Raw genomic sequence first — 72,089 nt, 5'->3', positions numbered from 1 at the left:
TACAAATATTTTCTGTTCTGTTTTTGTGTCTTTTGTCTTTATTTTATGTATTATTGACTGAAATATTAAAAATAGGAAAGATAATTGATTATTTATATATGTTATAAATACATTTTATGCAATATTTTGTTATAAATACTTGTGTCAGGGGTAGATCTGTGGAGAGGCGACCCCTGAAACACTAAATCCATGTTGGATATAGTGAAGTCACTTAACCATTTTGGCCATTTTATTTTTTAATCTACCGCTTCCTCTGGTGATCCGCACTTGTCCATTGGCGGATCCGTCTGCCTGGTCCAGCAGTGCAGAACTTTGTGGTGATGACATTTACGGTGACGAAGCGGAAAGCTGCTGGCGGAAATCAATGCCACAAGTGTCTTCTTGTCCCTAGGATTATTGGCCAGGACAGTGTAGTGTGAAATGGGTTTGAGAGAGTTAAGGACATTCAGCAAATTGTCGTTGCCGTGATCAGAGTCACGATGGTGCACATGGAGCCTGGCATAATGTGCTATCCACCCCACTACGATACATATTTAACAAAAGTATTTCTTCTGTAATAGAGATTTGAGAATAGTCTGCTCTTCACGTAAATACAGGCAAATACTGTATCTCTTAGAAGTGAGGTAATCAACTTCTGAGACCTCAACGCTGACCCTGCTCAAACCTGCTCGAACGCATCATCATAACCCTTGGCTTTTATCAGGCCGAGGTCACGTCCCTGTGCACCTCTCCACCTCAAACCAGAAAGTCTCATTTCCTTCCAAACATCCCATTAATGAGTTTTGCTCCCACTGTTCAGAGGAGGGCCAGGTCTTAGCCTCGAGCTGGCCACGCCGTCTCACCCCGATAGACACATGCAAATCTGTTTGTTTCATCAAGTGTAAACCCAATTTTCCAGCTTCTTTTTTAATCTATAATACCTTTGCCCCCAGCGCAGAGGAGGTGCCTGCAGAACCCTGGTTTGAGTTTCTTATTAAGAGGGGAAAAGAAGAGTTCATCGAAGAGCTTTCAAGGTCTTGTATCCGTTTCCCATCAGCGCCCATGGGAACCTCGTAAGTATCCGCACTGAGCAGCCGAAAAGCCCAAGACAAGATGACAAACAATGACAGATAGCACCGAGGGAGACGAGGGGAAGGGGGAAGAAGAAAATAACAAGACCGACGTTATCAGCGTTTTCGTAGCAGCGCTCCACGTTTGTACTCTGTTTTGTCAGGATGTTTCGCAGTCTTGTCAGTAGAATGTGTTCCCCAATGAAGGTAGCGCAGAAAACAGGGGTTTGCTTCAAAGGAAAACGAAGAAAAAAAACAAGAGAACGCAACTGTAAAAGAATGGGTTTGTAGAAAGGTATCGCAATCCCCCAGTGAATTGTTTTGGTAAAGCCAGCGAAGTATAGGAATCCCATAACATCAACAGGAAGCACACACACGACATAAAAGCAAACTTTGATCTGCCGCCGTCGTCCCACAAAAAGCACAGGAAAAAAAAGAAAAAATTGGAACATGTCCCACAACTAAAGTACCGAACAAAAATAACACGGAGTGCTGCCCGCCGATGATTAACGGCGATGGAATGAGCTGGGGAAGCCTATAAACGAGGGTTCAGCAGAAACTTCAGCGGTGTGTGAATGCGAGCCAGAATGTGTCAGAGCGGTGCGATGATAGACAGTCCCGGGCCGAGTCTCTGTCAGTGTGAAGGCATGCACTGACACGACAGTCTTTTATCACGCAGGTGTGATGCCGCCAAGACACACACAGATCACCAGACTCTGCTGTTTGGGGAAGTGGCTGCAGAGATGAGTCAAAACGCCCTACGGTCAAATACAGACGTTTTTTTTGTCTTTTTTCGTGCCATTCATGTTTGTTCTTAGAGCTTATGAAACGTCGTAAACTATGATTTAAAGAGTTTAAAGAGTCGTGTTATTTTGGCAGTGTAGATGTAATTGCTCAGTCTTGTCTTGTTCGATGTGTTTCGGGTTGAAATCTGCCGGGTTCTGGCAAAAAGCAGTGTGATGTTTCAGCTCATAGGATCTGACATGCTGCAGCAGACTGGGTTTCGTCACTTTCTTGCTGAGATGACAAAATGCTGAATTTTTTTTTATTAGTTTGATTGTTTTCATATAAAAACAACGGTATACCTCCATGGGATTATTTTATCTGGGCGACAAATCAATTTAATGAGGTGGCAAGAACTTTATTTTTTGCAAAATAAAGATCCACTTCACATAAGAGACAATGATTCTTACATATGAAAGTCTCAAGACGTTTATTCTTTATATAATACAATAATTGAACTTACACAACTACAACTTGCATCTGCGTAACACAAGCTAATATCAGATTTATTTAGGATTTTGACTTTATTGACAGGGGCGGATCTAGACTTCACTCGGGTGGCCGATGGGTGGCACTATCTTGCAAAAAAATTTGAAATTAAAATGTAACTGTCAAATTTAAGCATTTTGTTTTGCATTTCTGTGTTATAAATAAGAATACATATTTATGGCAATTTCCACTTGTTATCATGTCATATTCAAACTAAAAGTAATCTAAAATATGGGGCACCAGAAGTCTGATTGGGGGGCTTGTGCTACCTTTAGCCACACCCCAACTTTTCAACACATTTCACTTATCATTTCCATTATAATCACAAACACGTTTTCTTGGTTACAGCTTCTGAAGTGTTGTGCGTGTTATTAATACAATTTTGAAATATCAACCGTCAGACTATTTTGACTATTCTTGCGCAAAATCCCGCCACCTTGTTTCACTTTCTACTCGCTTGAATTCTTCCTTTGAAACATAATCTCACTCTAGATGACAAATGTCCTTTTTAAATTCCCACTTTAACACAAAGCAGCAGACGGCACACTTTCCCTTATCGCGGTGCCTCTGCTTTAGCTCTGTGCGGACCGCTCTGCTGATGACAGGTTACAGCGGCCCACAGGGACAAGGACAGACAGTCTTTGACACTCACCATGCCACCGGACTGCACCACCTCTGAGCCCCGCAGTAATCCACGCGTATACCATTACACTGTGCACAGACTAAACACACCCGCCAGGTGAGAAGATGACGGAGCACTTCTGCGATGTGCATGAACTTCATTCAGTCAATATGTGTGGGAGCTTTTAAACACATTTGTTGTATTATCTGAGTCAAGCCATGTAACTTCTGGAAAACTTGTCGATTTTTTGGGTTGTCTTCCCACATGATTAGCTCAGAAGTGTTTATAAAAGAAAATATGTGTAGATAGCATGGCAACAACTACATTTGATAGACGATTAGATCAAATTAGATGAGATTGTATTGTCCCATCTCCAGATCTTAAGCTTATTTTGATGTAATTCCTCATTCGTCCAGCAGTGGTCCATGGCTGGTCATCTGGACACGCCGTTTTTAGGATTCAGTCTGAAAGAAATGGTTTGAGAAGCTTGTGTTTATACGCTCTAGAGCTCAAATTGGACCTGCCCAAAGGGAGGAGTTTGACTGCCAGTTTCCCTTCTCATTCATCCACTCAAAGTTGTATAGATTTCACGGATGCTTGTGTAATCCTTATTCTCCTGCATTCAAGACGCCATTTCTCCAGTTTTCCACCCACACAAAACACTTGCTCTATAATATTCTGTTTTGTTTTCTTAATCTCGTTGCGTAGCCCTTTCGACACACATGAAACAAAATCCAGTTGTTCTAGATCAAAATTGCGATTTGAAATTACCAAAATATAAAATAACATTGCATAGTGTGTCAGGCAAAACCATAACACGTCTTGTTCAATATTATAATTGTAATAGTCATCTAACAGCATTCGATCACATTTTTACCGTAATAAAACAATTACAAAAAAGGTACATACACGACAAAAAAGCACTAAAATAAAGCTACAAATGAAATAAAATGACACGTATGGAAACGGTGCACACATTTTCAATCCACTTCCCACCTCTAGTCTGTAGTCCAGCTATTTCTTTGGGGAATATGCGTGCAGCGCTTGTGCATGTGTAATGAAGACCAGGCTGGCCTTTTACTCCACAACATGAAAAAGTCCCAGCTCGGAGGCCACTTTGAAATACCAGGTGCTCATTTGGCAAATCCAGGCGACCGGGGTGTTTACATTTCAATGACTGAGAGGGAAAAAGACCAGATGCCCCCTCCAGCAGCTCACGGGCGTCCACATAGAGATCACTCACGACACAACTGTGGGAGTGGGACGCAGGGTGTGTGCCTGTGTTTTATGCAACAGGGAGAGGATGTGGGGAGCGCTGGCCTCAGTCACCGAACACCTTGTGAGGACTGCTGGGATCAAATCATGCACCAATGCGTCCAATGGTCTGCTCTATTTGGACGGTGACTCAAATTTATGTAGATGTGTTTTTTTCCACTGTAAAAAGAGTGTTCACTGCCCACTCCAGACTGTAATGTTTGGCTTCTCCTTGTCATGTTTTTTTTTTTTTTTTTTCTAAAGTGCATATTTCATGTTTTGCTAATTATTATTTTGTTTGGTGGGAAAGGTCCTGTGGTAAATGTTTTGCATAATCAATCATTTTAATCAATCGAGTTGCAGTTTATGCAGAAAAATAAATAAATAGCTGAGTTATAAAGATAGAATCCCTCTATCTTTCATCTTCTATAAAAACTGCATGGAAAATTTACTTGTAACCGACATTTTTTACTGTTTAAAAATGTAAAGGACAAAATAACTATTGCGTATTTTCATTTTTTATTTTGACCCTTGTTTACAGTGTAGTTGCTAGGTAACAGCTGCTCATGTCACAGCAGAAGTAACATTGTAAATGCCATCAAAATGGTTATAAAATCTTAAATACCATCATGCTACGTTTGGGTGAATTATGCATCAAACCTGTCACATGCACTTTCAAGTTTTATTAGAATGTTTCTGGTAGAAGGTCCACCACCTGCTTGTTTCCATGGAAATGCTATCGCTTTGCCTTGAAAGTTCCACAGTACCAGTATGTAGTATTGTATTCATATAAGTACACGTGTCATTATTGCTCCAAAATACTCTGAAAATCCATTTACTGTGTGTTGGCTCGCCTCTCCACAGACTTGACCCGTAACTTTGCCAGCAAGTTTAATGCAATTGGGCAAAGCAACATCATCTCCATACAGACGAGTAGATGACAGCAAAGTTACATTTCGCACTTTTGATCTTGAATGAAGTATAAGACGTGAAAAATAAAGTTGCAGAATTACTCAAATACAACATTATTACTTTGTTTGCAATAGCCGCCAAATATCACACAATACAAACACCTTTTCCACAACAATTTACTTAAAAGTACTGCTTTATTTCATGTAGCCTTCAGTACAGCTTGCTGTTGCTACCATGTTAAGATTTGATGTATTACAAACACATTCTTGTTCTAATATTTTGTGATTCATTATCTACCATTTCACGGAGAAGTAAATCATCTTCTGCTACTTTTGCTGTCAGCTCCTCCCTCCAGCACCTGCTCGTAAGAAATCAAGTGGCTCCGTGACGTCTTCTTGGCTCATGTTGGTCTGCGTGGTGGACGTGACGTGTGACTGTGGCTGTGATGTGTGTGAGCTGGAGCCATGTCGGACGCTATCAACAGAATGTGTCATCGCTCGTAAAAAAGCCCGAGAAAAGAACGTGATCATAGGTTGTGTCTTGGCGTGGTCTATGACAGCCTCCAACAGAAGAACTTTTGTCCTCTCACTTTTGGGACGCTTTATAATCAGACAAGAACTCGTCACAAACAGTTTCGTAGTCCCAAATACAGCAACGATTGAGTTCTTTACAAGTGCTTTGCTTTTTTACTACGACTTTTTTTTATCTCAGCCACAAATTAATTCAAGCAGTAAACATAATAATAGTAATTCGATCAAAGTTTGGTTGTCAATCTGTGCCAGAGCTTTACCCAAAAGCAAAATAACAATGTACAAGACCGTGTTCCAAGTAATGGCAAACTAAAATGCCCACTTTACTCCATTTGATGAAGAAATGCAGTGGTTATTTAAAGATTAAACTTAAAATTGTACACTTTATATCACAGTTTGGCCATTTTTACAACTTTAATATATAAATGATGACCTCAAACCAGGAAATTCCATGACAGTTCCCCGGCAACCATGTTGTAAACTACATCAAAATTCCTCTAAATTATTATTTTACAATTAAATAATAGAACAACTTTATTTTCTAAGCTTAAAGCATTGAAAAAGTGTGTTTCTTGAGTGTAAATTGTGCCAAACTTTTCAATGAGTCTCCTTTATTTTCAACAAATTTTCTTCCTTCTTCACAAATTCCTACATAACTGGTGTAAAACTATCACTTATATTGCCAGGTATTATCCAACCAAATAAAGTCAAAGTTAGAAAATCATAAATACCTGTCATATTCAATCTTTAAACCTATCATTAGAGCAAAAGTTACAATCAACAGAACAATGGCACTTGCCCATGGACTTTGTGCCTGTTGCCGTCTTGTGCAGTCTTCCTCCACAACCACACGTACAGTCACTGTCTGCACCGCGCAGGCCTGTCTCTGCACGGCTGTACCTTCTTAAATTACATATTACCAAATTACATTCTTTTACCAGAGACGCTGCTTTCTTCTCGTTCTGCCCGTTGATCGCAGAATGAAAAAGACAGACTTTGCTTCAGAATGACTGTAAACCCCCGCCAGCTGTAGGACCCATTTAGATCTGAAACACTGATTTGTGTGGCATTTACACGGTACATGAAGCCGTAAAACACAATAACATGTTTGACAGTCAAGCGTAGTTTAAATACACGACTTTTCATTGTTGAGAAGACGCTTTAAAGTTCATATTGTTAAACTTAAGATCCTTTACTATAGGATCACATATACATTCCTATGTTTGCGGTTTCCTGTTAGACACCAAAAATAGTGGAAGTATACCTGTAAATATATATATATATATATATATATATATATATATATATATATATGTGTGTGTGTGTGTTGTGAGTCACACTGGAGGCTTCAGGATGGGAGGCTGGCAGCGGCGGTCTGACTGAAGCTCTAATAAATCCTGATGTAATCGTGTGAAAGAGCACAAACATGCAGCCGGTTTCAGGCAAACGTAAAATATTCTACTGTGAAGCTTTCTGGATGAAATGTTTCATCGAGAGCTAGACTTTATAGATTGACAGGTTGCCAATAAATGAATGATGTCAAAGTTAAGGTTTGGTGACTAATATGCTTTAGAGACAGTGCACGTCATTGTGTCAATCATTGTTTTTCCTCAGTTACAGCTCATGTCAGAGCCAAAACTCAAACACACAAACAAACAAACAAACAAACAAACAAACATGTGTAGCATATTATATACGATATATATATATATATATATATATATATATATATATACCGTGTATATACGTGTGTATATATATATAAATAAAGTCGACGTTAAGTCTCAGGTGAATGGAAGAACACTTTTTTGCAGACTATATTTAAAAGGCCCATTTTAAAATCACTAATCCAATGAATTGTTAAATAATGATAATTTTCTCTTTGCCCCAGGCACACTGGCATTCTTCGCTGTAATTTAAGGCGTTGTTTACAGGATGTTAATATCTCCGTATCAAATGTTGCGTGAAAAATTAAAGCCTTATTTCACGGCTGAGTGTGTTTTGTGACATTTACACACCTGTAGAAGGATGAATGATGCCTGTTCTTAGCACTGGGGCATTCCGGCCTTCCTTCTAACTAGTACTTAAGCTGTATCGTCTGGTTAAAGGGAACATGCTTAAGGACGAACGCATTCACCCTTGCGTGTCGGGAAAATTACAGAGCTGGCTGCATTACGCATAAGGTAATAGGGAGGAGGCATGCACAAACACAGACCACCTCTTACCACACAGATGAGGTAACTGGGATACAGGGGCTATTCATAGAAACTTCACTTTGCTGTTCAAGTGCTTTTTCAGGTAAACCAACCAGAATGAAAAGGTCATTTGTCACAATACAGTTAAAAAATATCTTCCCTTTGTTTTCTTTTTTTCTTTACATATTTTTCATATTTATTTAGCCTGATTATATGATTGGCATTTGACTTCTGCACATTGATTTCTCACGTTTCATTGATAATAGCTCGTCTAAAAAGCCTGGCTACAACCGAGATATCGTCTTATGCTTATTCCAAACCGTATGACGCAATGTTCCTATTGAACTCGGATTACAAAGCGGCTCGAACGAATGTTTCCAAATTTACTGTCTTTCACTAGTTAACAGAGATGATTCAATAGTGGTTAAAGCTCTCTGCATCTCGTTACACCGCACTAGGGGCCGCGGTGTGTCGTACATAAGTGGTGTGATCCTGCCCCAGTGAGAAGCAGGAATCAAAGCCATATTGGAATGGTAGCTCCGTTGGCCAAACTGAAACCATGTGCTTCTGCGGTAAGCCTTTTGTCATGACTAACTGCGTCAGGAAGTGCTAAAGCAGCGCCGGACAGTAAGAGAGATGAAAAGGCCTTTTAACTCCGCCGACAGTGACTAGACGGGGATGATTTGTAGCAATTTGATGCTCATAAAATGTTAGCGTCGCAGATATTGTCCCCTGCTTAGCCAGCTAGCTCCAAGACAAGTCTATTCTGTCCGTCCGTTCTGCCCAACACGACCAGTACTGACCTATTTAAATAAAAGAACTGATACCAATCGTTATTGATAATCAGTTCGTTTTGAATATTATATATCGATTTGGAAATGTACTAGATTTCTTTAGAATCAAAGCGTTGTAAGTGTAAAGAAGTACAAACTAGGAAGGAATTTGCTTGTGATGAAACATAAAACTATGAATTATGATTGTAAAATGTTGAGATGTAAACTATGACAAAATAAAGGGATGTATAAAAATGTTGCTAAACCACACCTTTAATAAGGCTTGTAGCATTCATTTTAGGACTGTATCATTTTAAAATGTTTGTCACTTAGGATCTCATGGCAGAATTGTTCCAATTTGACAGAAATTTGCCAGCAAATTTGTTAAATTGAATGAAATGATGATGATGATAATTCCTCAATGATGATAATTGAAGAAATGAAGGTTTTGAGATTTCTGTCATGTCTTTGTGATTTCATTTCTTTTCCTGTGACTTTGTGTGACTTTGAATTGCCTGATTTGGGCCAGTTTAGCAGGAAGCTTGAGAGCCAACAAAACATGGTATGAGGGCCACATTTGGCCCCAAGCCATAGTTTGGCCACCACCGTGTTGGAATAACAAAAATATTGAATATAAATACAAAATATATAGTATTCTGACTGAAAAACAGACAAAACAAAGAGCTATATGACAATATCACTATATTTCTCTGCTTGGGATTCAGAATACTTCTCAGTGCTGTCCTTATCCTTATTTTTAAACTACTTTTTAAAACCACTGCTTGGTCAAAACATACTGAAGTAAAAAAAAAAGAGGGGATTATGGAACTTTTACAAAAACATGAGAACCACATTTTACCTTGACCGACGCTGATTCGATGCTGACAAAAAGGCAGCATTCGTTGACCTCTTCCACTCGCCTCAAAACAACAATTTCGCTTTACATTTCTCACTCGTGACCGCCGCTAACCTTCATTACAAAGTATATCTGCCACCGTTTGCCACTGTTTTGAACCTCCGGGGGCACACTCTTAATGGAACGCCGAAAACACCGCAGCTGGACATGTCGGCGGGTCAAAGCTCACGGCAGGATTTCTGGGTAAGTAGGAAGAAGCGAAGCCCGGGAGGGGAGACATCGTGTTGACGTTGGGTCCGCACACTTTGAACAATGTTATCTCAGACAGTGTGGGGTTCGAAGCCAATCAATCATCCTGTTATTGGGCCAGCGCCGGTCATTTTTCATCCCGGACCTTTGATACGAGCCCACGCCGAATGCATCTTGCGCTTGCCCCCGTTTTCCCTCACCCCGAACTGAACCACGGGCCGGGGAATTTGTCACGCATGTATTTTCTTCAAAGCGTTTATTTTCCAGCGTCGGACGGAAAATAAGTAAACGGAATGTGGATGTATAGGTTTCACAGTGAGATGGGAAAACAACACAACAGACACATTCCATGCTTTTGTATTGTGTCACTGGTAAAAGCCTAACTGTCGGCGTTTCTGGTGTGTGGGGCTTGACATTCCGACTTTGACTACAGAGCGTAAAGAAGAACCGAGATGCGGGAAAGTAACAGACAAGAGTATTATCAGGTTTCTAGACCTTTAAAATACGCTGATGGGACTGATCAGAGGCACCACGATCTGATGAGCTTGCTGTTTTACATACCATATTAATTATAATTGTATAACTAACAGATTTGAGAGTGTATTTTGAAATATAAAGTACTTTTTTGGCCCAATTTTCTATTAAACGCAAAGTCAATGGTGAGAATTCAGTGACAAATCTGGGTAAAAAGCAAATTATTTCAAATTAGAGACGTTTCTGGGGGGTTTGTACTTCCATGGAAATTCCTTTACCTTGAAAGATATACAGTTTGGCATTTAACTGGTCCGTCTCGTCTTTTTATTGCTAAAAGATCCCATATTGTTGAACATTGCAGGAAAAGAAATAACATTTCCATGGAGTCTAGTAGGACCCCACACCAGAGAATAAAGTTACAGTTTTAACTTAAATGTAGATTATTTAGTGCTTTCTGGTTGTCGAGTGGTCTGAGCAGAAACGGCCTTGTGAGATCGATAACCGGCTTCGACAATTTGCTGCACGTCCTCCCTGCTCTTCTCCCCTATTTCACGCTACACTGTCCCTTAAAGCCATAAAGGGCCAAAAAACAAAAGACAAAATAAGACAAAAAATGCATTTAGATTATGTGTGGCTGGGAGCTTTTTTTAACACAAGTAGAGTATCATTTTACCGTTTTTTTCTTTGTAAACTTCAATACTGATATGAAATGGCTTTTTATTGACTTCCTGAAAAGCCGTTTCTTAGTGACATTTCACCATAGCATGGACCGGATTGTCATTTCAGAACCCGACATGTCTCATTCGGAGTCTTTGGAGTGATTTCCGACTATTGAAATTAAGTACAGGGATATGGGCGGGGATAGGGGGTAGGTGAAAACAGGAATTTTCCGAGCACTCGAGCCTCAGTTGCAAGACAATACAGGATCACTGCACAAATCAATCAAAAATCAACGTTGAGTAAACTAATGATGAGGAAACACTGTTGTAACAAGTTTAAAAGCTCCTTAAAGATGATTTTACATAAAATGTCCCCTAACTGACTGGGATTGAGATCGACACTGTTTTTCACCGTCCTTGCAGTGTTTGTTTCCCAACTTTTTTCATAGGCAGCCAAACGTTGCAGCCATAAATCCATCGATTCAAACCGAACTGCCACACGTCTCGCCGTATAAACACACATTCTGACGCGCTGTCCCTGTTCCGCCCATGATCCTGTCAGTGACTTGAAGGGCCATTACCTTTCATTTGTGTCAGCGTGTAACCCCTTTGTCACATACGCCTCTCCGCTCTGCTCCCCCGGACGAGCGTGACTGTCGATGACTGTCTGTCTGCGCCACTGTATCGCCTGTATCGGCTCATGGTGTAAGGCTGACTCATAAATCCACGCTCGGAGCTGACGTTCAGGTTTTTAACAGTGTTGGTGGTGGGCCGTGGCCGCGCACAGTAGCAGCGGGTGACAGAGGTGGAGAGGTCTGGTGGCCGTGACGGGGGAGTGAGCTGGGGGTGAGAAGAGGGTGTCGAGTTACAGGAAAGGAACCCAGCTCCAGAGAAGAAATAGAAAGTTGTGTTTGAGGGAGGGTGCGGCCGCCGGCTGGTCTCGAGGTGTTTCTGGACCACTGGAAATGTTGTGTTGGATTCGGGGACTGGTTTTTACAGCCAGGTTAAAAACTGAATTATTACCAAGATTTGTTTAGTCTTTAAAGTAAGTTTGGTCAACAGTGATAAACGTTTCTCCTGAAACACTTTATTTGAGTGCTTTCCGTCTTTATGTTGGCCCATTATTTCATAAGCTTTAGCTGTGGGTGTAAAAGTAAGAAAAGTACAGCAATCAAGAGTATTTTAAAATTGTATGTTGGTGTTTTCAGAGGTGAGTAGTACTCGGTTACATTTACTCAGTTACATCTACTTTCTATCTACATTTTTCAAGACGTTGTACTTCTTGGAGTAACTTACTGACACCATATTTTAACTGACTTCTTAAATGATTTGAACATTTATGTTTCTTGCACCGCTCCTTCAGATAGTATTTATTTTTATGCTTATCCTTTGGAAACAATGTAAAACATTTTGTCCTTCCAATTTCATGATATTAATTCTGACAGTTAAGATTACTCTTCCTTAAATAGCTATAGCCCCAACTACTTAGTAAATAATATTATTTTGAAGTAACTTTACTCTTTCTTGAGTACAATTTCTGGATACTCTTCCCACCTCCTTATGATTTCTGGCATCACTTTATAATAACTACACCTTAATTTGTCTTAACAAAACATGAACAAAGCCTTAGTTCATAATGAACATAAACTGCATTTCCCATGATTCAGGCTCATTAACGACTTGATTAAGGTTAGAGTGGGATTCTGTGTTATAAATCAGGGTTAGAGTATTAGTTATGTAGTTATTAAGCCTGAATCATTCTTAATAAATACAAATATCTTTGTTTATGCTTTACCAAGTGTAATTAATATAAAGTGTTACTGAAATTCTAATATGCTTGTTGTTGCTTCCATATTTCGTCTTCTGTTCTCTTTTAACGCCTTTAATCTCTTGCTTGTTTCTTTTCAATGCTGTACCGAAAACAAATTGCACCAAATTATTTCATAAAGATTCCCATTTCTGTGATACATTCCTTTTTTTCATGCTATTTGTTCTTGGCTGTGCTTTTGCATAACCGACGTTGCTTGGACATTTCATTCAATAAATATTTGAATTTAAGCTCCAAAATGGCTTGTGATCTATTCATTTCGCCCCAACAAATGCACAGAGCCGTTAAACTCAAAAGCCTGACACCATAAGCTCGTGAACTGAGAGTGGTCCGACCAGTTTCCTGACGACCGCACTTAGGTCGCACTATACTTGGAGCGGCGTACACTCTGCATGTAAAAGTAGTGTATGGTGAATGTCTGGAGGATTAGACGCCCCTCCTTTCCACGAGCTCTCCTGAGAACAGAGCTCTCTCCAGCGCACTCGCACACCTCCCTGGGCCTGGAATCCATCTGAACTGGGTGAAACTCTCCAGAGCCAGCCCTTGTTAGCACATCCTCCTCCACAGCCACGGCCACGGCCACGGCAGCGCTGCACAGGTTTGTAACACGGGCACTACAGTCCAACATGGCCGACCGCGCAGACTCTCCTCAAACATGCAGTGGGAAGAGCTCTAAGTCTTCTTCTTTCTGATGAAGAGGACATAAAGAGCATTAGTGTTCTCCTGCTCTGCCTCTATATGAGCTTTATGTCTCCAAATGTGTTTGACAGATTGGACTTTTTACTTTCACGTTATTCCTTTTGTCCGTATTGGCTGGGGTTGTCACAGTAATTGCTATATCGACTTGAATTCTGGCTCAAAATATACTGCGTGCACCTTTCCTTTGTATTAATAGGCAACTTTTCCTTTTTGTAGAATTGTAGAATTGATGATACTAACTATTTTAGTGTGTCATTTTGCTATTTATTTGTTGCAGCTCAAGTTTTTATGTAGATTGTACATTTAGAAAATAGTTTAATGGGATTATTTTATTGTGTCAGTTACAAGATTATCCTTTGTGATATTTTCTGTAACAGAATATGAAACTTCAAAACGTGTCATCGTGACAAGCCAAGTCATTGCCAATGCATTTATTTCATGATGGAACCATGTATGAATATAAATGGAAATACGGAGGGAAAAGGTAGGATTTTAGGATTTCACGACTTCAGGCAGTACATTTTTCTTAAGAATTTTTAATGTTTCAAATGTATTTACAATGACAATAAACAATAATGGTGTTATTTTGTTTTCTTGTTATACGTAGGCTGTTATAATTGTTCAAAGAGACACCACACGCAGCAGATCCTGACCGGCCTGAGATGAGTCGGACAAAGGACAAACGAGATTAGCAAAGGTCTGGCCTGAACTGAAACGGTATAAGCTTGAGAAATTTCCACAGGGCAGTAAAATGTCTGCCACTTTACTTATTAAGTTTTTAATGTGCGCCATGTGCCGCTGGGACGTTCTCATGAACACTGCTCATTCTCTGTTTGGAATGTGTATATATGTGTTTATTTTAGGTTGCATTGGGAACCAAATTAAAGTCAGTCTAAAACAGAAAAATGCTTTGGGATGAAATGTGCAGACTACTTAGATGAACTGAAATGGCTTCTTTTATATTTAGATTTGAGTAAAACAGAATAATAGACACCTCCCTCAAACTGCATTCTCAAAGTTCTTTCTAATCCTAACTCACGACAGTCATTACAACACGGCGGCACGGTTTTACTGGTGCCATTCATAGACAGGAAACGTTCACCAGTCAAACAGGACCCAAATGACTCGCACTATAAAACAACAGGAAAGACAAAAACCTGCACTATAGGTTTTGTAGAAACCCAACCGTAGCTGTAAAACACTTTATCCAGGTAATAATGCTGGTGTTTCTTGCTGATGTTCGCCCTGCACAGCTTTGCCAGGATGGGATTTTGGTCACAAGGGCAATCTAAAGGCTTTAAGATATAATAACCGTCACAGATTTTATTGTAACTTCACAATTGAAAGTAATATCTTTCTATGAGTGATCGTAATTGTAGTCTTGGTGCAGCTGTGTTTATGGTTGGTTTTCGAGTGTCGTCGGACAAAGCTTTTGTGGACCACGGAGAGAAGTGGTGAGAGAGAAATAAAATTAATACATTTATGTATAAATTTAAATAATAATAATTCATATATATATAGAGAGATTATTTATTCATTTTTGGTTAAACAAAATAAAATAAAAAAAATCTATACTTCTCGTTTCACTGTTTCATTTAGGCCTTTGAAATTAATAAATAAATTCAAATATATATAAATAAACCCATTGATTAATTAATGTGAAAATAAATACATGGAAAATAAAATGAATTGCCTTTTTCTTTCATTTCTTTATAGCCTACTCATAAGAGAAAACTAAATTATTGACGTATTGATGATGAATGTAAACGCTGAAGATCAGAATGCAGCTTTTATTGTTTCAATTTAGCGAAATGGGGACTGTAAAGTTTTATTATGTGCAGTCTTGGGAGGTGGGATCACTCATGTGAGAAAAAGACTGTGTTCATAGATCATGTGGTAACATTACTCTGCTGACAGGAAATTACCTCCATTTCACGTTTTTAACACCAAAGTAGCTCAATATTTATCTGTATATTTGTTGACTCAGCGTGTGTTTTTTTTTGTTTTTGTTTTTTGACTAAATGGCGTACAAGCCTTGACTTGCTTATTACAAGAGCAGATGCTCTGAAATATGCATTACATTAAAATGTACAGCCCAGGCAACAGTGGATTAAACTGATCTCTAATGGTCAGGCCTACTTCTACAGGCCTGTCAGGGTCTTAAATATGCTATTATTATATTATTATTATTGTTTTTGTTTTTTTTTAATTGACACATAACAATAATAGCCCAGTATAGAAATATTTCCATTATAATTTCATAACATATGATATATGTTATTTTAATGGTATTTTACTGTCAACAAAAGCAATAGGGAAGATACTGAGACGTTAAAGGGAAAGTGTCATGATGGCCACGTCTGTGATCATTTAAGGAGGAGGAACTTACCCATTGGCTACAATTGAATTGAAGAGCCATACACGTTGTCCATCCATTTTCATTTGCTCCGCGGGTCAGGAAAACTAGCCCCATGCGCAACAGGCAAATAACAAAACATATTGTATTGGACATCAGCATGTTTAAACTGTTTGTAGCAACCAACACAGAGAAAATAATGCACAAACCTGATCTTATATTACGAACAAATGATTGGAAAAGTTGAAAAGTGGTTGAAAAAAATCCCGGAATGACTTGAATGAGATTGGATCCGCAAGGAGGCGCTGTGTGTCCATGACAGCGCGCACAGTGAAGCTCAAGAGACGGCAGAGCTGAGAGGAACGGGGAAATAAATATATGTAAATAAAAAAATAAAAGAATTCACTGTCAATACATCTTATGTTGGCTATTGGTTTTGCAGCCGGCATATGAAATACATAAAATACTGTACATACATGAAGGGATTCGTGTTTGCGCCCGTTCCAGCGCTGAGAAAAATACATAAAGCCTAATATCCAGAGGTGATTACAAATGAGTCGGTGGAATTAATAAGGTTTTATTCGGGTCTTGTGACAACTGCACATGCTTTATTTGAATCACGGACGCGTGTCTTTCTGACAGTCAAGGTGGACATGTTTTGCATAGCAGCTGCTCCGGGATAACCCCTCCTCCCCGGCCGGGCCGCGCGCTCCCTCTCTCTCCTTCCCTCGCTTCTCGTTGCGCCGCCGTGTGCTTCATTCCAGCGCACCACACCGAGCGAAGCGGACGGCTCTCCACTGCACGAGATACACTAAGGACTCCTTCGCTCAGGGAATAACATCCATCCACACTTGAAGCTAAACCCTATAAAGTGTTGCTTTACTGGAATAACTTGCTCCGGACTACAACATGGTCTGCCTTGTCCATGCGCGGCTGTCTCTGCGTGCGCTTTGACCACAAACTGAAGGATCATTCTCACGGAGACACGAGTGGGAATATTCTCCTGGATGGTAACCACAACCTGGACTAAGGCTGCGTGAACGGGACTGGGGCCCCTCCACACGCCCCGCACAGAAGTGTGCACTTTGAAACGGACACATTGGAGCGCAGTGAAGAGGCAGAGGCAGCTGCTTTTCACGCTGTCGGGTTTTATTTTCACCTGGGACACTCGCGCGAGGTGAATGGGGCTGGAGCTGGGAGACTGACACAGCGGTGGGACACACCAGCGGGACTCAGGCAGCACTTGTGCGCTGTTTGGGGACACGGATCAGCCTGAGGATTCTATTCCCTACTCTCTTATGTGCTGGCTCTATTTACATGTCCGAGCTGCTCGCTTTATGACAATGGATTACGTTCTGCTTTTATGCAGCTTCTTGCTGCCCGCGGTGTCCGCTGTAGAAGGTAAGACATTCTTATATAGTATTTCTCTGCTACATTTAAAAGCGCCCAACACAGACGCGAGTGCCTCATGAAGGGTCAGGCGCATGCCAAAATCCTCACTGTCCAAACAATTCGATAACACATAGTATTATAGTGCACTTTAATGTGTCCATGTGCTGCTTTTAGAAGCTTTATTCTCGCTGTCACTCTCAATACACGATGTGTATCTCCAGTGAGCGCGTTAAACTCAACTCATGCATTTCAATGGTACTTGTGGATTCCCTTTCTTTCCACTCACTTTCACTGCATTTTCTTACACTCGGGAGGAAATAAGCCTCGTGGAAGATCGTGCCGGACTCATCGGGGGTCCAAACCCCGGAGCCCCCCACGGCAGCTCGGCCTCGTGTATTTTAGTCCCACGCGACTCAGTGGCCTTTGGTCATGTACTGACAGTTAAACTAGTCACATAAACATTAGTTTATTTTAAACCGATAACAAATCGTTTAAAAAAAATTGTAATCCAGTGATCAAATAGTGTTTTAAACAATAATAGATTGTTACATATCTGTACAATATCTACTTTTGCGCACAACTTTGATGCTTTTGAAACAGCATGACTTACTGAAGCACTACAGTAGCTTATGTCTTTTTTGTTGTTTTACATTGAGTGAATAGATCTACATCTGAGTCCAGAATCCAGTGTGTGATGCCAAATAAAATCTGGGACACTGTGCCATTGGCCCAGAATTGTTTCATCGCTCTTTTTCCTGGAGCGAGTCGCGCATATTGTCGTTTGAAATGTCTGTCTCTCACATAAAGTCAATGTGCTGCTTGGAAATACATGGACAGACTGTGGACCATGTCAGACTTGAGTTAGGCTTTTAATAAAAGACAGGGCGCCGCTCACGTAATTTATTATTTTTTTAAATTTTCTTCTGCTGAACAAGGGTCGATGAAGCTTTCAGTGGTGACTCCAAATGAGACGAGGAGTTTGTAGTTTTGTGCCTTTCCTCGGGGAGACAAGGAGACAAGGAGCTCTGGTGCTTCCTGAATCAACATGTTGGTTTGAACTGTTTTACACTCAAACCGGACTGTCGCGTCCACTGTCCGGTCTGAGGTGTCAAAACACACACTCACACTGAAAGTTAAAATAATTCTGCCCTTATCTAATCAAACAGCTTGTTGTACTCTTATCTTCAGATAACAATGCGCACGATTAAAACTCCACACATTTCCTGTTGTATCACCTCAAACCACCCAACACAAAAGACTGAAAACTTTAACAATTTCAAAATTATTTAAAAATATATTTACTGTGGCGTCTGTGCATTAACTTTTCCCATCAAGTTTTGGTGTCTATAAAATCAGTAAAGATCCCTCACTTTACCCCCAAAGGTCAGCGCATCACAGCCGAAAAACAGGCTCTAAACCCGGGTTCAAATGGACGCTCCGTGCGGGGACAGGCCTAGTCCAGGGGCAATAGCCCGTGCTGAGTTTTGCGTGTGATCTCTATCCTGCTAGTTGTCTGACCCAAAATTAATCAACGTTTTCATCAGTCTGAAAAAAGTTTTATGAAGTTTTTAGTTGATTTATTGAAGACGTGGAACTTTTTGGAGTTTAGCTCAAGTCCTGTTTCGGACCCGTGACCTGCGCGTATGTGTGCCTCACCCGGGCGACAATGGCCCAAAAGGAACGCCCAACAAAGTTTATTTAATTATTATTATTTTTTTATAGATATATTTCGTCTATTTTTTGTACTGTACATACAAATTTGATTTTGGAAACTTCCATAAGGCTTGACCATGTGAGGATGCGTGTCTTTACCTTATAATTAATTCATAAGGCCACCATTACGCGCCCCTTTAACCGTGACTTCATTGTACATGGATTAAACTCGTGTCTTTGCGTGTCTATTCGCTCTTTTAAGGTTTGTTCTGTTATTTAGACAACTCAAATGTTGTACTCATAAAAACTTATCTCAAATAGGAAAACTTTCTTTAACGTAGACTTTTTGATGTACAGTAAATGTAAAAGAAATGTCTTTTTTCTGTCTTATGAGCAATGTTATAAGCACTAAAGTAGAAAGTAGAAATACATGGGTTGAATAAATTCCCTAGGTGCTTAGAGCTATTGAACTTGCAGCTGATCTCAGTGGCAAAAGACAAATTGAGCCGATGACAGTGGTGCGTAACAGGGCCACCGTTTTGTTTCCTCTCTCGCTCCCTCTGATGCAAAGATTAAAAAAAAAAAAAAAAAAAAAAAATACGAATGATGTACAACCATTTACATAAAGACCATTAAATTGTGCCTCTATTAATATGAAAGACTGACTATGCGTTATCTACGTGTGCATAATTGATATAACTCATAACTCGTTTGCCATTATCCAAAACTATTGCCCCCAAACTTTCCCATTAGCTTTCTGCCTAAACTTTGACAAATCGTTTTTTTTTTTTTTTTTAAATTCTCAGCAAAAAGTATCCTTCCTGGCTGCATCTATATATATACAGATACTGAAAAAGCTGTTTATGTTTTTTTTATGTGGGTGAGTTTACGCCTCCATGGGAGTTTTCCTGCGCCTCGCGTTTTGCACTTGGCATCTTGCTCATTAAATCTGCACCGTTTGTACCGAGACTCGAAGTTGTAGTAGAATAGGGGGGGATTCTCTTGGCTATTACTGCATTTACCAGCCTAGTGCAAGCTCGTTTGGTCGTGATGTTTTTGCATAACAGACGCAGGCCATTACAGCCAATCACACGCACGCAAGCCCATCATCAACTCAAACGCAAATCCAGCGCGGGGCGGGTAAAAACTACAACTCTTAAAAATCCGTGCACTGGTCTAAAGTTGAGTCTCTTGCTGAATTCCTCGGAGTCGTCGCGGGGCCATGTGTCCAGTCGGTTGGGGCAGCAGCGGGCCTTCATGTGCCAGGCGTTATTTATGAGCGCAGCAGCAGCAGCTTGTGTGGCCCGAGCCCCACTCAGGCGCTCACAATGCCGCCCTCACATCGCCCTAAAGTAAAGTTAACTCCGGGAGCTCCTCTGCATAAATTCGCGGGCAAATCACTGGGCAAATGTACTTAAGGTCACAATTGCGGTGACAAAAGACGCCATTAGTGATCCTTTGCTGGCAATTACACTCAGCATTGAGAGGGGGGAAACTGCGCTAAAGCGACGCTCAATTTGCAATAGAAAAGCAACGTCATTGTACAAATGGAACAAGCTGAGGTCGACAAAAACACGCAGGGTTATTCACTTTTATTCACACTAGTTTGTTTGAGGTTTAGAGTCATTTCTAACCTTGGTTTTAATTGGTAAAAACAAAAGTGTGGTGAATATGAACAGATTTATTTGGTATTAAAATACACAACTATCTAATTACAATTTCAATGAATTAATTAATTATTATATTTGATGTCACAAAACGGTCTGAAATGCAGTAAAAGTAAGCTTAATATAGGCTACAATTGGTTGCAATAGCTACAATACATATTTTTGAGCCAAAATATTATGACATATGCAAATGTGTAATTAATTAATTATTATTATTATATAAATATATATTTAAACATGCATTTAATTTAGAATAATAACACATAAAAATAGTTACCCTGCCAATAATGTGTTTGCGTCACTTACCAAAAAAAAAACAACTCCAAATAAATTAAATTATTTGAACAAATGAATAATAAATGAATATGGATCAAAAGTTGTTATATGTTTTACTGTATCTTACAAACAAAAAACATTCAAGTGTTTTTCTTTTGCGTTCAAGTTGACCTAAAATCCTGGCCACAGTCACTAGCCTTATAGACAGCCATTTTGAACAGATGCACCATAACTTCTCATGGGCTGGTTAAGGACACAGGCAGCATATGACGACATGTTGAGTGCCTGGAGAAATGAAATGTGGGGAAAGCAAAGCAGCATCGATGCGTTAACTTTGAACTATAAGGGCAGAGAGAGCAGGGAACAGTTGACTGACTTAACAGACATGCCTGCAGGACGCCTCTCCGGCACCTACTGCTGCTTTATGGCCCAAATGGTGGCACAGAACTATTCCCCGAGCTGGAATTTCACATGAGGGTAATCAGCAGCCGTGTGCGCTCCACCAGACCAGCTCGGCACAGAAACAAGCATTAGTTTGTGATGTTTACAGTATTTGACAATTATAGTTGACGTCCAAAGAAAATTACACTCATAGTTTCCTGTCCTTGATGTGTTAGACATATATTTTGTGTATTCAAATGATTAAAGTCTGCTACAGCGTAACATGCATTGAGAAATGGTTGTAATCTTTATCACAATGCTTGAAGTTTAATTTCACTAAAAGGAAATAGAATATATACATTTCGATATTTACTTACCGTATTTTCCGGACCATAAGTCACACCCTTTTTCATAGTTTATACTTATATACTTATACTCCAGAGCGACTTATATGTAATATTATTCATACTCCAGTGCAACTTATATGTTTTTTTTTGTCTCTATTATACATTTTTTGGCTGGTGCGACTTATACTCCGGAAAATACGGTACTCTTACTTCCACTAAATTATTACATTGTTATAGACTCCGGAAACTACATTGTATGAGAACTATCTGCAAGCACTTTGAATCAATCTCAGAACTTGTAACTTGTCTCATACATTATGAAGTTTTCGCCAGCCCAAAGCCCAAACACTGCATTGAAAACCAGAGACATGTTGAAGAATCTCTCAATAAATCATCGTGACCATTCCCTAGCATACACTTTAATATACTTTTAAAGGCAGGTCTTTTGGCGCCGCGTGTTTCCAGCGTGTCTGCGTGGCGTGCTTTCAGTACACATGGGCCAGGTCAGCTCGGCGTCTTGACAGAGGGTTCTTGTGAGATGGCAGGTCCGGGTCTCACGGCGGAGTGAAGGAGCCGGGGGGGAGAGAGAGAGCGAGTGCGAGGGAGGGAGAGATCCGATGTGTCTCGGCCTGCCCCCTGCTGCACACATGCTGCTGCTGTCTGAACCCAGCCAGCCAGAAAGACGAGCGAGAAGGGGGGGTTTGAGGGCCTACAGTGCAGCGGGGGCATGGGCCAAAGCTCTCGTGGACCTTCTCCCCATGTTAGATATAAAAACTGTACTTTACGGCGTAGTACACGAAGGATATGTAGGAGTTAAACTTTGTCATGGTTGATTTGTGTTCCTTTGTGCATGGAGGATGTGTATGAATGTGCTTTTATAGTAAGGTTAAAACCGAGCCGTATTTATTAATGGTCAATATGATAGTGCTGTAGTCCACTAAAGAATTTCTAGGTCAACTAAAGATTGAATAGTCGACTAAAATGGGGGCGTGTATATAGCGTGTGTGACCTAAACAGCATTCACAACACTACAACCAGATGACAGTTTGTGCAAAAAATACTATTTATGCAGAATAGTACAAAGAAACGGTGTGTTTGTATGTAAAAATCTTTAGTAAATCTCCTTTTCGCAGATGTTCTAAATAAAATCATTACTCAATACATTTTGGTCGACTTAAGACACCATTGACAGATTAAACGACAAAATAACTGAAGTACTGACAGACATACCATATATAGTATACAACATGAAGTCAGAAGTGAATGTACAAAAATTCTACTCAGTGCAGATATAAAAAGTCTGTGTAAATACAAGTTTCATCGACTGCCAAGGCCAACCATTTTTCCTTCTTAACAATAGCTTTTCTAAGACAATAAAACTCCAGGGATTATACCATTCCCGCTGCAAATAAAAATAACCAATTTGAAGATGTGTATATTCAAACAGTCCAACTGTTACTCAGCACGGCTCAGTGTCAAGCATAAAAACAAAACCACTCGTCCAAAACATTTCCAGATATGTTCAGAATTGACAACATATTTTAACGTCAACAGTGAATGCTTTCAAATGTAATAGGTCTTATACATTTGTTGAGCAGAACATTTTTGTGGACTGCTTTTGATCGTGCCACCCTCGTCTTTATTAGTTAGACATTCTTTTAACACGCCTTGAGCTGATGGGGCAGAAAGAGCTCTTTGATATTTGTCTTCGAGGAAATGGCCAGTTACAACTGCATTGAGATTGGATGCTGGTGTAAAAGGGTTGGCCTGGGGGGAGAGAACAGTGGTATCACCTGGTTTTGAGCCTTGGTCGGTCTTGTTAGAGCAGAAAATACAGGGGACCAAAGGGGGGAAATGGTAGGGAAGTTTGTGTGCTCATTTAAAACAAATTGATGGACTTCGTTTAACATTTATCACACGCAAATAGTTTATAATGTCCACTACCAAAGAAGACATTTTCTCTATTTGTAGATTTGTGTCTTTTTTTTTAAGCAGAGAGTAGTAATACAATGATGTGATACAAACCTTTTTATAATTGGTCAAAAATTCTGTGTTGTACCCCTTGTTTTGAGAGGATTAATGTTGAGAATATCTTTCTGTTTTGCTGTCGACCGAGTTAGAATTAATAGAAATTCAACCTTTTTCTTTGCCAAACCTAAAAAAAATACTTTTCTCTGTTTCTTTCTTACTTTGAACCAGTCAGCGCAGTGACTCCATCATAGCATTTCCAGTGGCAGCAGTTCTAATCACACATGACCTTTTGTCCTGATATTTACACATTCCCCATTGGATGCGACTGCCTCCGGGAGATACCACCAGCTGTGTTGTAGCTCTTGTTTAAAAGTCTAAGCTACAATGACATTGCGAGTGAGGAAGACCAAATGTGAAGGTGCGGACTGGTATTTATGGCCCCATGGGACACCTGTGCTTTTGGAAACTTTGGAGAGGTGTGAAGAAGTGCATGTGTGGCTGTTTTCACAAGCGGATACGAGCGTGCGGTTCAAAATATTTGTGAATGGGAAGTGCTCTGGGGTTGAGAGAGAGAGAGAGATGTGACTAGACCGTAGCTTTTTGTCATGGCAACATATCACACATCCTACATATAAAACAACAAATCACATTAGTCTATTGGGTTTATTTGTTTGTTTTGTGTCACTACAGGCAATTATTGTTGTCAAAACCTACCCATTAGCTTCAGTTTTGTCACATCATTGTCCCAAACCACCACTGCCACCAAACGAGCCAATAACTTCCATTTAGCCTGTGCACCGGATAACACGGCAATTATTGTATGGCTTGACATAATTTCTCGACCGAAATTGCCTCCTTTATCTGCAACTATGATCATAAATTGCCTCAGATTTCCTAGATAGCCAAATCCTTAAATTACTTCACCCCATGGAGCATGTAAAAAGCGCATATCCTACATCTGCGCTTTCACAGTGGTAATTGTAAGCCGTGATTTAAAAAGGAATTGACAAAAAAAAGCCCACGAAAGACTAATTGCAGCGAGTCGGATGAAAAGTGTCGGACAATATACGCCGCCGCCCGCCTCCCCCTGTGCCAAGTCAGGCCCATGAACAGCCCCCGGTCGCCCTGTTACACCCTATGGAAATTCCATCTTGACCTTTCAACTCTTGTCCCACACACACACATGCGGGCTGCTATTGCACACGCATGCATATTACCTCTTCCCCATACAAAATAGCCTCTCTTAAGTTCTAACGCCGCTCTGCTAATGAATCAATCAAGCTGGTTCCATTCAGTTGGCTGCTGTCAGGGCCAATCGATCAGCCCGTGTCCCAGCAGAGCAGCGGAGGGCTTAGAGGCAGAGAGAGGGTCCCAGTTCAAAGATGTTTCTTATCTACTTTGGTCTGGGTAGAAATATTGCAAGCAGCAGCGTGTATGTGCGGCCTGAAATGAAAGAGTAAAAGAAGGGATTAAGAAATAGATCAAGAAGGAAAGATATCTTCTGCCGGAGTTGTGCGCATGGGACCTGACCTTGATTTTACCTGTATGGGATGAATGGATTGGTATGGATAGTTTGGAGATGGTGTAGAGCTGACTGGTGGATGTTAGCCAAGCGGAAACGAGGAAACGCGCATCTTTCGGTGATGTATCAGTCGACTTTGCGGTTTCACCCTCTACATTCTGGCTCCGGGTGAGCAGTGCACTTTACGCGTCCAAATCTTATGCATCCTACTGTGTCAAAGTCGAAGAAGACATCAGTTTTGCAGTGGTGCAAAGTTGGATGATATTTTGGGGGGTATTGAATGAGAAATAGCAGTTCTGTTTTGGTTGACGGTTCAGTATGAGGCCAATATAGTAAGGTTGGCTACTTCGAAATGTCGTTAAGGAACTTCTTGGTGTGTCAACTTTTGAAAGAAACTAGCAGTGTTGGAAGTGCGTGGGTTCGTAACCATATCTGCAGGCTTTGTGGGTTGACAGGCAGCTGAACTTTCATATGTCATGTGCCTTCATTGTCTCATAGAACAAAACCGCTAGCTAAAATAACGTGTTGGCAATCATAGTCACCATTATGCACTGTTTACTCTGTCTTCTTCCACCCCCTGGAGTCTCCTCGGCCTTGACTGTTTCAACTATAATCTTTTGACTCGTATCTTCTAACTGCTGGCTTGTCATCTTTCATCATATGTTGTATTTTATTTAGCATTCAGCCCACTGGCTCCATCTCCTGTAACTGCTCCTCCAGCGATTACACAAATTGAAGTATTCTTATCCCGTCCTTGTTATTGTGAGCCATTTTGATAGGAAAACCCTCAACAACCACAATAAAAAAAAAAGCCAGGAGACAGATGCTATTTACCGCTGAGGTCCTTTGTTGTTGCCTACCTGATAAGGCCTTGATGACCACAATGACTCTACAGAGTGTAATGTTTCTCACAGTAGCACACCGGGAAAACAGCGCATCGTTTCCTCTGATTTAGATGTCTTTCCATGTTAAACACCAGACGACTGTCGGTGTAAAGAGTAAAGCATCCAATGGATAATGGTGTTCTGTGTCCGAACTGAACAGGCCTTTTTTTCAAGAGATCAAAGTCAACTAGGAGACTGCAACCCAATCTCCTGCCTTGGATAACATAGGGATCCTAAGTGAGAGAAACTTGAGGTGTCGTGGTTTAAAATACCTGAGACACACCACCTCCATGTGTGAAAACAATTGGCAGATACACAAAAGTGCGAGCACAGAACACAGACTGGTGTCAGATAACCTCGGGCCAGATGGGAGCAAATGCAGCGGCAACATGGAGGGGGGGGTGTGGGGGCGCAATGTTTATGGCGCTAATGTCAGGAAGGGGGTTACCAGAGCAATACCTCCTGCGCTACATTTGGCCCCTGTAAATCTCCGGGGATGCTGAAACTAAAAGGACGGCGATGATTAGAGAATCAATTTGACCGGCCATCAATCAATGCCGCCGAGATGGACAGGATTGCTGCGGAGAGCCCATCCCTTGGAATCAGATTGGGCTCGGGCCTCTGGAGATTCACGCCCTTTCTTCACGCTTTGTTAATTAAGCGTCCAAGCTGCCCCTCGCACTTACTTATTTATGAATCTTGGCTTTAACTGATACCGGAGCCCACTCGGTCCTCACTAATTAGTCCCTCACGAATGGCCTTGCTTCGAGATAATCCATACAAATTCAACAGCGCCCACCGATTCCTATTCTTTCCGTGCACCCTCGGACCAGCGACGCCCACTTGACCTTGGCGTCACGCAAGCGGCATTGCGTGGTGTTGCCTTTCTGGATAAAGTGGCCCGGTTGGGATAATGAGACAACACTTTAAAAAAATCAATTTCCATCTGGGTCCGTCTAAGTAATTCCTCACCTGTTCATTACGACTAAAATAGAGCAGCATGGATGTTTTAAGTCTCAACACTTATTAGTAATGAATGAGACCTTGACAGAGAAAAGCCGGATTTATCTGCGTGGCAACACTCACCGGGAATAGCCTACTTTTTACAGTTAAGGCGATTTAGTCGAAATTCAATTGAGATTCAGTCATTTCTAATCGTCAAAAGAGATGCTTTGTTCTTTTGAGAAGTCTACACCCATCAACAAAAGCATCAGGTTCAGACATTGTGGGAAGAAATTGATATATGTTTTAGTTAAATTGTAATGATTCACAGTCTGTATTGTTTATGATCAGAAAATTAATACCAGAAGCCATTTTATTTGATTTTAATTAGACGACTCAAATTTGAAGTGAAAAACGACTTAGTAGTGCTGTAGTTGACCAAAAAAATCTTTAAAGACGACGTATCTGACCCAAACTGCACTCAAAAGACCACAACCAGCACAGAACTTGGTGCAAAAACAACTTTTAGTTCGGAAAAGTACTAGAACATGGTTTATTTATTCATTAAGTACAACGGCAAATCAAACTCAATACTCTCACCCAAATCCCCTGCTCTCTCCAAATCCTTGTAATCTACACAACATAATTACAGGACCAATGCAAATTTTGGTCGACCGTCACCGTCAACCAATGAATCGACTAAATGACTAAATTCTTACGGCCCTACCGACATCCTGTCCCATTTACCGCTGAAGTGGCAGCTCAGGGTCGCTCAGCCCGTCCACCTGGCCTTGTGCCGTGTGCTTCGAATGCCATAAACACAGATTCTGACTCAGATTTACTGTGTGGAAGCCCTGGGGATTCATTTAGATTCTACCCACTTGGTCTGTTTCAGGGTCAGGGCTGATGACTAACCAGGTCTTGACCCTGTCTGCTGCATAACTGACCCCACCTGCTCGCCCCGGACCACCTGCATCTCTCCTGCGGGTCAAGGGCAATCTTTACGGGATGCATTTCAACACCGAGAATATATGGGCGGCGCTGGTATTTTTAGATGTTCCAGTTGAATAGTTGCTATTTTCTTTCCATACTTCCTTGCCACTGGCCTGAACAGATCCGTGCTAATGGTTGAGTTTAGGCATAAACACTGGGATTGTTATTTTTTAACTATGTTGGCTACGAGCTATGGTACACGGATCAGAATAAGCCAAGTGGGCGGGGAAAGTTTCAGGCAGTCATAAAAAGTTAAACATTGTTTTTCTGGAATTCTTCAAACTAAAATGTATAACAAAATCCTCATCTTATTTTTCAGCTCGCCATTATTCAAATTTACCTCGGAAGTGAAATGAGCAGTGTTTAATTTGTAGACCCTCTATTGACTTTCTAGTGTCTGACCTTTATAATCATTGACCCCTAAAAAGCTCTGCACAAACAAATCCATGCGCCTTCGATTTACTTTCTCTCATCAATTTTTAGCTTAACAACATTAACTGCATCTTTCATTTTGTTTTTAATGGAGTTTACAATACCTCTGATGTGTACAGCGAGGCAACATTTTAGTGCTCTGATTATTGAGCGAAGAAACATCACAATACGGTTATTCACAGTTATTGACACATACAACAAAACAAAAGTGAAATCCTTCATTTTCTTTCATTTAATACAGTACATTAATGATCCAATATATAATGCAAAAGTAAAGTGATACAAACAGCCGCATAAAAAGCACTGTACTTTTTTTTCTGGACAGATTGAATTGAAATTTAGCTTCGAGATTACCGTATTTTCCGGACTATAAATCGCACATTTTTTCATAGTTTTGGCCGGGTTGCGACTTATACTTATATTTATACTTATATATTATACTCCGGAGCGACTTATATGTGATATTGTTTGTTATTTTCACACTTGCAACCACATTTCATACTCCAGTGCAACTTATATACGTTTTTTCTTCTATTATGCATTTTTTGGCTGGTATAGTCCGAAAAATACGGTACTTGGTTTATGGTTAATATGGTAAATAAGTTAAATGTCTGCACTTGGCTTGCGTCAATCAATAAAGGACTGAAAAAAAAAAAAAAATTCAGAACAGTGCATTAAGTCATGAAATTAATATTGTAGCTTCAACATTTGTGAATGTCTATTTTGGACATTGGCTGGTGCGACTTATACTCCGGAAAATACAGTATTCGTTTTTACTATTTACCAATACACACTGATCTGAATAATCACAACTGTCGATTAACCTTGACATCCCTACGACAAATCTGCAAACCTGCTGCTACGCTTAATCAAAACCTTAAACCACGGAGTTTCTCCAGGCGTCGAAGTTCCCGCAGTAGTCTGACCTCGAAGTGTGAAACCTCTGAGCCCACCTCCGCACGCATGTAAACACCGCTGGAGTTCACTAGTGCTAATTTGGCACCTCTCTTCCACTCCTGAAGCTCTGTCTAAATCCCCCCCCCCCCCCGCCGTGTCATTTCTCTCAACACAGACGCAAAACTACTTAGATCTCATTCTTAACCTCATAAGGAGCAAACGCACACGCAGACGAAGCAGACAGGCTCACCTTGTCAGGACATTAATCAATCGGTGCCCGGCGGCATTGTGGCCAGAGCTCCTGATTGTGGAGGCAGTTGTGGTGAAGGAGGGGGTCGCCGGTGATACCCTGCTCCCTTTAACTGCCAGCATTAGTTACACATCAATGAAGAGAGTGAATAAAACATTAGCCAGCGTTGGCCCATAGTCCTCTTACAGTTACAGACTAAGTTACAGATGACTATATAGCAACTATTAGGCCTCACTCCTTTTGAATGAGCAGAAATGAGTGTAAATGTACCTTATGAGATGTAAATGTTATTGCTAACAAGCGTCATAGTCAATTGTAATACTTGTAAAAAACAACAGTGATTGTTTTTTTTTCCCATTTTTGATTTGGTGAATCATATCATATCTGCAAAAACACCCCACAAAATAAAAAAAAGGATGGAGTGGATGGATGTCATATGTTTCCATCAAATGTTTTCATGTCGATCCAAACCAAATATTATATATTTGAATGATCTGTTTTAAGTTTATTTAACAAAACAAAAATATTAAAATGGAAAAAAAGTCTCATAATATATTCAAATTTAAAAACACCAAACAAACCTTTTTTATTTAGTATTTTTTAGATGGTTTTATTGCACTAAAATGTATAAATACCATGTTCTAGCTTGCATGTTCACAAACCTGACTCATACTTTACTTCAAATTCCACAGTAACGCATATATCTGCATGTTTTTAACATTCTATTTCCATGGAATTGCAGTTGATTTTCTACCTCCAGAAAGTTACATACTGTAATTTTAGTGCATTTTAGTGCATTTTTCAAAAATGAGATTAGATTAAATTAGAAGGATTTGCCGAGCCCTGCACACAGTCCAAGTCCTGTGCATGTAAACACACTGATTAGGGTTAGCGAGACATTCTACATCGGGGAATAAAACCAGTCTAAGCTTCTCTGTGGGTTAGATATAAAGATAAAAGTCCACATGTGTATTCTGTTGTGTAGTGCGAGTGTGTGCGGCAGTAATGGTGCATTTGTGTGTCAGCCAGCGCTGCTAACCGCTACATGATTTATTCCCTCTGTCTCTGCTGTTGCTGTCTGGGGCCCTGAGTGTGTTATGCCAATGCACAGAGGTCTTTATGTAATTGAAGTGGGCCGGTGAAACCCCCTTACCATATGGACCTCAGCAGCTTTGGGTGTCTCTCTGTCCATCCGTCAATTTCTCTTAATTGCCAAAAGCCGGGACAGCGCTGCCACTATCTGTCCGGTCGGTTCTCCATAGGTTAAGCGCATTAATATTTAATAAGACAAGGGACAACCCCGATCCCTGGCCTATAGGACTGACCAGATACTGACCAGGAGAGGTAATGGATTTACACTGCAATCTCAAATATTGAATTCTGTCAGCACTATTTTCGTTCTGAAGTAGAAAAAAACAACTTGGGAATATTTGGGTTTAGAGGTTACTACAGCTACTAATACTACTATTATTGCTACTACTACTGCTGCTGCCGCTGCTACTGCTGCTACTACTGCCACTACTAATACTACTACTATTCCTTCTACTACTACCCATGTTGCTTAACTTAAAAACAAACAGACTAATAAATATGCCACAATATCAAAGTGTAGTGTTTATTGTGAGAAGAAAGATCACGACCGGGAATCAGTGAAATCCTTATTTTGCTTTCGTTCACTCGTCTGGGGGTTTATGAAATCAAACTTTCTGAATGAAAAAATAAAAGTAGTAGTACATTTTATGAGCATACTGTAGATTGAACTGAAATTACTCGTTGTTGCTGCTCACGATTATTATTTTTCCAATTATAGTGTGACCTGTACCATTATCGATTAACAGAATACTTCCTTACACATTAATCGCATTTTCCTCTCATATTGATCAGAATGTATGAATTTACACATTTGTTTAGGTCAGGCAGGAATGTCTTTTTTATGCAAAGATGACCAGAAGCAGCTGAAACATGTAAAGCTGGTAAACAAACACGTATGTCTTATTTTAATGTAGCATGAGAGTATTTGCAGGGTCAAAACGGAGTCCCATCTTGTAAATATGAAGGTACATTCTCCTACCGGCGCTGGCAATGTCACTTTATATGGATGGCTCTGCTCTCCTCTGGCGGTGCTTCTGCTGCTTCATTACTGTTGCTTTCAGCCGCTAAAGAGGCAAAGTCCATTTACACAGAGGAGGTCTAACAAGTCAAGTTATTACCGCAGCCAAGTGTGAGATTAATTAACTTGGGTGCCGATTAGGAATGCAGGTCCAGAGAGAATTGTATGAAGGAATTTGCAAAAGCCGGACAAATTCGGTATAATAATGATTTGGTAAATACACGTTTTTCGCATATTAACTAGAGACACCTGGAGATATCCACCAAGACAAGAATACAACGTGAAAGTTTGTTTTAATTCTATTCTTGAAGCAAAAAACAAGGCAAAAAACAAACAGTTTCCTCAACCAATCTCAATATTTTTTCTAATTTGAAAAGGAATCTCATCCAAATTCAACCAACAATTAAGACAATGTTAATAGAAGAGTAACCGCACGAATTACATGATATTTTCTGTGCAAAAAAAGGAACAAAACAGCACTAACATCTAGAAAGGGGATACATTTGACAGGAACCGGAGTGGCGGCTATACAATTTATATGTCATTGTGTCAGCGCATAATTCCAGTGCATAAAAGCAGAACAACAAAAGCAGCTAATCCGTCCATCTCACTGTGCATTTGATATAATGACAGCTGGTATGCAAGCATTTTGTCTCTATCCGATCATTCTTGGCATCTGCGGATTCTCAGGTTCCGACTTTTAATTGTTTTCCAAAATGCGCCACTCCTCGCTGCTTTCCGTGTCACCTTACAAAGACGGACATATTTGCTGTGCGCGATCCCTGTGTGATTTGCGTGGCGGTTAGCGAGCGGGGCGTGCCAAGTGCCAGCGCTCTGACCTGGTTACATTCCAGACTCCATGTAGATGCCCCGTAGACTTAACCCTTTGTTCTTTTCCGTGTCTTTGACCACGACGGCTAATGACCATTGAAGTCAGGTAAAGTGTAACAAGCTCGGCGCATTCTTAACACGCTGATGTGAAGCGGTCGGCTCGCCCGCCGGGGGACCGTTTGAAGTCACCTGGTCGTCCTTATTCTTTAAACAGAGGTTAGCGGAGGGGCTAAGACATAATTACTCGTCCCGTGCAATTCCCAACGCGACGTTTTGTCTCTTCCCTCAGAGACACTTCCCGTAATCCTCCTCTCAGGTAAATGAGGGCAGACCTGCAAAATGAACATGACCACTGGAGATAATTGACTTCATAATTAGCCTGCAATGTCTTGATAAATCACCGACGTCAGGTAACTATGTGGGAGGAGTCGTGATTAAAGCTTATTTTTAAAAACATGCGCGCAAGAGTTTGAGTCAAAGGGAACATAGACCAATTGTAAAACTGGGAAAGGTCATTCCAAGTGCCAAGTTATTACGAGATCCTTTTAAATCTGACATAAAAACACACTTCACTCACTTGGGTTCAATCCGATTCACAGAAATGTACCGCGCATAATAAGTTACTATGTTGACTTCTTGTTCGATGAATAATAGATGGAGCAATATTTTTGGGGCTTTTCATTTCAAAAAGGGGGATTTTTTAAAATATATTTTGTGATGCTGTGTAAGGCTAATAACAATAACTTAAAGAACTCCTTTTATAATAACTACCACTGCTTCATTCTGCCTTTTAAAAAAATGATTGTAGCTTTTTACGATATGGTTTATTTACAAAACCCTGTGAAATGAAGCAGTTTCAACATCAGTGTGAAAGTTTCTGTAGCAACGCCATACTTCAAAATGAGTTATCACGCGCTTATAAGAATGAACGATTAAAAAATGGTTTCCTCATTGTCCTGTCATGTATAATTTGCGTAGCATCAGAGCTGGGACGGTTTCCTCTACGAACAAAAAACAAGCGCTCGGATTCCATATCCCTTCCCCTTTAAACCAAAGCCCATTAAACCACATGCTGTTTTAATTGGGCGACTGTATTGTAGAGATAGTGGTGCATGGGAGAATACGGCTAGATTGACTGTGTGTTTGCGGCGAGCGAGCCTATTCAAACAGAAAGCTGGCTACTAAGCCCTTTTCTAATGCAGCTTACCCATTCAAAAAGCCACGGTTTTCATTCAGCGCCCGCTCTTTCTCTTTTATGGGCCGCTCCCCTTGTGAACAAACACCTTTATTTGTGTATGTGTGAACCTCTGTGTCATTTCCCAACCCCCTTTTGCTTATGTTTTTGTGTTTAAATAATACTTATCGTGATGGGTGCGCATTATGTAAGTATACAGTAGGTTTCCCATGCGACTGGCTGCTGTGTGTTGAATCAGCCGTCGCCGACACACACAATGGCCCCCGAAACCTGCTATTAGCGAAGTGAGGTAAGCGCCGTGCACAAGCAGCAGCAGACAGCACAATATAACGCCTCCCATTGAGTAAAGCGTCTCGGTGTCTATGCTCCCGTCTCAAACGCACACATAATCACCAATTTCCCTCCGACGTTGATGTTTATTATGTTTTTTTCTGCAACAAAACCATTTTTTGCACACTGTTTCTCTTCTGAAAGGGACACGTCATGGCTCCTGAGGACAAGTCTCTGCTGTTTAGTGCCGTGACGATATAAAAACATCAAAATGTTGAAACCACATTGATTATTAAAAATGTTTTGTTCTATTTAATGTAATTTCCAACTCAAAATAATAGTCTTTTCTCTAATATTACTAAATGTGGTTTAAAGAACATCTTAGACTCAGTCCTAATTATGTTCTCTGTATTAATATCATTTTTAATTAGTTTCTATTTTTATACAGAGCGAAATTTTCAAGTCATTTTCAACACAAAATTGTAGTACTTTCTTTATGTTATCATGAGGTCCTCAAAATCCTTCAAAAACTGCCCAGGAAACCTCACATTTTGTCCTGTTTATGTGATATTTTAGCATTGATCCTCGCTCAAATTAACCACTATCTACTGCAAGTTTTAATATCTGTAACTAGTATCTGATTTGCGATACTTTTGACAGCTCTAGTATTTGGGTATTAACTTTTTCATCTGAGTTAGACAGTCCCACTGTCTTCTACACTCTCTATTGGGTTGTGAAAGAAAATTAGCACATGAGTAGCAGTGTAGAAAACAGAAATCAACATAAGAAGAACCAATAGAAACAGCCCTTCCTGACGCAGCAGTACACTACACAGCAGACCAGACACTGTGCTCTAGTGCTCTATCCTGGACCACTCTATTGTTGCGTTGGCTTTTTTATCCCTATTTGTCCTCTGTCCTGCTTTGTCCCACTGTTGAATGCATTCTGTCCTTTGCTCTGTCCCCTTTCCCCTTTCTTCTTTTTGCTTGAAATCTATGGAGACTGCGGTTATAAATGCACTGCTCACGTCACGGACCACCACACCCAACGCTGGGAATTAATCTGTTTTTCCTGCTGTTAAATCTGCTTTGCTAACCCCGCTTTCATCTCTGCAAATACAGCTAAATACAGCGTTGTCCAAAAGTTGTAATGTGTATGCGTCTTTGAATCGTAAACCAAAGAAACACAGTGATGTTACTCATCAAATCACAAATAATTATAGTTTTAGTTTAACGCTGTGATTCAAAGGAGATTTGGCCCCGAACTAAAGGATCCTCAGATTTCCACAATATCTTTTCTTTTATCTTTACATGCTTTATTTGTTTATTCATTTGTTCGTTTATTATTTTTTTGTGTAAATGTTCAGTTTATGTTCATGTTCAGTTCAGTTCATTTCAGTTCCTGTTTAGTCTTTATTTGAAGGGAAAATGTAAAGAAACGGTTAACTAATAAAAGATGTTCTGCACCAGATTATTACTAGATAGTTGGAACGTTATTGTGACAATTTTATTTTTTTACATCTCTAAATATTCTTCTTGTTAGCTTATACACTATAGAGTAGGTATATTATTAAAGGAGTATATTTTTTGGTGTTATTTTCCTGGAATGTTACATCATATCTATGGAGACAAAGAGGTGGCACCGCCAGGTCAAGTTCTTCAAAGTAGAGCATTAAAAACATCTGTAATGAATAAAAAGTCATAGAAATGTTGAATGTAGAAAAGTCAAGGCCGCCCGCTGGAAAAGTTATGTACTGCATCTTTAATCACAGTGAAAATGACGTGTTTTTTACGTACGCACACACTCTCCTACCTTGCATAGACTGCCGTTGCCCCATTTTGCAATTACAAATTTGACAGGCGCCAAGCTATTGCTGCCTCCACAGAAGCATGAGGTGAGGCAGAAGCAAATGAACAGCTGTTGTGATACACAGTGTAGTCCGTGCACAAACACACCCCCAAAGAGACAACCCGATTACCTCGCCTCAGCTCCCACCCGCGCTTTTACTCACACAAATAACCACAGCAATATACATGGCAGAACTCAGACAGGGCCATGTGCATTTCCATATTCAGGAGCGCGACGTTGAACCTAAACCTCCATTCTGTGTTTGCATTTTTCGGTCGCAGTTGGTTGAGTCATTTATGGGGAGAGCTGATGTTGGCGTCACACACACACACACACGTACACACACACACACACGCACACACACGCACGCACACGCACATACACACACACACACGCACACACACGCACACACGCACACACACGCACGCACACGCACATACACACACACACGCACATACACACACACACACACACACGCACACACACACATGCACACGCACACACACACGGGCGCCGTTGTTGATATATTCACACAGCGCTTTTAATATTATTATTTTTTTCAAATTTAGAAATACATCAAAATGAATAATGGCATGCAAAAACACAAAGATGCATGAGCTTTTCCTGGATAGCTTAAAACGTCAGGCACGCTTCATTTATGGCAAAACGTTGAGGCAATACTTTCCATTGTGAGAAATAAACAGGCTGCAGAAATCTGGTCCGGCGCCCGTTCTTGGTGGTTTTTAAAACGCCTACAGAGCAGACCATAATCAAGAACATTTGTTATCTTCAATGAGGAAATTGTAAATCTATTCAAAAACGATTATATCTCTGGACTGATGGATATGGGGCTGGCTCAAATGTTTAAACAATTGAGGTGGAAGTAGACAGTCCACAATCATTTATTCACAAATCTTTGAGTATCTTAAATAATGACTTAATGTTGGGTCTTGGAGCGATTTGACGACATTGGTTGAGTATTTGTTAAAGGTGCACTAAGTCACGTTTCTAGCTGCAGTTTTTCACCGTAGATGTTGCACAGTTTGACAGTAAACATATCTGTCTTTTGCATTTTGAAATGACACTTATTGTTGCTAAAATAATACCTTAAAAACCTGTATTCCTACTGAAAGCTGGTTTGCCTTTTCACAGATCTGGGGTCTCATTTGTGAATCTTATTTGTGTTTCTTCCCAAAAGTGTACGTACTAAAGACAAATCACAAACTTCCTTTAACAGCTCAAATCTCTTTCTTCATTGTCTCTGAAAGCCCCGACACGAACAGTTCAAACAGCAAATTTCCACGTAATGTTATCTTTTTATAGCTAACAAACGTACCCTGGAAAGTCACATTTGTGTACGCATCCACACTTTACAAATGAGAGCCCAGATCTGTGGCAGCGTCTGCTGCTTGATGCTTGGAGCGTGATCACTTTTAAGTAGAACTGGAGGAGGAAACTCTAAATCATTCTGAAAGTAAAGGCTGGACTTAGCAGACAGTGTGTAGTTCTGAAGAGCAGCGCGCTGACGTCACCGGTAAACCTGTGGTAAGTAAAAAGGACAACACGCTGTAATGACAAAAGAGAATATGGAATGCACTTGAACAAAGAGCTTTTTGCATTCCACCTCGTAGCGATGTGTTAAGTACGGCTCTCACTGTACGGGGACTTGGAAAGCTTGTGGGTTCAGAGCTGTAACTCAAGTAATCCACTGGAGTCAAGTTGTCAGAGAGCTTTGACTTGAACCTGTTGTTAAGGCAGCCTCCTTTTATCTGTTATGATTACACCCTAGGCTGCAGAAAACACACTATACAATATGATTTAGAGATGAGATACGTCGTAATTTGGGTTTTGCAAAACATTTCTAATGGCTTCTGATGAGATGAAGAAGTGAGAATTGGTTTGCAAGGAAACACAAAACTGGTATTATTTAATATTGAAAAATGTCCACCTGGTTTAATTCCTTTACCAGGCTCTTTCCTTTAAAAATATTCCTTTTCTTCATGATATGATTAGCAGTTGTAGAATTACTTGCACCAGTTGCTGTTTTATTTTGTAAAAAGGTTTGGTAATTAACTATATTGCCCCTGCAGCAGTCGTCGGTCACTTACTGAAAATATTAAAGCCATGTGCATTTAGCAAGAAAATCAAACTCTCTCCACAGTCAGAGAGCAATTAGCCAATTAAAAAAAGGAGTAATGGTGGACCTCGATAGCGTATGTGTATGTGACGACTGTTGATTGTGGTGTTTTGACTTTGTGGTCAATAGCAGGCAAGCACCGGGCCGCTCAATGAACTCTGGGGACAATGCAAAGAGAACGCTGAGGTCCAGACGAGGCACCGAGTAACCAGAAATCTGATGAACAGATGGAGCTAAATGGACGTATTGACACAAATACAAAAGGCTGGACATAAAATAGATTTGGTAAAAAGCGGAATGAATGATCCACAGAGTTCAAAAGCAGGGCGGCGATGCAATAAGCAAAATTAAACAAAGCAGGAGCTGGGTTTGAACCATCTACATTTGCAGGGATGACTCATGCTTGCACGAAAGGCCCAGAGTCACCATTAAAGTGCACGAGCTGAAGTCAAAAAATGAACATGGAAACAAGACAGAAAGGCACACCTGGTTGTGCAGACAGCTGCCCTCCAGGCCTATACCTGTGTCAGAGTCCCTGTGCTTTGTAATTAGTGGAGTTAGAGAGAGAAGAGTATTGGGAGGAGTCACACTGCAGAGGGAGGGGTCAAGACAAAGGGGTCCATTTCTTCAACAGGACAGGAACTAGGCTAGACTTTTAAGAGCCTGTAAGTCTGTTAAAAGCAATACCCCCAAACTGGCTGCCCGCACAGATACGTTGCATTTAGGCCTAAGGCGAGGTTTCAAAATTGAATTTATGCTCTCTAGGCTTTAAGAGGTTTTAGATTTAAAAAATGGGGGGCCGATGAGTCTGACGTTTAGCGTGCTGTAAAATAAAAATGCTCGATCATATTGTTTCATTGTTTACATATTCATAACAAAATGGATTCGAGGCGGCCCGTCCAGCCAAGACCACACACATTTCAGATGGCCGTGTTTGACAGGCACATTAACCAATCAGAGAATAAGGAGGGGAATAACACAGAAGAGACGGAGCATAATGTCTGCTGAATTCACACACAAAGGACTAAACTCTGTAAATCCGAAGTTAAATAAGTTACATATTTTGTCCTGAATGTTACGGCACGGATATTTAGAGGAGATTCTGTATTTGACATAAGATACAAATTAGCGGCTGTGATAGGACCGTCTTTTTAATGACCTTTATGTGTTCGAACAGAAGAGTGGATGAACTGGCTCAATTCTAGTGGTACGTTCACACTTGCGCACAAAACTGGGACTCATTTCAGAGCTAAACCTGGACCAGGATAAGAATAAAACTGGGATCAAACCAGGACCAAACCAGAACAAGATTGAATGCACCCTGGAAGACATGCTGGCTGTAGCTCATTAACCCATCACTGCTTACTAACCATATTGAATCATTGTTGAGTAAGAGCTGCTCCTAAAGGCTCAAAACCGCCACAGTAATGATAGAAAATATAGGCAATGTGGAAAAAAACATACGAAACGGAAATAGTATTTGGCCCTAAGCTATCTCTTGATGAGTAGAAAATAATTGAGGCCATGGGAGCTGGTGGTGACAAATGCACTGAGCGACAACTTCCTTCATTACACCAACGCAAAGTACAATTTGGACAAGCGCTACAGTCTGCGAGGGCAATGGCAAGACAAGAGAGGGTCAAAAAGGCAGAAAAAGGAGCTCATTTGCTAGCCACAGACGTCGTAACCCTTTTAGACGCACTTATTGTTTGACAGGCATTGTCTTTTGAGTGACAGCAAGTGCTACAGCCGGCGTACAAGTGTGTATGTGCTCTTGGGGATGGAGAATTTTGGAGGGGGTTGTCAATTGAAGCTTAGGAATTCCACTGAGGAATCACCTTCTTGGCCCGTTCATGTTGCAGCACCCAATTACTGTGGCTGTGTGTCTTGGTATAAAATAGACGAAGGAGGGGGGGGGGGGTCTCTTCTCCTAATCGTGGCACTCCGGCCCCCTACAAAGGCAAAAAGGCTGCACAGGCTATTTGAATTTGAATGGCATTTCTCCTCCTCTGTCCCTCTTCCTCTTTTTTGTGCCTTCAATGACAAAAGCAGGGGCAAACAAAGATAGTCCACAATGTAATCAGGCTAATAGCGCTAATAAGTTGAGCACAGGGTCCTCAGCTTTCTGTTGACACATTTCACTGTTTCTGTGGCTAAACAGAAGCTCAAGTGTTTGGCAACCAGGATGCATAGAGTTTAATGGAGTCGCCGCCCCATGCCAGGTTGCCATGTGCATGTCCGTTTCACTATAAAGGCGGACCCCGAGCAAAAAAAAGATGGGAGATAAACGAGTGCAGCACCTCATAGGGTTGTGGAAAGTAGTCATTATTGGCCTTTGGAAAGTATTTGTCATTATTTATTTGAGGCTGAAAGCAAATTTCTCCTGTCAGTGTTATTCATGTGCAGCAGTTAGCACTAGCATCAGAGACTAACCCTTATAGCGGGTCAATGAGCGGATAGGTATCCATCATTGTGACAACAAGATTTTCTTTGAAAGTCGTTCGTTGCTCCTGTCTGTGTTTTTTGGGAGTTTGTTGAGACAGATCTTATGTTCTGCCAGGGGGGGTTTGCTATCTCCAGTTGTCATCAGAAAGAGATTGTACTAACAAAGATGCTGAAAACCTCTAGAAGCAAAATCCAAAGTGAAACCCCTCAACTGTTTGTTTTCTTTGACCTACGGTGACAAACAACGTTGAAGGAAAAAGCATGCATTCCCCTCACTCACTGTTGTTTATTAGTTTCCTTTTTAAGTCGGCTGTTTGAACAAAGAAATATTTTAAGAGGCTTGCAACTCCGCCGTGTACTCATGTGTGTTGGAGGCGGCTGTGGGGCCAATGCTCCAGTTCCCTGTTATTAGGCCTTCCCTATCATTACGGGATTAGATCTAGGGCTTGGTCTGAATGTGTGTGTGTGTGTGTGTGTGTGTGCGCGCGCGCAGGCATGTATTTACTTGCAAAAACTCCCCTATTTCTTTATTATTTTCCCGCACGAATACCTAAACAAATGTCAGCACCACTTTTCCTTTCCTTGTATTTGTTATGGTAATCCCAAGTGTATGCGACCTCACTTATAAATAACACTTTACTGAAGCGATCCTCAGGTTATTCCAACAGCAAATCGCTAATTTAATAGTGTTTGTAAGTGGTGGGGGGGCGGCTGAAAAACATTTGTCGTACACTGCGAGTGAGATCCCATCGCGTCGCAGTGGGGAGGCTCGGATACGGAGAAATTGGCTAAGGATAAAAAGGGGAATGGCGGTTGAAAAGAGGTCAGACCTGTATGACTTCCTTAGAGGAGGAAGGTAGTGAGAGAGGAGAGAACACTGGCATCGAATGAAGGGAAATAGAAGATTGTAGAAGCGTGCAAGGAAAGCTGGATTAAACAGCTTGGTGCATTTGTGAGTCCTCATCCAGAGCTGCCTCCTACATCCGCACGCTTCACTTCCACCCTGTGCTTTTATTTCACGTGCCAATTTGCATGTTCATGTGCTCGATTTACCCCATTTACATTTATGGAAATACTGAAGGAATTTTTTTTTTTTTTTAATTCAAGCTAGGGCACAATATATCTCAACTTGTTCATCAGGTTTCTGTTCTGTTCATTGTGTCATTTGTAATGCATTAACCCTTTCAAAATATCATTGTTTGCTTTACTGTCTGCTATGAACATGTGTGTACAGAGCCTGTTGGCTTAGTCTGCTGGTGTATGGCTCAGATCAAATGGACATTATAATGTTTTATTACTTGTAATATTCACACATTGGGAATTTATTTTGCTTCCTGAAAACATATTACTTGGTTACATTGTCTTACAGAGAGGCAGCAGTAGTAACAGCTATACTTAGTAGCACTTATAATGGGAAAAACTATAATACTAGCAGATATAGTAATTGTTGTTATAGTACAAGCAATAAAGGCATGTAGCTTGAATTTTGAACACTGCATACTTATTCTTCAGCCCCATATTGTCCACACAAATAAACAAGTTTAACCAGCGTCTAGCACACGCAGCAGCAGCAGAGTGGGTGACAAAGGGGAGCGGTCCGGGTTAGGTTCAGGTCAGCCTCCGCTTTACCCTGCCTCATTGACTCAGGATCCGCGCGCCACTTTGGACGACAATGCGCGGATTTAGCCCCGGCGCATGTGCACACTTTCTCTCCCCAATGACGATGCATCCAGAAGGGAGACGGGCTTCCATCCATACTGCTGCCCGGGCACTTCTCCCGTCCAGCCACGGCCCAGGTGCTGGTCGTTTCTCTGCCCGCTTTCAGGCAGCCATTGTTGTTGTTACTGTGCAAGGTCAGACGTAATGACAAGCCGGCTGAACATAGAGTCTAGTCATAATAATAAACAGCACGCCGGCGGAGGTGTATCATTTTCACCACTCTGGCTTATGCCGATGTCTGGCAGTAACAGGTCCCAAATCACGCTCACAGCACGAATCAGGGGAGGTCCCACTGCTAACATGCGCCGACACAATTTCAGAGACGAAAACAGTAGTTGTAGTTGCTGGAGTGTAAAATATAGCTCCAAATGAAAAAGAGGGGATTGTTAACTATTCATTTTTGAACAGGAGATGAATATGTGGTGGAAATGGCCTGTTTAAATAGACCCCTCTTAAAGCAACTTGCTAGACACTTAATCCACTCACAAAACACATCTTACTGTGTTATTGGCTTACAGTATTTTACTTTTTAACAATCATAGCCTGGCATCCATTTGGTAGATTTCTTTTTTTATTTTGTTACACCACAATGATACTTGAAAAAAAACACTGTAATTTAATATAAACCCAGTATTTGCAGTAATTTTAGCAACAGAAAGAAGAAAATGGAGGAAAATGTATTGAAATTAAAGACATCTTTATTCTAACTTCTGGGCAAAAGGTTGCTGACAGACTAGAATTTTAGATGTAAAATGGTGCGCTTATGAATCCTCAAATACAGAATAACGATTGCAGTGTTGCTAAGACTATTTATTGGAGGGTAGCGGTGGAATTGTTGGCGGAAAAGGCTGGGAGCAGAATTTGACCCTTGCTACTGCAACATGCTATTCACTTAAGCCTCGAGAGCCACTCCCAAAAGACACTTCTCATTGTGTTATTGTGTGAACGAGCTCTGTGAAGCTTCCAGACCATTTTGCCCTGCGGCGTACAAGCCAGAGCAACGTTTGAAATGTAGTTGTGTGCAGTTATGTTTTCTTCATACCATCCAATAAGTACACTCTTTAAAGATTCAATTTGTGTCATGTCACTGCAAATTTGAATGGGAACTTTCCGGTGTGGTGAAGAAAAACATTAACACAGTTGAAATTTTTGCATTTTTTATGGAAAAAGTGGCATTAGCTGGTTAAAGACTCACATTTGCATAAAGGGAATCAAACTGTACTGAACCCATCATGATAAAAGATCTGTTTTCAGTCAGTGTAGCCTGGTCTCGGCTTATAGTTTCACTTTTACTGTCTTGTACAACAGCACAGCGGTCGAGATAATAACGCTCGCGACTTGCTGTGCCTTGAACGCCAGGTAGTTAAAGACTTGACATTTATAGTGTTCCTTGACTCCTTGTCAGTGTAGTCGTTTTTTTTTGTAGAAAGTACAGGTACTGATATTAAAAAAAATAATACTTTCCGCAATTTTATAATGTGCAAACAGGGCCAAACGTAACCGCTTTGTGTGGTGCCAATGTTAGTCTTTGCAACGGTCAAGAGCTTCCCTTTTGTGCCACCTAACTTTATAACCCTGGATCCATTCAAGCATTTTGTTGGGCTGTATATCTTGTTGAGTTTTACAACCTGTAGTGCGCTGCATGTGTGTATATGTCCCGTTTGTGGTAGTGGGAACCGTTTCACCGTACGACTTGTCTTGGTTTCCTTCTAATTGCGACTAATTATCCGGACGAGAAGTGGCAATAAATGTTCACAATAAACCTTCTGGAGTGCAAGTTCCGTTTAACTAAAATACACGATGACATCTACTGTCATAAACGCACATCAAAGCGCGGGCCTAGTTTATGACTCTTTTATGGCGCCAGAGGGTTGTAAAATTATTGAAAGTTGTATTGATCGTGTCTGCGGCTTTGTTCTTAATCGTTGTTTCGTTTTTTGATCTACAGAAACGCTTATGGACACAAAGTGGGCTACGACGGAATTAGCATGGACGGCGCATCCGGAAACGGGGGTAAGTTTTTACAAATCTTATAAAATCCAAACATCAAATGCATGAACAGATCAGTTTGAATTACTTGATTACTTGTTATTACTATTCAACAAGACGCGCTTTTTAAGGCTGAAAAAGATGCCCTTCAATTTGATTTCACCGCCCCGCCCCGAGACAGATGTTCCCTTTTCGTCTTGCGCGCGTAAAAGACGTAAAATATAAAGTCCACATGAATTAACCAGTTGAAGATTTAAAATATAGCTCTGTGTCGACCTTTTGCATAGAGAGACATCCAAATCTAGCGCAGACAAAGTGCCAGTGACAGGTCCGTGTTGCGTTCCCATGGGGTTCCATTGAGGGGCATCAAAGAGTCTCGACCCTTCTAGACATCGCTTCAAACGTGGACGGCGCTCCTCCTCCTCCGCTTTTGTCCGCGCCTTCTGACTTGGGCCTTGTTTTTTTTTAAAGATGGAGCTCCATTTTGTTCCCCTCTTCATTGTTTTTACCTCATTGCCCTCACTCGAGATCCCACCCCAGCTGTTCCGAGTCACCCGACCTGCTTATTCGGCTTTTGCTTGAATTCAGAGTGACTAAAGCGCTAATGAAGCCAGCCACGGCAGACACCAGTGGAGGGAACAATCAGAGGTGGAACCCCCTCCTTCATGGGCTCCTAACCCGTCCCTCCTCCTATCTGTCCATCTTCGGGCCGGTTTTAAGCTGCCATTCAAAATACGATCCCGCCAGCCCCAAGAAGATAAATCCCTCTCTGCGTTTGTTGGCCAAAGTAGCAACAGATGCTCCTTTTGAAGACATATGCATACAGTGGAGCACGCCGCACACTCCAGAAGACAGGCAGTTGGTCTTGTTTATTCATTGTTGTCGAATGTGTGCAACAGTCAGAGCTTAAGCCTCTTTTTGTAGATGCATTTTTTTGATGTATTCAGACAGTAACACAAATCCCAGCATTGGTCCTGTGAACGCTCCTGTCCGTCTTAAACCCGGATAAATGAATACACACGTCAAAAATGTAAAGGTTTTGCCAAATCAATATACAAATCACTTGGAGACCTCACTTGCGAGTCAAAATTTCAAGCATTACAACTATCAATAACCTCTTTGGAAATCTAAAAAGCTTTCAGAAGTAGTCGTTCTAAATTTAAACCAGCTGACAACCGAGAAACATAAGCTAAAATACACAATCAGCAATTTTCAGGTACTATTAAAGCCATCTGCGTGTCTGCCTTGGCGTGTCCAAACGACCAAACACATCATGACATGTCAATTTGTCACAGTCTTCTTATTTTCCTACATAATGCTCAACATCTGGATTGTGCATTCACCATCATACAGTGCATGGGGGAATCACACATCATCCATGTATCAAATGCAGATAACTGAATGCTACCGCTTGTACCAAAGACAAAGAGTCAACCGCAAATCATGCGCAATGATCGCTGCAAAGAAATCGATGCCTAGAAACTCGACCTTTCTCACATGACCTGTTTAATTCATTGAGGACTCACAAGTGGATAGTAGCTCGAGGTACATTCTGCATATATTCATAGCTGTATTGCTCTTATGTAGTGGGTGATTTATGACTGCAAACTAAATACCCGTTGGCACGTTATGCTTTTAGCCATCTCATTGACCCGGCTGGTGATTATTGATTCCCCGTGGTTGCTTCTTCATCCTCCCTTCAGCCTCTTGTCGGGCCATCGCTGCCTCCCTCTCTCCCTCGTGGCCTCCAGGGTCTTGGATGAATGGCCTTGTCTCTGCCACATCCATATCGCCGGCCTAATTAAGATGCCCACGGCTCCGAGCAAAACAACTAACAGTGTTTTTTCTGTCCAGCTAAACGTCTTGTAAAGCAAAGTTTTACCCCCTATAGGACAACTGCAGGCATTTCATTTAATTGGATTGGATTAGCAACTTTTACTGCATTGCATTGTTATCAAGTTGGATATAGAAGTGAGTGAAAAGCAGTCGCAGCACAGTGCACGGACGCAAAACAGACTAAATATGTTGTTATATCGAAATAATATCCCATGTCACTATTTCCTGCATCTCACGCAATGATTAACCGCTATTTGTTTTTCGAAACTGAAAAGTACATTACATGCTGTTGAACCTTTTACATTCTACATGGCTAATCATTGCCACAGAAATATATCCCATTTTTTATCAAAGTAATGCATCCCCCCGGGTCTGTAGTAGCGTTTAGAAAAGCAAAAGCCTGCAGAGACAGAAAACACGAAGGTTAACTGGTGCCTTTCGTCCTTTCATTAAAACATGTTGCGATCATTGCTCTGCAGCTCATGTGTAATTGGTTGTGAAGGAGTGTAGCTGCTAATTCCACCCTGATATGGGGTAAACATGTTATGGTAAGATGGTGATGGTTTGCTGGAACTGTGATAAATTCCCTGGCCTCAATCCCAATTTTTCACTACAATAACCCAAAATGAAAAGCGTATCCCTGCAAAAGAGAGGGAATGAAAATGACTTAAAAAGAGGAAAGAAGAGAGACTTTGCTTGGCTCCTGCTGCCCCGGGTCACGACCTCTGTCACGTTACTTAACATCCATCTATTATGTAACGTGCATACATTTAGAGCACAAGATGTACCAGAGATAAACACTATCCTCTTAGACTCAGACATATATTGCTTTGGAAATGTTTTCTTTTCCCGTGTCAGGGTAGGTTTCTGATTGTGGTTATTCTCTCTTCGCAGTGGGAAGAGGTCAGCGGCTACGACGACGCCATGAACCCCATCCGGACGTACCAAGTGTGTAATGTGCGTGAGCTCAACCAGAATAACTGGCTCCGGAGCGACTTCATCCCACGGAAGGATGTGCTGCGCGTGTATGTAGAAATGAAGTTCACCGTGCGTGACTGTAACAGCATTCCCAACATCCCCGGCTCCTGCAAAGAGACCTTCAACCTCTTCTATTATGAATCCGACTCAGACTCTGCCACGGCCACCAGCCCGTTTTGGATGGAAAACCCTTACGTCAAAGTGGACACTATCGCTCCAGATGAGAGCTTTACAATGCTTGAATCTGGCCGCGTGAACACTAAAGTGCGAAGTTTTGGACCGTTGTCTAAAGCAGGCTTCTACTTGGCCTTCCAGGATCTCGGCGCTTGCATGTCTTTGATCTCGGTCAGGGTGTTTTACAAAAAGTGCTCCACCACTATTGCCAACTTTGCTGTTTTTCCGGAGACAGCGACAGGAGCTGAGGCCACTTCTTTGGTGATTGCTCCTGGTACTTGTGTTCCTAATGCCTTGGAGGTGTCTGTGCCACTCAAGCTGTACTGCAACGGAGACGGAGAATGGATGGTCCCAGTAGGAGCGTGCACCTGTTCATCTGGCTTTGAAACAGCCATGAAGGACACACAATGTCAAGGTGAGTTCCACAGACCAAATCAAAGTTTATTGGGATTGTAAATAAGTCATAAGATACTCTGCTATTTAAAAAAAAGATGTAAAAAAGTTCAAATAAGGGTTTATAAAGTGACATTTCGATACTTTCGTGATTGACTAAACCTCAACTAGTACATATATTTTAACACTTTTCTGTTGGATTAACATAATATCTTTTGAATATCATCATTGGGATTCTCCTTAAGAATGGAGATATTCATTTTTGTCAATGTATAGGAAGAATTGTTTTAGAATCACTGTTCACAGCGTTTTTTGGGCCTTCTGCCAAATCAATAATGTAACATTTCACAGCTGAGAAAGTTACATTTGCATTTGCATAGACTTGACTGCAGTAAGAATCACAATGAGCGGTAAGTCATGCTGAAGGACACTCGATACCGCCCGTAATTGGATGCATGCAAATTTTAGGAGCGAACTATTGTTTTGCTCGAATCCACTATCGCCAGGTAGTTCCTCCGCTTCCGCACCACCACAAACCATTTAGTCGCCTTGTTTTCTTTGACACACTAATCCACTGACGACACGCTGAAATAATCGGTGACATTGGCAGAGCGCCTCCTCTCGCTCCCCTGACCCTAGTTGGTGCCTGGCAGCTGGTCCGGGTAAATAAATGGAAATGGCAATACGGGCCGGTTTGTGTTTATGAGAGCCACTGTCGGGAGGGACGGTGATGGTTTCAGGTTAGATGGGAAAACATGATGGGTTCACAGAGGTTGAGAGCAAGGTGAATTTAAACAGCGAGGTCTCGGCTTAAATGGAGTGTGGTGACAGCGGAGGGGTGGGTGCGGAGTGTGTGGGGTCAGGGGGGCGTAAAATTAGGCTCAGGGTGCAGATGGAGCCAAGACAGGCGAGGGAGAAAGAGAGAGACGGGTGGGGATGTTGATCACTCAGATGGATTGCACTGTAGGGGGGCATGAAATGAGGAAAAACAAACATGCAAAAACTATTTTAACGTGATGTAAAAAAAAAAAAATCGATATCAATACGCATTTTGACTAGGGATGTAATAATAGTTCAAACATTGTGAGCGTATTGTCAAAAGCCTCACAATAATATTGTCGGCTGCAAATTATAAGCCCCTTTTTTACATTCATTATTTGGTCGCAGCAACAGCTAAAAAAACGGCATAGACCATGATTCTTTGCTACGTTACAATGTAGACAACGTGAATAAATTTGAGTTTTTAGGCACTTTTAAATATTTGGACCATGACTGTAATGATTCACACCAAAGGATCCAAAATATCACAGTAAATATTGGGAAATGAATATTGTGATAATATTGACCCGTCAGGTTTACACATTGTTACATTAAATAACTCATTTTGGTAACTTTAACTGTGTAAAAAGAATATGTTTATACTGGGGCCAAATAACAAGGGTGGACTTGAACACGATATAGTGCATTTAGTTAGTATTTTGAGCAAAATGTGGTTATTAAATGGCAGGTGGACCTTGCTGAGAGCAGGTGGTTTGTTTTTGTGAAAGAGCACAGGTCCACAGCACACGGTTGAGAAGTCATTTGTTTGGCCTGTGACAGCTCAAGGTGAAAGCCCTGGTGCCCGCCGCCTGATAAAACCCACTCTAATCAAGGCTCCACTGGAACCACACCAGATAAATCCTCATAGTTCTTCTAGTACCAGGTTGTTTATCTTGAAGAGGTCATTTTTGTAATGCACTAAAATCTACTTTTAATACTAGGATGGGTACAATTCTCTCAATATAATGTCTATACGGCTCAAATATTGTGTAACATTCTTTGACCTGCAAGTATTGGTTGTCTTATGCAGTTATCCAGAACAGAGACCCTTTATAACGTCGCCTTTAGACTTTAAAACAGTCAAATATTAAGAGTTTAAAGGCTAACCGGCTAATAACTATCATTCATAATGCGGTTGTTTTTAATCTAAAAAATTAAGCAATATATATATATATATATTTAAACTTTGTGGCTTACAACATTTCAGAAACATAATTTAAATACAATTATAGCTCTTGTGGCCATATGTTACCACACACATAACTGATCAGACCCCAGCAAGCTTCCAAACTTGTATTTTATTTACTTTTTGTCTGGAATAATTAAGAGAAAAACATGTAAATTGACTTCTGTGACCTCAGAGTGGGCGTTCACTGCTGGGCTCATAGCGTGAATCAACGACATCATCGAAAACGCACCATGTGGCACAGCGCGACACAAGCGCTTGACCCGGGCTTAGTGCAAGCAACACTTCCTTATTTTCTTCCCATTTTGTCCCTGTTTCACATTCCATCTTCACTATTCCGCTCCCACCCGCTCCCTTATGTCTCAAGGCTGTTGCTCTCATTAACACGCCGCCACAGTTACAGTAAGGATGGCGGCATTAATATTAATTGATGAGCCTGTTTTTTTATTCTCTCTCGCTCTTTTCTTACTCGTTGCTGCGGCACATTTCTCGCCTCAGTATTCTTTACTTTTTTCCATGCTCCACACTTTTCCAATTTGTCCATACATTCTAATCAGTTCCTTAAGCTCTATGTTCTGCTTGAGAGGATGAGACACACGGGACGGGGTACGAAGGGGTGCAGGATTAGCTTTTTTTGTGTGCCCCCACCTTTTCCACCTCTTCCGCCCTTAACTGCAGACTCTTGTTTTCCTTTTTCGCCCTCTCAATTTTTGCTGGTTCCACTTTTGGGAAAAGAGTGGAAGGGGTAACCGGACCCTGTAAGAACAAATAATGTAATGATTAGTTATACCGGCGAATAACACACAAAATAATTCAATTTTTACTTACTATTGCATGAATATGTATGCTTTTTTTGTGACTAATTGTGACTAGTTGACAAAAAACAAATGCAAAAAATAACATAGACAGCTGAATGATTGAATAAAAATGTCAAAAAAATTAAATAAACAATTTTAGCTTTTAATCGACTTAAATATATGTAAATATTCTCAGTCTAGAAGCCTCCAGTCACTATATTTCAACCTTAATTTGTTGATACTGTGTAGTTGCTGTGTAAAAGTACAATGTTTGACTAGTTGACCTATCAAAACTGGTTAAAACAAATAGCTAAATTAAAAGTTGCAGCTTTACAGGGCAATAAAGATGATTTACTACAATTTGTTGTAAGAGTGCTAAAGCGTGCCTAAAACTAACCACAAAAGTGCAGAAATATAACCTCATATACTTGTTAAATTTTGTTATAAACTGTATTACTGATGATGTACTTATTCTAATTTATTCAAAACAGCTACCAATATTGCAATATATTGCCAAAAACGAATACAAATGCTCAAAGATTTGGCACATTTACATAAAACTTCCTCTTCCTGACCAGCCCGAAGTGACTGATTTGCTCTACGCTCAAATAAACGACTTCTGTTTAGCCGAGCGGTTTGTTGAATGTCTTCCATTAAGGCTGCATGTCCAAAAAAAGCAGTGGAAAGAGTTTGTAGTTTACCTTAGTGACGTGAACTCAAATGAACCCGTACATCTCGCTGGCAGAGAAGGGGCCCATTCACCCACCTGTTAAAGACCGAGGATTTCTTATCTGTTTATAAAGCCGCCCTTCCTGCTGGCCAGTGGTGTGGATGGTTCTGATTAATGGTGGCAGAGCAAACAGTCTTGCGCTAATGCACACATCGTTGTCAACCTCGACGCTAGTACTAATATTGAACTAAGAACAAAATGAGAAAACAGCAGAGGCAAGAAGTTGACTGCTGTGGATTTGACCTCCAACCTGTTTTAACCAGAGAATATACATCACTCACAAGGACAAACGTGGCCAAATGTGCCAGTAGGTCAATAAATCAAGAGTAGCTTGTTAAAAGCTTTCCTCTGAACTTTAACCGTGCTTTTTTATGAAGTGTCATTGTTTGTGCACAATCTGTGACTTATCGCAAAAGCTGTAAAAACGGAGCGTCATCAACTGTAACAGCTCTGAATTTCACTTTCTATTTTCAGGATCAATGTAGGTTTGGGTGAAGATTACTGTGAAGAGCTTGTGTTGAAAATGGTTATGAATTAGATGTCGGTTACATATTTATTATTGTGAGGCTGAGGGATATTAACAATAATCAATATTGCGATTTTGGCGTATCCCAATTCAAACAATACGATATTAGGGTTTTAATCTATCTTGAGTCCTAGTTTAGTCCCGTTTTAGGAATTCCTTGCTTAATTCAACAGAAATTTGTTAAAACGTGTCTTCAAACGTATAAGTTGAGGTTGAAGTGTCTGACAAATGTGAATGAACTGTAAAATTTGGCATAAAAGTGAAGAAATATCTCTTTATACTCTTTTTTTAAAAACATTACACCAGCATTTTTAACTGTAAACAATATGCAAATGTTGCACATCTTCAAAACAACATTCACAATTACCATATATAAATCTTCAATACATTTTTACATACATACAAGTTCTTGCCCATGAAGACTGGCGCAGTACCTGATTGGCAGGCGGTAGAAGGATCCATATGAAAGCTGCACGCCACAGTTGCACCTCTGAAGATTGTGCTGATGATGTGGGTTGACAGTCGTCTCACATGTGCCTTAGTTTGTGCAAACAGTGACAGGCTGCTTTAAAGCCCTTTACTTGTGCACACAGAGTACAGGCCATTAGTGAGACGCAGAGGGAGCACAGGGAGCATGTGGAGATGGAAAAACACATCATTTGCATCTGCACACAGTCACTAGTTGTATGTTGTAAGATTTCAGTATAAAATTGACCAATAGGCTCCACATTCCTATTGAAATGTTCACGTTTTTGTTCATGGATATGAATCAGAATCAGCAAAGGTTTATTGTTTGTGAATTGTCAATGAACAGATGACAAATATAGGAACTAGCTTTGGTGATTCGGTGCAACATAAAACAATGAACAATGATGAAATGAAAACAACCTATATAATGTCAAAAAGAAAAACAATTACAATCTGCTATAGGCTCAAAATAAAAATAGGCTATAAAATAAAAAAATAAATAAAAATAGGCTTACTATGACCACAAAATTCACAGTTGAATTTACATATGCAGTGCAGAAATGAAGTTTGCTTATATGGAGTCGCCTCTTTCTTGTCTTTCTCCAGCCTGCAATCCTGGAACCTTCAAGTCCAAACAAGGGGACGGCTTCTGCCTTCCGTGTCCGGCCAACAGCCGCGCCACATCCGCCGCGGCCAGCATCTGCTCCTGTCGAAACGGCTTCTACCGCTCGGACACAGACGCCCCAGAGTCGCCCTGCACCAGTACGTATCTGTCCACGTTCGCTTTCAAAATGGTGCCCTCCAACAACTCAGGCTGTGTCGACACTGGCTGCCATAAAAATTAACTCCTGCTGTAAACTACATCCGCCGCCCCAGACTTCCCTCTTTGAATTGTAGCCGCTATAGCTTTTTATCAGCCTTCAGGGGTTTGTTCCCACCGCACTGTGGAGATAGCAAACAAATCTGCCAGCTTTCCCAGCGTTATCCTCACAACCTTATCAACCTCTAGCCCTTTTTCCCCAACTGCCAGGAAAGCCTATCTCCTGTCGATTCATCCGCCTTTTCTGCAGAACAATCTTGGGCACTACTACTTTTACATTTTATTTTTGCATTTGTATTGCAGAAATATTATTGAATCTTTGAGAAGAGATTTTTTCAGTCGCCGGGACAGAGTCAGGTAATCCCACAGTGCAGCAAGAGATAAGGCAGTTTTAATTGGATAGGACTTACCTGAGCTCTGCTGGTATTTTGTCACTCTCCGCGCACAATGCTATTCCAATTTGAACTCCTGTCCTCATCTGAAACGCTGAAAAGTGACGGAATAAAAGATGCATTAGTAATTCAGCGCGGAAGATTTCTCGTGTTATGTTGTACATCGAATAGTCGGGTAATTATATGTAAACAAGGTATTTCTATGCACAGTCGTTATGCCATATTTATTCTTCACCCATTGCACAAGGCAATTTCCTTCAATACATTCAAAATTTCTATTTCAGCGGTTCCATCACAGCCGCGTAGTGTCATCTCCAGCGTCAACGAAACCTCCCTGGTGCTGGAATGGAGCGAGCCGCGCGATATGGGCGGACGCGACGACACCTTCTACAATATCATCTGCAAGAAGTGCCTGCCCGAGAGGGGGATGTGCACGCGCTGCGACGACAACGTGGACATCGCTCCTCGCCATCTCGGTCTGACCCAGCGTCGCGTGACCGTCCGCAATCTCCAGGCTCATACCCAGTACAGCTTCGAGATCCAGGCCGTGAACGGAGTGTCAAACAAGAGTCCCTACACGCCGCAGTTCTCCGCGGTTAACATCACCACGAATCAGGCCGGTAAGAAACAAAACAGAAACAAGACTATCAAGGACGCTCCGTGCAGGTCTTTAGAAGGGCGATCTTTGTGTTTGAATGTGTTTTTCTTTGAACGTGGATCGGGAAAATTCCTTTGAATCAGCTCAGACCTTTTTTTCGCTGCTGTATTAACACAAAACTGCAAAGCGGATCTGCCCACTAACTGCAGCCCACCGCTTCTATAGCTGCAGTGCCAACGAGGACATTCAAGATAAAAATACAGGCTTTTTGCAAGTTTTTCAAGTGCTTTGCTGATTGTATAAGCCACAGACTTCTCAATGGAATGACTTAAATTTGAAGGCAGCAACACAAAATAGATTAAAAAAAATGCTTTAATGAATAATTTACAATCACATGAATGAGTTTTTTTGTTATTGGGATGGAATGCGTGATAATTGCAGGAACGCAAATGTTGACAAAAACAACATTCTGATTATAGAACCAGGAGCTTATACTTATCGTCTGTATTAACGTGAATGCTCCTGAAACACCTTGTAAAATAAAGCTGCGGGCCTCATATGATAGCGCTTAGGCCGATAAGGTATGCAGTGGTGTTTAGCCCACTTTGAAAACAGCTTTGTTCTTTTGAGGTGGTCTCCCAGGTTTCTTGCGTTGTGATGGATGTGTTTAGTCACTAAGTTAAATTTGTTCTTGGGCCTGCCCCACGCACACACCCAGGATTATCTCTTTGCACCAACCCCCATCATTTCTCTTGTCTCCCTGTCGGCCTGGTCCGCCTCACCTTTAGCCTCTTTCAAATGCCTTCTGTCAGGACCACAGACCCTCGGTGCATTGTGGGGCAGCGAGCTTTTCTGTTACAACTGGTTTGGCAATGGGCTGAAGGCAAGAGATGTGCCCGTTATTATCAAGCAGTGAAGTGGGGCCACTGCTATAACAGTTTAGCTTAGTTTGAATAAAGGGTTTAGCATGGAATTAAGATGATCATATGTAGATCAGACATTGATCAATAAATGAGCGCTAACACTTGCTAGTTTAATTCAAATTTATCATTAACACAGTTCAGATGGAGAGATTAGGGGATGAATTTCAAGTGTAGCGTGTCATTTGTTTCACATCTAAACTTTACCCAGAACTTAACATGACCTAGACCAGACCTAAACCAGGACTAGGTCAGGACAAAACCATGTCTGTGCACACTCGTAGTCATGGTTACATTTTCAGTTTTCGTTATCCTCTGTACAGCTCTTGTTATTGATCCGGTAGAGAGTGAGTGCAGTTAAGTCAAACCAAGTCTACGTAATGATTAATACTGGGCTCAAACCAGGATCAATAGTCCAAAAAAAGAAAGAAAACAACATCCCAAAAGCTCAGCCGCGTACAGAACAATAAAAAGTTGGATTACTAGCAAGAAAAAAGTCCACTCAGACCAAGACCGAACCAGGTTAGCCTTGGTTACATTTTCAGCTGACATGATCCCATTCAAAAGCATATTCTACCCTTGGTTTTTCACACCTTGGTTAGGATTTGGGCTCATTTAGCCGATTAAAACTTAAAAGGGCACATTTTTCTGAGGTGGCACATGGTGTGAAAAGCTCAGAATAACCATTAGAGGTCAAACAAAACTAGCAGTGGGAGGAAGGGGCCAAGAGAGCATCAGCTGTGATCAGATTATCCCTCTGATTGGAGTCCGCAGACCATCTCCGACATGCAAACTCACCTTTTAAGAAGCAAAATAAATACAACGGGGGTGATAAGCTTCAAGGCCCACCTACCACAGCTAATACAAGTTCTGGTCCCAGTGGAGGACCCCCCTAATCCCCTGGCTCGGGTAACCAGGGGATTTGCCCAGGAAGCATTGTCTGGTGGTGGAGAATGAGGGGCGCAGAGAAGCGAAGGCAGAGACATAGAAGGATGCCTAGCCACAAACTTAAGCAGCGGAGACACAGAGAAAGGAAACGCAAAGGGAGGATCAAAAGAACTGAAAAAGTGGGGATTAAAAAGGTTTTAACAAAACTAGTGAGAGTGTGAGAGGAGGGGGGAGGGGAGAAAGAGAGACCCGGAGGAAATGGAAGCCTTGAGGAAAAGCTGACTTTGAAGGAAATCTGAATATTAGATTGGGAGAGTTAATGTAGATTGGGACGGTTGGAGTTACGACGCCTGCTGTGACCAGAAGTAAACTTCAAACCAGTTCTTTTTTCATTTTTACTTCTGTTACATATCACTACACTTCGCTATCCAATTTTACTGCTATTACAATAATTATTACTGCTTTAAACTTATATTTCTCTCTCTGTGAATACTTAAAAATAACACATTCTTTTAAAATGAAATGTAGGGACGTCAACATTATTTAGTTAATCGGTCATGGTGATTTTTCATGTTACTATATATGTATAAGAGCTAAAACAAAATAATAATCTTAGAAGAAAAAGTCTCTTTACTTTAATCTATAGTCCAAAAAATACACCTAAATGTAAAGTACTTTTTTAACTGGCAGATTTTGTCACATTCACATTCACTTTGCTCGTGTTTTAGACAATGGGTATTAAAGACAATTCACTGTTTCTTGTTCATGATCTCACCCCATTTAGACATTCCTAATGCAACGCAGCTAAAACACATTCTCTTTACAAACCTGATTCCGTTTCTAACTAAAAAAAAAAGAGCAAATCACTACAGTCCTGTATAATTTAGAGGTCACGTTGCATTGTTTGCCCACAGATTACAGCCTCTGCTTGTGTTCTTTGTAAATTACAGCTATACCCAAATGCATAAAGCTTCTCCCACTGCCATGACACCATTGTGCTCTATCCTATTTCAAATCCCGCACAAACTAGTAGCCCGCAGCTGGATCTCACTGTAGAAAACTCAATGTACCGGAGATTGTTTATCACTTTTGCCGTTCTTTTTGTGATGGCGGAGGAGAATTACACGTCCCTCCTGCCTCCCCAAGGACTCCGAGAGGGGACAATCTGCGCATTAGTGAGGAGTGGTTCTGCATACTAACTATCGGACATACTTCCTTTCAAAGTCTTTTTCAAAAACTGGATTTGGGCTTGTGTGCGTGTAGACAATGGCTGCGGAATATGAATAGACACGCCATGGGAAATGCTTCTAAAGCCAGTATTGTGTTTTGTCCCGTGCAGCGCCTTCTGCAGTACCCACAGTTCACCTGATGGCGGCCACTGCAAGCACCATGAGCTTGTCCTGGTTGCCCCCGGAGAAGCCCAATGGGATCATTCTCGACTATGAGATTAAGTACCATGAAAAGGTAAGCAGCGGCGTTGGTTAATTTGAGTTAATTTAGTCTGGTCTTTGTTTTATTTATGTTGTTTCTTGTGTGAGGAAACAATGCCTCTGCTGATAAAACCAAAATTCCGTGCATTTTTCTTTCTTGTGTTCCTGTGTGATCGCATTCTACTAATTAGCTTTTCCGCTACCCTATCTTCCTTAGCTGTTTTATGTTTTCATTATGCATTGTCCTTTGATAATGCTACCTTTGTTTCTACTTCTTATCCTCACTGCGGTTCAGTCCATGCCTTAGAAAATGAAGCTTTCTTTTCGTTGCTAAGGAATTATACATTTTGTAACAGACATGGCTACAGTAATTGTTTGTTCTTTTGCACTGACATACGGTAGTTTCAGTGTTCAGTATCAAAACTTCGTATGCAGAATAAACAATTTGAGTGACGGTTTTCCTGTAGCCCACAGTTACTCTTTCATTTGGTAGTATTCAGTTACTTTCCTAAAATCAAAGGAATACATAACAGCATGTAATTCTCTAATACGTGATAAATAAATTAAAAAACAAATGGTGCAACAAATATAAAGCTGTTTTAATCTTCTTTTTTATGCAGGCATTTGCTATTCTAAACACACTTTTAAAGTATTATTCCCAACACTAAAGTTCTCTTCATTAACACGTTATATACACGGATCATAGTCTCGGCCACTGCAATCCTCATATAAAATAAAGTTTTTTAAAAAGTGCAATAACAGTTTTAACTCAGGATTTCTCGCTGTGTCTTTCAGGATCAAGGCGAGGCTATTGCCCACACTATGACAGCCCAACGCAGCAACGCTCGCGTGGAAGGCCTGAAAGCGGGTACTCCCTATGTGGTCCAAGTGCGAGCTCGCACTGTGGCAGGCTACGGCCGATACAGCATCCCGGCCGACTTCAGCACCAACCTCCAAAGTATGCATCATTTATACATGAGATTTTAGGATCTGCAAAGAAGCACTTTTTCACCCAAAGCATTGCCTTTAATCATAAAACAGCCATCCCCCAAAAGGCTGAGAAAATATTCGGATCAGGTTCAATTGAGCTCATTATCTGGCTTCATTACTATGCAATGACATCTTATGAGTTGCATTATTTAAGAGCAGATATCTATCAATTCATTTAAAAATAGATGAGAACTCAGACATGGAACCTTGGTGATGATTTCAATTATGCCAGTATATTGTGGAGTAGGCAGTCAGGCGTATAAAACATAGCCAAGAAAAATAAGCTATACTACTTCTTACTCCCCCGTATGTGGTAAAAGGGCTCAACAATTCATACTACTATGTTTAAGGTTGGAAAAGATCATTCACAATTTCAGCACATGGAGTAATGTTATCACAAAATGTACTTTTTTGGTTGTTGTCAATCTCAAAATAACACAATTGTCCTCCTTTTTCCAGCTGATCCACCCAAGACATGGCAAGAGCTATGGCCACTCATTGTTGGATCAATCACGGCTACTTTTGTCTTTATCATTGCTGTGGTGGTCATTGCCATTGTCTGCCTCAGGTAAGAAACACATCTACACACAACGGAAATAAGCCTGCAAATAAAAGAAATATTTCGTATGGTATAAATCCATGCCATGTCAAACTAAGACACTCATTTTGTGGGTTGCCATGTCCTTTGTGAATCCTCCAAACTGCAGATTAGCTCTAAGAATCACTGAATAGCTGTCATCCTTGGCCAAAAATATTTAGCCATCGCCGAACGGAGGAGCAGATGTTTTGGCCTGATAGACTCGCCCTTATGTCCCTGTTCTCACAATCAACTGTTTCTGAACCACAAAGAGCCCAGATGCTGCCCTGTCCACTGCTCAAATTGACAGAAAACCCAACTCTACAAATTGTCATCGCATCAGCTAATAACTTTTTTCCCTATAACCCTCATTTGTGTGTGTGTGTGTGTGTGTGTGTGTGTCCACCTCGTGCATGCACAATAGCGCCCACTGGGTCCTCTCCAAAAGCCTGTTCAGACAGTGGCTGACAAGCGTGGGCTGCGGTCATGCTACGCTGAATAATAATAACGTTCTCCTCCCTTACATTTCTTGTGTCTCTCTGAGGGTCTTAGCATAGCCGCTCGCCTCTTCTGGACCGCCGTAGATGGGATGGAACAGTAATAATACAAAACACAGAATCGGCATATTTTTACACAAACTAAATTAGAATTTGAAATGAGATGCAAATGCACCGTCGGGTATTATTGCCCTGGATAGTGGTTAGACAACAAAGGCAGCGCATTAACATGTAATTTCTACAACCCGCCCCCATATCACTGTTGCTGCTCTCTTGCCCAGTTCATATGCAAGAATGGAAAATTAGATGTTTTATTGTATCTAATGGAAGCGAGAATGTATTGAAAACTGATTAAGTTTGCTGTTTATAAAGTTTTGTGTCTCTGAATGGCATTTACTTCCTTCTTTTACTTGTAAATCTCTCTGCAGCCAGACACTGATACGGTCTATTATACTCCCATGCAAAAAATCACATTGTGTTCCGTTGTGCTACCCGTGCGTTGCCGAAATTAGCCTTCACTTGTATTCTATGCACCATGCCGCGTCAAGTCAAAGTCACTCATTCCGTGTTTCCAAACATCTCAACAGGAAGCAGAGGAATGGCTCAGAGTCAGAGTACACAGAGAAACTGCAGCAATACAGTAAGTCTCTAAGCTGAAATGTGCTGTGTTTGTACAGCAACTCTATGCAAGCATGCTCTAACATTCTGTGCATTTTACTAATTATACACTAACCATGGCAATGTAAAGAGGTGGAAGCTTATATGACGTCTATACTTTAGTAATTATCATCAAAAAATGGACGTTTCTTGGTTAAAATGATAATGTGGTACAAGTAGACCGTGTTTCTCCATATCATCTGTATCCAAACGAATATGACTGTTGCTCTGACACTTACGCCCCGCTCTCTATTCCACCGTGATTATTATAGAATTGAAACTACAATTGGAGCAGCTCGTTACCTTCCACCTCTGACATTGTGCTTGATGACTAACTGTGTGCAAATGTCGCTGCAGAATGTTAACTGAGATGTATATCTGGTGTTAGATCATCAAGTTTTATCTGGCCGCATCGATTCACTTTCCCCAATTCTCGCTACTGAATCCCCCATAGTAACGCCGGGTATGAAGGTCTACATTGACCCCTTCACCTACGAGGACCCCAACGAGGCGGTACGCGAGTTCGCCAAAGAGATCGATGTTTCCTGCGTGAAGATCGAGGAGGTCATCGGCGCAGGTAACCCACCCAAGCTCCTGAGCTACAGGGGGAAGGCTGCTAGTCACCTCCAGGCCATTCCGTTAGAGGACTTCACACCAAGCGGTACTTTGATTCAATTCATCGCTAGCTCATCTCGCCCCCTTCCTCCTATATCTTTACCTGTCACCTGCTAAGACTCCCCAAATAGACACTGTCATGTGGTTAGTGCTAGATGTGTAGTATTTGAGTTAGCCTGATTCCCAGTTGTAGCACCCTTTGATACTATTTATTTTGTACTTTTCCTTATGTGTGGAACACTTGTTTTTACACCCATCCCTAAACTAGAGTCCAATCCTGGTATGAGTCAGTGTGTAACAGTAATTAATCCCATGTTTTCAGTGTTGTTTGGTTGAAACTGAAACAATTAAACTCTGCTCAAACAAGAATATTTAATAAAAACATAAATTGAATACCTAATATATTCTTTCTATTATATATTATGTCACACTGTACATTGAACAGAATGTTCTGCAGAGATTATGGGCACATCAAAGAACTCCCTGCACCAAAGCAAAAGCCCCTGTATTTAAAGAAAACAAGACAAATGAATCCAATGCACACTCTTCCAGGATTGTCTGACTCAGTCTCCACCCACAAATACTGAATGTAAACACTTGTATTTTGTGCACAATGTGGGTGTGTCCCTTTTAAAGTCAATTTGATGATGTAGTCATTTATTTATCTTTTGTATACCTTTTTAAATATAATATATAATTATTAAATCATATTTCTGCTCATAAGCTGCAGGAAATGTCACGTTGAGTTAGAATTGTATCTGAGGCTGTTGTGAAGGCAGAGATGGGAGAACCTTGCTACTACTTCTGCTTCTGCCAATACTACTGCTACTACTACTTCTTCTGCGACAAGCTACTACCTCTTCTACTGCTGAGGCTACTACTACCTGAAAAACCCGTCGCTTCCCAGCATTCGCCTTAAAAGTGACAAGTCCCTTTCCTCCCCCCTTGTCCCTCCTTCCTGTGCTCTGCTCCTCCCTCAATCCATCCATCCATGATCACTTCATTACAACTTCCATATTCACACAATTGCTGCTGCTGCTGCTTCATTTTCTCACATTCTTGCACACGCTTGGTTGTAGACTCTAAACACAAAATGTCCTCTTCGACTCCCAAAACGCCCAAGCTGCTCTCTCCTCCTCTCTCTTCCTCATGCGCTCGCTACTCAAGCCAATCTGAAGTCTAAGCCATCCATCCCCCATTCTTCTTCTTCTTTGATTAGACCCTATTTGCATTAGTATTTTTCACGCTTTTGCTACTAAACGCTCCCACCTGCCCTCATTGCGCTTCATGCCAGTCATTTTATGTATTTAATCATAGCCTAACAGCACCCAAAGCACATTATGTTTGTCACCATGCTAGCACCCATCATCCCATTGACAGTGGCCTAGGCTTATTTTGCAGTCCTTCCTCTACTCCCTTTGAAAGCCACCCCACCTTTGCTAGCCCTTCCCTTGCTCCTTGGTTCTAACCAGTTAACTGTCCCCTTTCTTCCCCCACTCTCCTCCACTTTGTTCCATCATGGCCTCTCTCCCCTCTCCCTCTCTTTGTCCGTCTGTCTGTCCATCGTTCCTCCGCCTGTCCCACATGGGCTGTATCGCAGGAGAGTTTGGGGAGGTGTGTCGCGGTCGCCTCAAGCTGCCGGGGCGGAGGGAAATCATCGTAGCGATCAAGACTCTGAAAGTGGGCTACACCGACCGGCAGAGGAGAGACTTCCTGTCCGAAGCCTCCATCATGGGACAGTTTGACCACCCCAACATCATCCGCCTGGAGGGAGTGGTGACCAAGAGCAGGCCCGTCATGATCGTGACTGAGTTTATGGAGAATGGAGCGCTCGACTCGTTCTTGAGGGTAAGTTTGTGTTTTTTATGAAAAAGCAAATTGCAGATTATGTTTAATATTTATGTCATACTTTTCCTTACTTGTCTGGTGCAGAAAACATTTGTTGCACAATAGTGTAGTGGTCCAGGCTGCAGGCTCTGTGCTTGTCACAGGGTTGTGACTCAGGCAGTTTGCTTGATGTCTCTTTCCACCCTTTACCCCATTTAAATCTGTCCTGTCCACTGCAATGACAAAAAATACTATGGAATTATATAAAATGAATCTGTGAAGGACTGTGCTTAAATAACAATGGATATTTATGAAGTGGAAAATATGTAAAAATGTACATATTTGACATATATTTGGGGGTTTAAGGGGAACTATGTCAAATGTTATATTCTTTTGTTTTTTTTCTCTATAAGGTGTGTTATCTTGAAAGCATTAATAAGCATGGATATATTAATAGACATTTAAGAATTACATTTATTTCACAGTCCATGTACTTTAAACTGAACAATGAAATGGCTATCTAGTAGATTATATGTACGTATAGTTCATTTTTTAGTTATTCACTTGGAAATGTTTGATCGGATGAGAAATATCATCTTTTCCCAAACAAATAATACAAAACGTTGCAACACTGTACCAATTTTGAATGTGTTTTTCTTTCTTCTTTTGCAGTTGAACGACGGTCAGTTCACTGTGATCCAGCTGGTGGGCATGCTGCGGGGCATTGCAGCGGGCATGAAGTACCTGTCAGATATGAACTACGTGCACAGAGACCTGGCAGCGCGAAACATCCTGGTCAACAGTAACCTCGTGTGTAAAGTGTCCGACTTTGGCCTGTCACGCTTCCTGGAGGACGACCCCACTGACCCCACGTACACTAGCTCGCTGGTGAGTGAGGAGCGTGACTTTTTGGACCATAACATAGGTTTTATCCGAGGCGGGAGGGAACACTCAAGTAAAAGTAGTGATGAAGTATTACTCGCGGACACAGAAAAAAGTACTTTGGAACTTCCTTTGCCACAGTTACAATACTACTACTCAAAAAGCGTGGTAGCACTTCAAAATAAAGTTGCCCAGTAAACTATTATTACTATTAAGTCGCACCAGCCAAAAATTGCATAATAGAGAAGAAAAAAAAACATATATAAGTTGCACTGGAGTATGAAATGCGGTTGCAAGTGTGAAAATAACAATTAATATCACATATAAGTCGCTCCGGAGTATAAGTGTAAAAGTATACAAGTATAAATATAAGTATAAGTCGCACCCTGTCAAAAACTATGAAAAAACGGTAATAAAACGGTAATAAAAAATACGGTAATAAACCCTGACTAAGTATTTGCTTATAAGACCTTATAAGGCATTTGCTAACATTTATCACTTAGTTATTATCATCAGTTTAATAAGCAGCTGCATTATAAGTCATCTACAAATGCAAGTCATTGTCTAAGTGATTATAAACAAATAACTAGTGCTTAATAATGCCTTATAAATACTTACAAACGTTTAATATGCTTTAGATTTTATGGATGTACTTAGTTAGATATATCTACTTTCCACCTCTGCTATATATCCTGTTGTACCACATACTCTTATAAATGTGTATAAGAACCTCACACTTGCTGTCATGATATTCCTATAAGAATACCATGCAGCATATAAAGTGTACACTACTAGAATCTGTATAGTCCATATATTTGTCCATATGCTCATACCATGTTTTGTACTAACCTTGTGAGTGGACCCTTGTGTTTTCCTTGACTCACCCTCTCTCTTCCCTCTCGTGTGTGTATGTGATCCGTGTCCGTGCTCCATCCCTCCAGTATTTCATGCTCACCTACTCATTCGCATATCCACAGGGAGGCAAGATCCCCATTCGCTGGACGGCCCCCGAGGCCATCGCCTACAGGAAGTTCACCTCCGCCAGCGACGTGTGGAGCTACGGTATCGTCATGTGGGAAGTGATGTCGTACGGCGAGCGGCCATATTGGGACATGAGCAATCAGGATGTGAGTGTCGGTTTTTGTTTTATCTTTTTAAAACGCACTTTGTCACTTTACTGGTGTGCCATCTGCTTGTTCACGTGGAGGAGGTGGTGTCATACATTTTATTAATTCAATCAGAGCGTAAAGAAACCACCTTAAAAAACAAGCATTCTTACTGTGACCTCTGCTTCTCTCCGTGGACATACTGCAGATGACTTTAATGCCGTACTGTGGAACATTCTAGGCAAAGCACAAGGCACAAGCAGCTGGCAGACCCTCTACCAGAAAAATACTTAGTGCACCTTTAACAATAACGAACAGTGGATTTGATTTGACTACTTTTCTCGCTTGGCCGATATCATTTTACTTCAAAATATTTCCAACTGTCATTGCATTTAAAACAGCAAAAACAAATCATTAGCTTGGCATTTTGCTTGAGAAAAGAAGTACATACTGAGACCAAACTGCCCTGAATCATATCTTAGTAATTGCATCTAAACTAGTAAAATTATGAATAACATTCTGAATTCATGTCGAAAAGTTCACCCAATTTCTTACCTACAACTTGTTCCGTTCTACTTTATTTTCTGCCCAACACTGTGTCCTTGTCCCTACTATTTTGAGCCAAGCAAATTGATTGTGACTCCTGTCCTCCCTCCCAGGTGATAAATGCGGTGGAGCAGGACTACCGACTGCCTCCTCCTATGGACTGTCCCACAGCGCTACACCAGCTCATGTTGGACTGCTGGGTCAAAGAGAGGAACTTACGACCCAAGTTCACCCAGATCGTGGCTACACTGGATAAACTCATTCGCAACGCGGCCAGCCTCAAAGTGGTCACCAACAGCACACAATCCAGCGGGTGAGTTTGCCACGTCTTCGCCCAAATATAGAGCGTGAAATATATAGCGCGCAGCGGAACTAATGGTGCAGTTACTGAACTCCAAGTGCGACGTTGTTTTTCCGTGTGTTGAGAAATGCTGGATAGAAAACGAGTGCAATTCTGAAGGACAATGAATGCATTATACATTGTAACGGTTTGACAGTTAGAGCATCTTCAAAACGATGTGGGATTTCTTGTTCGCGTTGGTCCGTATCCTTCAAAAGTGGACAGAGGAACAAAACTAACTTGGTGAACACACTTGAAGAGTATGGAGCTGTTAGCGTTTAGTTGATTCATCTTTGTCGTGTTAGTCGACCAGTGTTTTTATTAGAGCTTTGGGAGAGTGGATTGTGAATTTACCATATGCTGCCTTTTTAGTGGGCTTCTTTGGGTCAAGCATAGGGATAGTTTTGAGACTTTTTGTTTTTGTCTCGTCTCCTTTTAGTTGACTTAGTTTTAATTGACTAATTGATGCACAACGCAAGTCTTTACTTCTACCAAGAATCATTCAATTACAGCCCTATTCAAAGCAGTTGCGCAGCTAGATCAAAATGTCAATCCAAGCTTACGTTCTCTGCAATATAACGACGGAGTTGCGTAATCGACAGTTCTAAACTTTTCAACAACGTCTACATTTTGCCCTTTCTGCCGCGCTCTTCAAACTACATCTCGGTATGAAGTGGGAAAGTGGAGAGGTTGGAGACTGAATTAGAGGCAGTTGACCTACCTACCCATCATGCCGCCCGGGTCTTTGTGTCTTAGGGGAGGGCTCCAGACAATCCTGGCACAGGCTCAAGAGGAAAGCCAGGGTCTCGGTTGGCTTCAGAGTGACGTTCTTGGAAGATTAGGCTTGCAGTTAATTAGTTCGATTAAGGCGATGCAAAAAAAGAGATGGTGGCGCCTTTTAATTAGCCTCTAACAAGATTTTAAACGGGCCAGCGGAGAGATGGCCTCTTGCTGAAAAGCCCCGGCTGCTATTGAAGGTGTAAACGCTCACGATGTACATAATGAGAGAGAGCTTTGATGGGTACACAATTTAAAGACTTAAGTCAGAGGCAAAACATTTACTTTTGGGATGGGTCTTTGTATTTGTGACTCCTTTGAGATGTCTTGGTCTTGTGGCTTAATGGGAATTACATCTAAGCCCAGAACTTGAGGGCATTTAAGTGAAGATCTGAGCATAGAATAATAGATGTTGTGTATGTGAAGAGCTTTTGAATTGTCCTGCATTGCCGAAAGATACAAAATATAGTATTCTCAAAACTTTGTGTGATCATCATGAGATTTAATTATGTATTTTGAATATTCTTGCACCTTTATTATAGAAAAAACAATGTATACTGGCTAATATGCTTGCTCACTCCTATAGCTCCATAACACATCGATCAAATCTATTGTTCACAATGACGAATTTTACTTTTAGTGGAGTTTTTATGCTTTAAATTCTAACGCAAGCTATTGACCTTGACTCCAGCGTCTCTCACATTTCTCCTGCTGTTCCCCAGCTTCGGGCTCACATGTGGCCAGCAACTGTCTGGACCCTTTTGAAGTCAGCTTTATAGAAAGATGCCTAACAATGGTCTATTAAGAGAAGCCAGAGTTGTGCGTTAACAACAGCCCCGGGGCCAGGGACTCCCAAACGCAGGCCTTATTAAAAATCACTCCATCTACACCACTCAATGGAGCCTCTGTATCAATCTTATTAAACTATAGGCTCTTTTTTTGGGCTTTTCTTTTTTTTTTTTTCTCCTGGTCTTTCTCTTTAAATTGTTAATGAATCTAATGCCATCAAAAAGGATGACAGGATCAGCAGAGCACGGCAGAAAGACAGTGCAGCTCTTTCTCCTCCCTGGTTCAGTAGACACCTCCGGGTCACCCTCACGCTGTTTTGCTCCATAGCGTGCGGCCCAGACTTATTAAAACTCGCACGGTGGCCTCGCTATCTGCAGCCTTGATCAAAGCAGATTCGATGCGAAAGGTCTTTTACGCTTGTCAACAGGTGTACAAAAAAGCCAAACACGTTAAACCAGTGATAGTCGTTTTACGCCGTGCATGCTGCTAAATATAAACGCGCCGTCCCGTCACATAAATCACAGACTAGTGCGGACATCGAAGCGCACTCTGCCCATTTACCGCCATCATTCGCCGGTCGCTTAGTCAACATCTTCCCCGCACATAAGGCAAGCCACGCGCCGACATCTGTGTTTACATTGCACGGGCATTTTCACATTCCGATGAAGTGTTTGCCAAATGTCGTTCCATTTCGATGCGAATGTGATGCATAAATCATTTTGTCCCATTAGACTGCTGTAAAGGGAGACCATGCCCCTTTCAATTTACTCAAAATTTCGTTGGTGTTTTGGAGAGAATTGAATGTCAAATTTAAAACTGCACATCTGTATGAAATGACTGAACACCTCCACGCCGAGCCTCCAGCCGGTCCCCACAGTGACCCCCGCCCTGCCCCCTGCACACAGCTCCTTACACTGCGGGATGAGAGGAGGAGGGGGAGAGGAGAGGGGGAGAGGTGGCACTCAGCTGGGGCGTCCGGGTGCGAGGTTGGGCCTGGCAGAGACACACGACCTTAACCCTCTCTCTTTCTCTCTCTCCCTCCCCTCCCTTATGAATTGTAGGGTCTCTCAGCCCTTGCTTGACCGCTGTGTGCCCGACTATACCACTTTCACCACTGTGGGGGACTGGCTGGACGCCATCAAGATGAGCCGTTACCGTGACAACTTCGTCAACGCCGGATTTGCGTCATTCGACCTGGTGGCCCAGATGACAGCAGAGTGAGTCTGAGAAGGGGTTCATATAATCAGGCCCGGAGTGGTTGAGTCAAATTAGACGTACATAGATTGACCTTGTGGGAAATAGAAATGTGTATGCTAATTTAAAACGGATGATGACATTTTAATACACAGAGAGTCTAGCCACGAGGGTGTGACAGGGGCGGCAGCAGCTCAGTTTGTAGGGTGTTCCTCTTTTGATATGAAGGTTGGCAGTTCGAATCCCATGGACATGTTGGTAGAGCGGTCAGATCCACAGGTTGGTGCAATTCTGGCTCCCACAGAGGATTATTGTAACCCGCCTGTGTCTGCGTACACTGGTTTATAAATGTGTGTGAATGAGTGGTTCCTTGACGTAAAGCCCAACATAATATTTACCTTTTACCATTTGTGACCATTCATAAGGGTCAAAAGCTAGTATAGTTCCTAAAGGACTAATGGACATGATATATATATATACACACATGATATATGATATATATACACACAGCACACAGCATGAGTTTGCATTGCAATGTTTTTGTTGAACATTTTTTTGGTGCATGCACATTTCGGAACAGCTTATTTCAGCCAGCAAAGTGAAACTGGGGAGGACCGAGCACAGCCAATTAGAGTGCTGCTTCTTGGCTCTTACTTCTGGGTCGATAAGAAATAGAATACTTAATTATTAGCTGCAAACAGTGTGCAGTGGTATCATTTTGTCAGTGTCTTTCATGATATATTCATGATATACTGTTTAGAGCAAAATAAAAAAGTCAGATATCCCAGCTTGAATTAAAAGCTTTTACATGGTAATTACACAGAGTATTGCTCCAGCAAATATTTATCCAGAGGCAGTTGTAAAGAACTCCAATTATGTTATTCTACCAGCCAAGAATAACACAAGAGGGAATGCCAAGTAGCATGCAAATCACATTTCCTGTGCAATGGAAAGGTTCATGCAATAAGGATGAGGCTAATATCACCTGCTGCACGAGCTAACAAGTCATAATCTACGCTAATCATTGCGCCGCTTTCCTTAACCGTGGTCACTGGTCGACCTTGGTGCCTCCCTGTGTGTTTACAAACAGGAAATTATGTAATGGAATCTTTGGGCTAAATTGCGGGCCGGTGATGATCAAATGAATGAATTAGGACGATAATGATAAATAAATCTTCCTCATTAGCTGCATAATAGGCGGCGGAGGCGGGGGTAATTTGTTTCAATTTGAGCAGGCTGACAGGTGTGCTGTACTGAAGCTCTCTGCTGCCCTTAATGGCCAGTAATTCCTCTAATAGTCCCCATTTATTATCATTTTATCCTCCATCGCTGCACTGATGGGGGGGCGCTTAAAAACAAGTATTTATTATTTATTGTGGTCGTTTTGAGAGGGAGGATACGCAGATTTAATATGTATACTTGACTGGCACTGTCTTGTGTTGGTCTGTGTGCCCACGTCGAAAGATAGGCAGCCCTTCAGGAAGTCCACGGTAATCACGTGTAATATTAGATTATACAGTGTGTGTGTAGATGAATGAGACGTACGCAGACTGTGGCGGAGAACCAACAATCAGTTAATCGCAGGGCCTAGACGCCAGACCCTTTTTGCGCAGCTATCAACTTGGGAAATCAAACAAGTGAGCGGAAAAGCGCGGTGTTAAACCAAACAAAGCCTTGATGATTAGATTGTGCCGTCTGACTAATGACTCCTGGCGTAGGTGCCCCCTCCCAAGGCGTGGTAATATTAACAGTATGCCAAGGATTTCCCACCATTTCAGGATTTTTCGTGTACGGAATCTACATTGACTTTATAAAACACATCTTGATTGATTTAGACATGATCAAATTAGGAACCGGAAGGGAAAGGCATATCTCTCTGCGTGTGGACAGTGGCAAATGGCTCTGTAAATCATTACCAGTGAGGTTATAGCGCTTTCACATCTGCCGAGCAACGGACAAATTCTGTGTTCACCGCATCCACCGACATGAGTGTCCCTTGTTCTGTTGACTTAACCCACCAGAAGCTTATTCTATGGCAAACATTTGTTCCTTATAGTGTGTATTTGCTCATAGGTGAAAGTGAAAATGTTACGTGTTGACTTATGTGCGTTATCACTAAACCACCTGTTCTCTCTCATCTCACAGGGACTTGTTGCGGATAGGAGTGACGCTAGCTGGACATCAGAAGAAGATTCTTGGTAGCATTCAGGACATGCGATTACAGATGAACCAAACGCTTCCTGTACAAGTGTGAGCAGCGCTGGGACACTCGGACTGATAAAGTCTAAGGACAGACAGACTCCTGGGGCTGAACGGGGCCGGAAAGAGCCATGGGAAACCCCAAGCTGCCTCACCATCCCCTCCAATTAGACACAAAGAACAGGCGTGCCGTGCCTCTGACTAGTCTTTTCTCCTTCTCACCGCCGCTTCAGCTTCTCTCAGTTTTATTTACCATTACTTTTTCATCCAACAAGAAGTTTTGTGTTCGGCTTTTAAGACAAAACCCTTCCCCATGCCTCACTGTCACCTCCAGTGTCTAATGGATTTGCATGTGCGTTCTCATGTGGTTTGCCTTAACCTTCTGATCCAATTCCATCCGTGATGGTTGTGAACATGGCATAAATGACACTCCCTGATTCATGGAAATAACATAAACATAATATCAAAGGAAATGACAGAGGTATTTTGACCCAGACAAGGTCAAAGTACCCCCGGCTAGCTGTTGTTGCTTCCTCTTTCTAAATGCACATATGTGTTATTTTCCATCTTCATATTGAAGGTGTGTTATCCAAAAGGGTCCTTGCTGGGGAGGTGTATGATCAGGTCTGGGCAAGGATACAGGTCAGAGGACGAGTGATGGTGGCCACATTTCTGGATACTGTTTGGGCTGCTTCATCCACACGACCTCTGCACCCCGACCTGACTCCTTCAGGTCTTCATTTGGATCATCTGTCCATTATCTCTTCTCTGTGTTTCATTACACCTACGTATTAGTGCACATTTTTGTTTTCACTTTTTCCACAATTGGGAGATAAAGGACTTCAAAATAAACCAAGTCAGCCCCTGATGGACACTTCATGTGCTACAAGAGACTGTACCACAGTGACCGACCACTTGGCCTTTTGTGTGTGTTTTTGTACCCAGTGTGCACATGTGTGAGTGAATGACAGAGGACAGAGTGCGTGGGTTTGGGAGTGTGTTAGTTGCACACTAATATACTGTACAATACAGCTTCCGCTATTTGCCAACGTGGAGAGTTACCGCATGAACTGAACCGTGACATGGAGCAAAAATTACGCTATATTCTGTGGAAAACTGTTAAACTTTTTTATTGAATTTAAAAAAGAACTTTTGACTTCCACACATATATAATTATATGTATGCATCATACGGAGAGAAACTATGACGGACACCTTACTTTCTACTTAATATTTCCTGGATTTAGAATTATCAAAATTCTTGTTTTAATTTCCTGCCCTATGTATTTATTTGTACCTCCCCCACCCATTCCCCCCCCGCACCAAAACCAGGTGGACCTTTGGCCATTTGGGACTGTGGAACAATCAGAAGTGAGAGGAATTTCAAGAGGATTCTCATTAAACTAAAGAAAAGACATATAAATTGGATATTGTATTTTTGTTGTTGTTCTAAACAGCCTGTAAATGTTTTGTAACAAAAATATGATAAATAACAAATGAAATTCTGTGTTTTGACAAAAATTCTGTGTTTTGTGAAATGTTTGGGTTGGGGTGGAATTCGCTAAATGAGAGTTTTCAAGACAAGACTAATATTATTTGCATTGACATTGTACAAACCATATTGTTACTCTCTATACAGTATATGCATAAACCTAAAAACTGGATAAAATTCCTCAAGTTCAGGAGAGCGTTTCCCAAAGCACTGGGGCTTCACTAATCATCTTCTATGCACCTTAACACGTGTCAGAGATTCATCGGTGTCTCTCGGCTGTGATTTTTCTCATAATTCCTCACACAGCCAGCTTGTCTTAACATACCATAGGTTTTAGAGACTTGTTAAACCCTGACATAGTGCTGTGTCAGACTTGTCAACTTACCTGCCAATCATCAGGAGTAGGCCCAGAGGCAGAGCTCCGTCACTGGGCCCACGCTCTTTTCCGTCTCATCAGAGAATCCTGGAGAAACCTTTTGGTCTCCGCCTGTCAGGTCGATTACCACAGGAACGGATCAGGCATTGTCAGGAGCCATCGCCGCAGAGACAGTGTACAGCGTGACAGGCTGACCTATCATTATCTCTCTTAATTTCCTGTCTGGCTCGCAATCAACGTGTCTCCGCTCAGTCTCCTGCGTGATCAGTACAGTGCAAAGTCGACTACAATTCCCGGAGAATGCACGAGTTTGTGTACCCCCCGGGTTCTAAATGATAGCAGATGCATCCAAGTCCAGACTATTTTTGCATTTTCGTTAAGTGCGGTGTCTC

General features: G+C 41.3%; 1 protein-coding gene across 13 annotated transcripts; it reads left to right on the top strand.

The window, feature by feature from the left end:
• Positions 1 to 16,491: 16,491 nt before the first annotated feature.
• On the top strand, positions 16,492 to 71,350 carry LOC140354091 (ephrin type-B receptor 3-like). Of its 13 annotated transcripts, none has more exons than XM_072438929.1 (16): positions 16,492 to 17,129; positions 43,839 to 43,903; positions 46,610 to 47,282; positions 52,393 to 52,548; positions 53,283 to 53,618; positions 56,744 to 56,868; positions 57,630 to 57,792; positions 58,284 to 58,392; positions 59,486 to 59,538; positions 60,010 to 60,132; positions 61,771 to 62,018; positions 62,670 to 62,885; positions 63,821 to 64,006; positions 64,645 to 64,844; positions 67,499 to 67,654; positions 69,777 to 71,350. In XM_072438929.1, exons 1-16 carry the CDS (start codon positions 17,027 to 17,029, stop codon positions 69,883 to 69,885), a joined length of 3,021 nt encoding a protein of 1,006 aa, XP_072295030.1. In that variant the 5' UTR covers positions 16,492 to 17,026; the 3' UTR covers positions 69,886 to 71,350. The 13 variants fall into 13 exon arrangements, with proteins under 13 accessions (XP_072295030.1, XP_072295025.1, XP_072295029.1 ...); XM_072438924.1 differs by having other exon boundaries at positions 60,010 to 60,216; XM_072438928.1 differs by having other exon boundaries at positions 59,998 to 60,132.
• Positions 71,351 to 72,089: the final 739 nt, after the last annotated feature.

This window comes from Eucyclogobius newberryi, unplaced genomic scaffold, assembly GCF_026437365.1.
Source record: "Eucyclogobius newberryi isolate DKJ021-1_F unplaced genomic scaffold, fEucNew1.0.hap1 SCAF_9, whole genome shotgun sequence".
NCBI classification, from domain to species: Eukaryota; Metazoa; Chordata; class Actinopteri; order Gobiiformes; family Gobiidae; genus Eucyclogobius; species Eucyclogobius newberryi.
This window is presented reverse-complemented; position numbering and strand designations above follow the sequence as displayed.

Bases quoted from the DNA above. Each gene is read 5' to 3' on its own strand.
- LOC140354091 (XM_072438920.1), top strand. From the start codon at position 17,027: ATGTGCTGGCTCTATTTACATGTCCGAGCTGCTCGCTTTATGACAATG. The intron at 56,869-57,629 runs GTAAGCAGCGGC...TGTGTCTTTCAG, and splicing joins AGATTAAGTACCATGAAAAG to GATCAAGGCGAGGCTATTGC. The intron at 59,539-59,943 runs GTAAGTCTCTAA...ATCTGGTGTTAG, and splicing joins AGAGAAACTGCAGCAATACA to ATCATCAAGTTTTATCTGGC.